At 37.1% G+C, this 51,795-nt stretch overlaps 1 protein-coding gene across 1 annotated transcript; it reads right to left on the bottom strand.

The window, feature by feature from the left end:
* Positions 1-6,509: 6,509 nt before the first annotated feature.
* On the bottom strand, positions 6,510-50,520 carry LOC137770910 (zinc finger protein 420-like). The gene is made up of 7 exons (XM_068553968.1): positions 50,389-50,520; positions 44,531-44,657; positions 41,933-42,025; positions 39,495-40,005; positions 38,932-39,158; positions 7,215-7,993; positions 6,510-7,046 (listed from the first exon to the last, which is right to left on the bottom strand). Exons 1-7 carry the CDS (start codon positions 50,518-50,520, stop codon positions 6,510-6,512), a joined length of 2,406 nt encoding a protein of 801 aa, XP_068410069.1.
* Positions 50,521-51,795: the final 1,275 nt, after the last annotated feature.

Below are 51,795 nucleotides of genomic sequence, written 5' to 3'. Positions count from 1 at the left end.
TCATGGTTTCTCAATTCATGAGCTCACTGCACAAGCACTGTGGTGGAAAAACACAGAGCCTGGCTGACATTTGCTAGTACATCCAGTTGCTGAGTGCCTCTTCTGTAGGGGGTTCTTTCTGAGACACAAAAGTCTACAGCTGGTGCACAACCCCATGCACATGCCTCTTGCCCAGACTTCCTTGTCCAACATATCCCAATCTTAATCCTTTCAGGCCTCTTGCCAACCAACCAAGCCACCTGCCACTAGTCAGGAATCCTTGTAGGCCCTTATCTCAGAACACCTGTCACTTCCTGTCAAGTGGATGACCAAATATAGTGCCGCAGACCTTTACTACTGTTGTTCAAAGATGCTTTCCTTTCCAACTAAAAACACTTAGGGATGAAGGTTGAAAACAGGTGAAAATAATTGTTTGTTTAATTACATAAAGAAGGTTGTTTTGGGAATCCCCTGGCAGTCCAATGGTTAGGACACCGAGCTTCCACTACAGGGGACCGGGGGCACAGGTTTGACCCCTGGTCAGGGAGCTAAGATCCCGCAAGCTGTGCAGCGTGGCCAAAAACAAAACAAAACAAAACAAAAACCTAAACAAACCAAAAAAAGAAGGCTGTTTTTAGCATTAATATTTTTATGTTCTTTTTGTCTTCTCAAGGGACCCTCCCTCAAGAGCGATACATTCTTTGGCAACAGTTGGGGTAATTAAAAAAAAAGTGAAGTTCTTAAAAATTTAATTACTCCTCCTCCTACTTCTACTATAAGCTCATGTTCGAAATCCTAACATTGGCCAAAGTACATCATTTCTAATCCCATAGTTCACCCTTGACAGAAGGAAGCCATAAGGCTTTATGGTGTCTTCATTTTATCACCAGAAAATGATAACCATTTTGTCTGGTATGCATTAGTGAAGTGTGGGATGAGTGAGGAGTATACCTTTCTTATGTAAACCTGGAGAAGAGTTGTTGTGAATACAGCTTTGCTTTCAGATAATAAACTTTAGGAAAGAGAATATGGAAATTTATTATCTCCAAACCATACCTACATGTATTTCCATGTACCTCCAGGAATTCCTGTTTGAAAATCATTGCCCTGGTCTAATTTTACATGCATGTTCTAATTTATAGACAATCATAGTCAGGATTTTTTACCTCAATATCTGCCCCACCTCTTATCCTAAAACTCAGAATGGCTTCATCTGTTTGCTTTCTGCTTCGATTATGATTCATATTTGTCCTCCAGTTTCATGTACTGTTGTGGGTTGAATTGTGGCCCCCCAAAATATATGTCTATGTTCAAACCCCTGAAACCTGTGAATATTACTTTATTTGGAAAAAAGGTCTTTGCAGATACAAGTTAGGGTCTTGGGGTGAAATCACCCTGGACTACCCAGGTGGGCCCTAAATCCAAATGCCCTGATAAGAGACAGAAGAGGAGAAGACAAACACAGAAGAGAAGGTCACATGAAGATAGAGGCAGAGATTGGAGTGATGCAGCCAAAAGGAATGCTGACAGCCACCAGAAGTTGGAAAGGTGAGGAAGGATTCTCCTGTAGAGGCTCCAAAAGGAATGTGGCCCTGCCGACATCTTGATTTAAGACTTCTGGCCTGCAGAACTGAGAGACAATAAATTTCTGTTGTTTTAAGCCACGCAGTTTCTGGTAATTTGTTACATCAGTCCTAGAAAATGAAAATGCATATCTTTGGCTTCTTATGTCCGTATTCTGCCCAATAATGGGCTCTACCCTATGGCATAGGCCCTTGTGTATGGTGTCATCGCAAAATTCATACAAGCTTTGTCATCAGAGCCCTACAGATTTATTTTTGTCTACCTTTTTATTGTGGGTTTTTGCATAATTTTAGATGTATTTGTTTTGTAATCCTGCTCCTGCCCTTAAAAGCTGGGTAACCATGGATGAGTTAGATAACCTTAGCACCTTAATTTCTATACTATTTAATTTAGCAACCAACAAATGTTAGTTTTCCTTCCTGTAAATCTAATCTAAAAGCTGTAACTTTTAAAAGGGATCTTCACTGATAAAATGGTTATACCCAATCTTACTTGTTCCTTTGTTTTAGGTTTATTCCTTTTCTATCGTTTTTCCATTTTTTGCAGCGATTTGAAGAGAGCCATGCCATTATAATTCTATCAGTAGTTATAATAAAACTTTTCCAAAACTCTAAAATTTGTGTTTATCCAATAGTGGTTATGATCTTGGATGGCCTCGGACTGCAGCCGCTTGAAGCAGGGCTTCAGTTCCTGGCTAGAGATTGAGGTCGGGCAGCGGCACTGAGAGCACTGAATCCTAGCCACGAGACCAGTGGCCAGTGACAAGGCCCTGGCCCTTCAGCTCTGCAGAATAGAATTCCCACAAAGACGGAAAGCAATGAAAGAAGTAAAGGGTTATCAGGAGGAAAAGGAGTATAGGTGGACAGACACACGGGTGGGCTTAGAGAAAGAGTCGCACCCTTGTGATAGTTTGAATCACTTTTATGGGGCATTTCTTCCTGGTTTCCTTTGGCCAATCATCTTGCTTTGCCTGGTCTGAGTCCATATTTGGTATCTCTCAGGGTCCTCCCACGTGTGCACACGCATCTCTTAGCCAAGATGGATTCTAGCAAAGAGGCCTATGGGTAGGTTGACATCACCTACTATGCTATGGCGCCCGCCCCCCTTTTTGACCTTCAAGGAGTCTTTCTGCTCGTGTAGTCAGGAAGGTCTACTTGACCTTGAGAATGAGAAATATTTGGTCTTTTATCTTGGCAGGGCTTAGCTTCTCCTCCCTCCTGCTATTTTGGAGTATCTGTCCACGGGGGGGCGAACTCCACGCTGCTCAGCCTGGGGCCCATCTATCTCCTGCCTCAGTTTTGGAAGGATCTGAAGAAAACCTCAGATTTGTGTGCCCAGTTCCTGTCTTCTGGAAAACTACCACAAAACGGCATTCAATTATTCCCTTCTGGAATTTAATTTTGTGTATGTTATGAGGTATTTTTCCAAATAAATAGCCAGTTATCCCAATGTCACTTATTGAATAGTCCATTCTTTCTCTGTTTTGAGATATTATTTTTATCATATATTAAAGTATCATATATAAATATTTCTCTTTGTTTTCTATTCTATAGATAACAATTGTTTCATCTGTGGTATACCAACTATTTTTTTTTCCTACAGTCTACCATTTGAATAACTTGGGGGGCAAGCCCTATTTTGTTGCTTTTAATTTTTAACAGTCGTTTAGTTGTTCTAATATACTTATTTTTAGTGTGCTAAGTTTCATTTTTAAATCCCATTGAGTGACAAGGATGCCAAGACAATTAAATGTGGGAAAGAACAGTCTTTTCAACAAAGGTGCTGAGAATACTGAATATTCACATGCGAAAGAATGATGTTGGACCCATACTTCACACCATATATTAAAAAGTTACCTCAAAATGGATAGATCATAGACCTAAAAGAGCTAAAACTGTAAAACTCTTAGAAGAAAATATGTAAATCTTCACAACCTTGGGTTATAACAAAAGGACAAACAATAAAAGAAAAATAGGTAAACTGGACTACATCAAAACTGAAACTTTTTGTGCTTCAAAGAACATCATCAAGAAGTGAAAAGACAATCAACAGAATGGGAGAAAATATTTGCAAATTAGATATATAAGGGTCCAGTACCCAGAATATATAAAGAACTCTTACAATTCAACAATAAAAAGATAAATAACCTAATTTAAAATGCGTGAAGAATCCAAACAGACATTTCCCCAAAGAAAATATACATATATATTTATGTATATGTATATAAATATATATATATATAGTTATGTATATGTATATATATCTATCTCACAGAAAAAAACAAGTATTAACAATGACGGGGGAAAATAAGAACCCTCATATGTTGCTGATGGGACTGAAAACTGGTACAGCTGCTGTAGAAAATAGTCTGGCATTTCCTCAAAAGTTTAAACACAGAGTTAACATAAGACAACAATTTCACTTCCTGGTATATATGTGCAAGAGAACTGAAAACATGACATTACAAAAATTTATATGTGGAAGTTCGTAGCAGCATTATTCACAATAACAAAAAAGTGGAAACCACCCAAATGTCCATCAATTGATGAACAGATAACAAAATGTGCTCTACCCATAAAATGAAATGTTATTTAGCCATAATGAGAAATGAAGTAGTGATGTGTGCCACAACATGGACAAACCTTGGAAACATAATGCTAAGTGAAAGCCAGCCACAAAAGACCACATATTCTGTGATTTTATTGAAATAAAAAAAGCCAGAAGAGACAAATCCTCAGAAAAAGAAAGTAGATGAGTAGTTCCAGGAGCTGGAGGGAGAAGAGCAATGGAGAGTCACTGCTAATAGGTATGGGTTTCTTTTTGGGGTAATGAAAATATTCTGAAATTAGATAGTGGTGGCAGTCACACAACTCTGTGAATATGCTAATATCTGAATTGTACTTTGAAAAATTGGATTATGTGGTATGAGAACTGTATCTCAATAAAGCTGTTATTTTTTAAAACTCTATTGAGATTTTGATTTAGGCTTGCAAATCAAAGATAAATTTAAAACAAATTGACATCTTTATACAATTTTTCTAATCGTGCCTCTTCATTTATTATACTATTCTATGTTCTTTAGAAACAAATTTATCCTATAATCTCTTGGAATTTTTTTTTATTCCTGGCATTTTTAGATTTTTTTGGTCAATACTGTGACTGTCACTTTTTTCCATTACATTTTTTATTTCTTTTATTTAAGAAAGCTTTTTATTTGGGCATTGTTGATAGTATATATGTGCCCTACTGGCTGGATTTTCTAGCTACCAAATATATCATCTCATGGTGTCAGGATTTTTCCTCTTCCTTTTAAATATTACTGGCTCAGAATTTTTTCTCTTATTGAATTACCTGAGACCTGTAGAACATTGCTAAGAGTGCTGACATTAAGCATCACTTGTCTCGTTCCTGCTTCTGATAAGAACATTCTAGTTATATGCAGTGTTTGGTAGGTTTCTGGTAAACATCTCTTATCAATTTAAGGAAGTTTCCTTCTATTCCTAACTTTAAAACAATGCCAATGACTGTAGAATATTGCCAAATCCTTTTACTGCATCTAGTATAAGACAGTCTTTCTTTATTAATGTACATTTCTCCTTTTGAACTAGTCTGGAAGTGCTATGACAAATATCAGTATTAATTTTACTAAACTGCTAGATTTGACTTGTTAATGATTGAATTAGAAAATTTAACTTCCCTTTTATCTGTATTTATATTCCTTTCCTTACTCCTAGATATAGTGTTTTCTCCTTTTTTTCCCATTATCCTACTTGCTAGAATTTATATAGTGACTTATCAAATGTACTTTTTGTACTTAGTTTATTAATGTATTCTTTTATCTTTATTAATGCATTCCTTTTTTTTTCTTTGGGCTTATATTATTATTTGGTTTCCTATCTTTTAAAATTGAATACTTAATTTATGTTCCAGTTTTATTATTTTCTAATAATTGCATTTTTTCTGTTTGGATTTATTCTTTAACACAAAAATTACTTAGAAAACTACTTTTAATTTCTAAATAGTTTTGTGGTGCTATTTTCAGTTGTTCTTTTCTTTTATCTCACTGTGGTAAAAATATATAAATAAACAGGGAAGGTTTGAATATTTCCCTCAGGGAGAATTTGTTGAAATTTTCTTTGTAGCCATATATATAGTCCATTAAAAAAAAATATTCTGGGACTTTCCTGGTGGTGCAGTGGTTAAGAATCTGCCTGCCAATGCAGGCGACACGGGTTCGAGCCCTGGTCTGGGAAGATCCCACATGCCGCGGAGCAACTAAGCCCGCGAGCCACAATTACTGAGCTGGCATCCACACTACTGAAGCCCGCGCGCCTACAACCAGTGCTCCGCAACAAGAGAAGCCACCACAATGAGAAGCCCATGCACCACAATGAAGAGTAGCCCCTGCTCACCGCAACTAGAGAAAGCCTGCAAGCAGCAACAAAGACCCAACGCAGCCAAAAATATAAATTAAAAAAAAATTTTTTTTTAATTCCATGAATACTGGAAAATAATGCATCTTATCTCTGTGGGGGAAAGCATTCTTGTCTATGGCTTAATTAAACTTGTCAAAATTTAAAATTCAAACCCTCTATAAAGGTGTTACTTTAACATTTAAAAATAAGATAAGAACTACTAAAAAGATTATATATAAACAATTTTTATCATCCATCTAAAACTTCTGTGTATCTGAAAAGGCTTTAATTATAAGCAAATATATATATTGGTAATAAATTATCTCTAAAATTAATTTCCTAAATGTCTTTAAAAGACAAACTTCAGTTTTAGAGATGACTGTTTCCATTATAAGTTTTTATATCAGTGATAACACATTTTTCAGATGAATTACAAGAACAGTGTTTCTTCTCAGTACAAACACTATAATATTGAGTAAATGAGTATTTTACCTCAAGTTTTTCTTGCATAACAATCTTAAGAGTTTTTTACTACTGTGAGTGCTCAGGGGTAAGGGATGACCTATGGCTGCAGGCTCTCCCACATTCATTACTCTGATAAGGTTTCTCCACTGTGTGTGTTCGCTTATGTTTAGTAAGGGCTGAGCTTAAGCTGAAGGATTTCCCACATTCATTACACTGGTAGGATTTCGCTTCTGTATGAGTTCTCTGATGTCGAATTAATGATGTTCTATAGCAAAACAGTTTTTGACATTCATTACATTGATATGGTTTCACACCAGAATGTATTTTTAGATGTTCAGTAAGGTGTGTACTTCGGCTGAAAGTTTTTCCACATTCCTTACAAACATAAGGTTTCTCTCCAGTGTGAGTTCTCTGGTGTTCAGTAAGATGTGCACTCCGATTAAAGGCCTTTCCACATTCATTACACTCATAGGGTTTCTCTCCAGTATGAATTCTCTGATGTTGAATGAAGGCTGGGGTATGGCTGAAGGCTTTTCCACATTCATTACATTTGTAGGGTTTTTCTCCTGTGTGAGTTCTCTGATGTCGGATTAGTGATGAGCTGTGGCAAAAGACTTTCTTACATTCCTTACACTGGTAGGATTTCTCCCCAGAATGAATGCCTTGATGTTCTATAAGATGTGTGCTCCGGCTGAAGGTTTTTCCACATTCAACACATGCATATGGTTTCTTTCCAGTGTGAATTCTGTGATGCTGAATAAGGGCTGAAATATGGCTGAAAGCCTTCCCACATTCATTACAAGGATAGGGTTTTTCTCCAGTATGTATTCTCTCATGATTTCTAAGGGATGACCTGTGACTAAAGGCTTTTTCACATTCGTTACACTCATAAGGTTTCTCCCCAGTATGGACTCTTTGATGTTGAATAAGGTTAGTGCTCTGACTAAAAGCTCTTCCACATTCATTACATTCATAAGGTTTCTCTCCAGTATGAATTCTCTGATGTTGAATGAAGGCTGGGTTATGGCTGAAGGCTTTTCCACATTCATTACATTTGTACAGTTTTTCTCCTGTGTGAGTTCTCTGATGTCGGATTAGTGATGAGCTGTGGCAAAAAACTTTCTTACATTCCTTACACTGGTAGGATTTCTCCCCAGAATGAATGCCTTGATGTTCTATAAGATGTGTGCTCCGGCTGAAGGTTTTCCCACATTCAACACATGCATATGGTTTCTTTCCAGTGTGAATTCTGTGATGTTGAGTAAGGGCTGAAATATGGCTGAAAACTTTTCCACATTCATTACAAGGATTGGGTTTTTCTCCAGTATGTATTCTCTCATGATTTCTAAGGGATGACCTATGACTAAAGGCTTTTTCACATTCATTACACTTATAAGGTTTCTCCCCAGTATGGACTCTTTGATGTTGAATAAGGTTAGTGCTCTGACTAAAAGCTTTTCCACATTCATTACATTCATAAGGTTTCTCTCCAGTATGTATTCTTTGATGTTGAATAAGACTAGTGTTTCGGCTGAAGGATTTACCACATAGTTTACATTTACGTTTCTCTCTCATACAAATTTTCTCAGATTCCATTAGTACTGAATTATGGGTTTACATTTAAATTGTTTCCAGAATAAGTAAGGTTGGAGGTACAAATGCATCCTTTCTTATATTTAAAATTATTTCTCATTTATAAGTTGCCTTTAAAAAAAATCTATTGAAGCAGAATTATGTTTTAAGCTCCATTTGTGTCATAATTATGAGGTCTTTATCTTCTAGAAACTCTCAGTTGTTTAAAAGATTTGAGCTGAGATTTAATATTTCCCTCAAACTGTTATATTCATGATCTTCCTCTTGAGTTATTTTTCCTTATAATTTAATTTTATTTGTGTTTCTCAAATTGGTTATTGAATTCCAATTCTTCTAATGTGTAGAACCATCATTTGAAAAATGTTCTAACATCATGCCATGACACTATTTGTTTTTCAGAAGCTTTCTGCTTTGGAATTAATGCTCTGACTTTGGATATAATATTCAGGATTAAGCTGAAGACAATATTTCTTCCCTCTGGAATATAAAGGGGAAAACAAAGCTCACTCATCAGTTACAGAAAAATATATAATAAAAATAAACCACTGCTGATAAAGCAAAAAATTATACAGTATCAGTTCTGATTAATATGGAAGTTTAAAGAAGGAAAGGATTAATATAGATAAGTGTGGTAAAAGAAATGATAGCACTGAGACAAAATTCATAGTATAATTAAAAATAAAGATATAAAAAGTACATGACATGACAAAGAGTCAATGATACTAGTTCAAATATATGTCTTTGGAAAGCAGAGGAAAAAATAAGAAAGGAAAAATGAAATGGGATCATATAATAACAAATTCTGACAAACAGAGAAATGTTATGTAGTACGAGAGAGAAAAATTGAAGTTTTCTGTCATAGTAGCAACACGATAAATGTGTGATGTTTTAGATGAAGTGCTTGTTAATTTCATCTCAAATGGGTAATAGGGGTCTTCCCTGGTGGCGCAGTGGTTAAGAATCCACCTGCTTATGCAGGGGACATGGGTTCAATCTCTGGTCCGGGAAGATCCCACGTGCCGCAGAACAACTAAGCCTGTGTGTCACAACTTCTGAGCCTGTGTGCCACAACTACTGAAGTCCATGCATCTAAAGCCCGTGCTCTGCAACAAGAGAAGCCACTGCAATGAGAAGCCCATGCACCACTACAAAGAGTAGCCCCCGCTCACCGCAACTAGAGAAAGACCACACACAACAATGAAGACCCAACGTGGTCAAAAATAAATAAATAAATTAAAAAACAAATAAATAAATAAAATGGATAATAGAATAAGGCTATCAAATTCAGCAAGAAAGTATAATATAAATGACATGGGCCTGGATTAGGATAATACAAAAGAATTTACTATAGGAGTAAATCTAAAACATAAAAAGGAAGAAACAAAAATATACTAACATTGATTATGAGGAATTTTTACAAAATGAGATTCATAAAGATACTTGGTTTCTAGCCAAGAAAGCTGGAAGTAATAGTGGTACTAATAGAGGAACTAATAGTAGCAATAATAGTGGTACAAATTATAGAAATACTGAAGAAGGAAAAAGAGGCTACTTAGAGAAATTTGGTGATTTCACTTTTTACCATATTGAGTTTAAAGTGATTTAAAGTGAAGTGGCACATTCAAGTAGCAATATACTCTAAGCAGGGAAACTATGGGGAATTCAAATGAGATATGTGAGCTGAAAAAATATATCAGGGAATTAATGACATGGAAGGACTATTTTTGAGGATATCAGAATGCATGATTCTTTGGGATAAAAAATAAACAAGTAAATATAAACCTTAAAAGACATGCATTTGTGTTAGGGAGGAAGTGAAACTAATGAAAAAGCACTTGGAAAGAGATTAAAACAGAAAATAATCTAGCGTTGTCACACAAGCAAAGACAAAATATCAAATGCAGCTGAAAAGTTTGAATATGGAAAGGACTAAGAACAGATTTCTGCCAAGAAAGAATTCAGGATTCAGGGGTCTCTTCAAAATAATTTTAGTAGAAAAATAGATGATAAGAGTCTAACTTCAAAGATTAAAGTTGAATAGAATTGAGGCTGTTAGGTACGAGTATGAAAAGTTTGATAATGAAAGCAGAGAATAAAATTAAAAGGTGAATAAAATTAAAAGGTAAATAAAAGAGCATCGTTACAGAAGATGTTCTTGCAAAAGTAAGAACAACATTTTTTTTAATAGATTTATTTATTTTATTTATTTATTTTTGGCCGCGTTGGGTCTTTGTTGCTGCGTGCGGGCTTTCTCTAGTTGCGGTGAGCGGGGGCTACTCTTCGTTGTGGTGCGCGGGCTACTCGTTGCGGTGGCTTCTCTTGCTGTGAAGCACGGGCTCTAGGTGTGTGGGCTTCAGTAGTTGTGGCACACGGGCTCAGAAGTTGTGGCTCATGGGCTCTAGAGCACAGGCTCAGTAGTTGCGGCACGTGGGCTTAGTTGCTCCGTGGCATGTGGGATCTTCCTGGACCAGGGATCGAACCCGTGTCCCCTGCATTGGCAAGCGGATTCTCAACCACTGCGCCAGCAGGGAAGCCCAGAAAAACTTTTGATGTCTAAAATTCGAAGAGGGAGACACTGAATTATGAAATAATCATTAAATCAAGGTCCTAAAACAAGTAGAAAATAATGGAGTCTGGGGTACAAATAGAGAGATTCATTAATAAATGAAAGAGGGTCATCCCTTCTGCTGAGATCACAAAGATATGTGAGAAGATGGATAAAGATATGTAGAAATGAAGTTGAATGCTGCTCCCACTAGGTGAACTCTGTTTTATACACAGATAAGAGGGGGCTCTGCACAGTGGACACTAACGAGCATTTCCAAATCTACCACCTAGTACCAATATCGTTGGTACCACCACCACAATGGACAGATGAACTATTATTTACAAGGATTTCTCGCAACTTGCACGGTAGTTATCTGATTCTTTCTTGGCTAAGTATCTTGTGACATTTCTCTGTTTTTTCCTCTGTTATCTATTAATATGGTTCTTCCTACTTAGAAGATAATACCTGATTTGAAAAGCTGATGCTCAGAATCTTGGTGAAGGATATGGGCTTGGGTGTTTATGATGGATCTCAAAATTGTGTCCTAAGTTATCTTCAGGAACTATGAAATATAGGAATGTTGATGCTGCTAAGGCAACATAATAAAGTTATCTACGTACAGTGTTTTGAAGAAAAGAGCAATCACCTGTTTAATAATAAAAGAAATATCTTGTCTCATGCACAAATAAAATTTTAAGATCTCTGGTCCCTAAACTCAAAGCCCAGCTCAGATAAACACTTGTAAATCCCATAATCCCACACATTTTGACGTTTGAGGAAAAAGTCATGGCAGTCTCTAGTAATTACAAAGCTCTACTTAACCCATGGGACAAGGCTCCTGCAGTTGTTATCACTTATAGTATCTGACAATGGTTTGATTCTTTTCATTACCACAAGGTAAAGTCCACTGGCACACCCTTCAATGCCACTGGTTCCCAGAACAGCAAACAAATACCTTCTAAGGGATCATTCGTGCAACTACTTATGAAAGAAAGAGTAAAGCTAACAACTCAAAATGACAAAGTAGAGGGCTAGGAAGTTGTTCAAATAGAGTTCAGGGTTCTAAAGTTCTAAATTCAAGAGTGGCCAAAAGTACTTATTTGGTGCCTACTATGTATCTGTTGAGAGTATACAGAAGCAATTCTGAAGTTACCCTAAAAAAACACTGAAAATAAGAAATTATCTATCTATCTATCTATCAATCAACTATAAAAGATCAATCAAAAGTAAAGTGATGGTAACAGAACATAGAAAAAAGAGGTGTTAGAGATACAAAAAACGGTAGGCTCCTCCTATTCACACAAAACCTGGAAGAAAAGAGACTAGCACCAAATACTAGCTAGATCTGTTTATCTCAGTAAGTAGGTAGAGTTTATTGTGGGGCTAGAACTAATATGATAACTTTATCTAAGAGCTTTACATATTTGCATCACACCATTAACTCCCTTTGGTATAACTGCACACTTGCCAAGCAAAATTAGGATTAGAATTTTGTTTCCTTTTTTTTTCTTTCTTGCCAGACAACATAAAAATATGAATTCCTTGGTAGTTCTGGATCTCAATGTAATATAAATCCACTTTCCATTTAACTCATCAGTCACTTGTAAACTTACATGGTTAAATCTATCTCTACACTAACTTCAAGTTTCTGAAACTGCAAATATGAGGATCAGACCATAGATGATAAGGAATTCACCAAGATAAGTGCCACAGTGAGATACCTCAGATGTCAAACAGCTAATCAACTTACCCAGAAAACGCTGATATCACTGTCTGTCATATTTCACACTGCAATATAACTTCCCTTGTGCTACCCTCTTTAGGTAATAGGACAGATAAAACAGATACAAGATTTGATATTAAAAGATATGTTCTCTATTTGGAAAGAAAAGTTTAATGGAGACTTGGGAGGAGGTTGAAAACAAAACAGGCAAAAGAAAGCTCTAGAGGAGTAATAAACTGACGCTGAGGATATACAGCCACTTCTCACCTAGAGGACCTAAATTCTTACCAATTCCGGCTGAGAATCCAAGATTGATGCCTCACAGAAGGCCACTCATGAAGGGCAAAGGAACCAGTATAGATTTTGGTATTTACAACTGGCTAAAGTAACGTTAGGGATGGAAGGGGCCTCAAACACATGACGAAATTCTTCTTCTTCTTCTTTTTTTTTTTTTTGCCACGGCATATGGCATGCGAGATCTTAATTCCCCGACCAGGGATCAAACCCACGCCCCCTTCAGTGGAAGCACAGAGTCTTAACTACTGGACCGCCAGGGAAGTCCCGACATGACCAGATTCTTCCCAAAGAATCTGAATTTTTAAGCTGTATGGGGTGGGGCTCTGGAGAGCTAGGCTGAAAACCTCTGAATGTCAGAAGTAAATCTCCCACAATTTTTCAGGACTGAGGAGACAAAGAGCTGCCACCACATTTTCAATTGAGTGCCCAGGAGGGCCACATCCTAGGAAAAGAAGCAACCAAGAGGTAAAATAAATCTTATCAAAACTGCAACCCAGCACTAACTCAGCTTGGCTGAGATGATCCTATCTACTTTAAAGAGAAAAAAAGAGAACTCTTCCTGGTGAAAGATGATATCAGCTTGAACCTCTCTGGTGCTTTTATCATGACAACGAGAACATAATCAAAACTTAGTAAACAGGGCTTCCCTGGTGGCACAGTGGTTAAGAATCTGCCTGCCAATGCAAGGGAGACGGGTTCGAGCTCTGGCCCAGGAAGATCCCACATGCCGCGGAGCAACTAAGCCCGCGAGCCACAACTTCTGAGCTGGCACTCCACAACTACTGAAGCCCACATGTCTAGAGCCCACGCTCCGCAACAAGAGAAGCCACCACAGTGAGAAGCCCGCACACCACAACGAAGAGTAGCCCCCACTTGCCGCAACTAGAAAAAGCCCGTGCACAGCAATGAAGACCCAACACAGCCAAAAATTAATTAATTAATTAATTAATTTTTATAAAAAGAAAAGGAAACAAAGGTGGATCTATTAAAAAAAAAACAACACTTAGTAAACATACAAAGTGTTAGTACCACTGACCAATATCAAGAGAAAACAAAATAGAAGGATAGACAAAGTAGAAAAAAGAATGAAAAAGTTTAACAGCAATTTGGAATCAACCAAAAGGAATCAAATAAGCATTTAGAACAGAATACCTGAAATTAAGAACTCAATTGGATGGGTAAAACAACAGATTGGGCTAAGGGAAAGATCAATAAAATAAGCAAATTGAAGAACAGAGGTTTAAAAAAAAGACTAATGATAATTTTAAAAAGGATTAGAAAATAATCATAGCCAAGAGGAGTCTAAAAAGACATGATGACTAAATATAACATGGTATCTTGGACAGGATCTTAGAACTGAAAAAAGACATTAGGTTAAAAACTGAGTTAATTTGAATAAAGTGCAGACTTTAGTTAATAATAATGTATCAACCTTCATTCATTAATTGTGACCATGTAACAAACTAATGTAAGATGTTAATTGGGAAAACTGGCTGTGAAATATAGGGAACACTCTGTACCATCTTTGCAACCTTTTTGTAAATCTAAAACTATTGTAAAATAAAAAGTTTATCAAACAAAAATTTATCCCATTGTATTTCAGTTAATCTCCTGTTTCACCACAACAATTTTCCTATAACTTATGTTTCTCTTTTGACCATTATTTAGTTTTATTTCCTGATGATGCAGTTTACACAGTTCTTTTCATATATCTTTTCATATAAGCTTATCTCTTTAGAAAAAAAGGATTAGAGAGAATTCCCTAGCAGTCTAGTGATGAGGACTCCAGCTTTCACTCATGGGGCCCAGGTTTGATCCCTGGTAGGGGAACTAAGATCTCACAGGCACCAATAAAAAAAAGGATTGGAGCATAAGGGACCTATGAGATTTACTCAAGAGGTTTAACATTTGTATAACAGGAGTCTCAAAACAAGAGGAGAGAATAGGAATAACACAATAATTGAAGGAATAGGACGGAAGATATTCCCAACTGATGAGTTATAGATTCAAGAAGTCCCAAACCATAAGGAAGCTAAATTTAAAGAAAAGCACACCCAAGGATATCATAGCCAAATTCTAAGATCAGAGGCAGAGAACAATCTTAAAAGCAGTTTAAGAAACAGGCACAGTAACTTCAAAGCAGCAACACTGCTGACTCTCAACAGTTGAAGAGAATCAACTGAAAAATCCATGTTTTGGGGTGAAAAGCACTCAATAATTTAAAGATGCCAGTTCTCTCCTGTTATGAGTTAAATGTGTCCCCCACTCCAAAAAATTATATATATATATGTATATATATATATATATATACACACACACACACACACATATATATGTACACACATGTACATATATATATATACACACACACACATACATATATATATCCCCTTACCCCTAGTACCTCAGAATGTGACCTTATTTAGAAATGGGGTCACTGCAGATATAAGTTAAGATGAAGTCACACTGTAGTAGGGTAGTCCCCAATATGACTGGTGTCCTTATAAGAAGATGATCATGCAAAAACACAGAGACACACAGGGAGAATACCATGTGATGATAAAATTACGCTGCTGTAAGCCAAGTAATGCCAAAGACTGCCTGCAAACCGCCAGAAGCTAGGAAGGATTCCCCTACAGGTTACAGAGGCAGCATGGCCTTGCCAACACCTTGATTTCAGACTTCTAGTCCCCAGAACTGTGAGACAATACATTTCCATTGTTTTAAGCCACCCAGTTTGTGGTACTTTGTTACAGCAGCCCTATGAAACTAATACGCCCCCAACTTAATACATATAACACATATTTTTGAAAAAGAAAAAATATGTGTATGAGGGGAGATTTGTCCATACTAGGTAACAAAACATACAGCTACGTTAATTAAAACATTGTATTACTGAAACAAGGATAGACTGAAGGAATAATAAAACAGAACAGACTCTAGAAATAGGCCCATTATTTATAGGGACTTAATATATGCTAAACAGGGCATTTTGAATATTTGGGGAAAGATGGAAATTCAACAAATGATTTGGGACAACTGGCTTACCAATCTAGGGAAAAAAATAAATGCACCACTGCTACCTCATAAAAATAAACTATAATTGCAATAGACATTAGGAATAAATCTATAAAACAACCAGAAAGATATCAGAAGAATATTTTTATAATCTTGCATAAGAAGGTCCTTAAAAATATATAAAACCTGGAGGTTATATAGGAAAAAGCTCTCAGATTTGACTACACAAATATACAAGGCAATCAACAAAATTAAAAGAGAAAAGTCATACTGGGCGTAAATATTTACAACTAATAAAACAGAAGAGATCATTAGTTATATAGAGTTCCTACAAGTCAGTTAGGAAAACATAATGCAATACAAATATGGGCAAACGATATGAACAGGAAATTTACAAAAGAAACACCAATGACCAACATATAACAAAATTTTCAACCTCACTTTTAATCATGGAAATGCAAAGTAAAATATGTTTCAAACATCAAATTGGCAAAAATGTTAAAAGCATATAATATCCAGTGCTGTTTAAGCATGTGGGGAAATAGGTGCTAAGCCAAAATAGCCTTTGTAAGGGGAGGAGATCTTTCCCGGAAAGGACACTTATTTATATGTATTAAAGTCACATTATAATCATACCAGGTTCATAATAATTTATTCTTATTTAAATTATATATATTAATAATAATTATGTTACCTGCAAAAATTAACTCACAGCACCTTATATTTCCCCAATTACTACAGTCATTGTACTTCAATGTTCTACTTCCAATGTCTTGTCTTCTTTCCTTAGACTGTAAGTTTCTTGAGGACAGTTATACTAACTTATATACTCTTTTGTCCTCAGGGTCACACACAGAACCTGGCATATATTACATAACTAATAAGTATTTCTTGAACTAGTGAATGTATAAAGTTTTCTCTTGATTCCCAATCAAGTGGTCTTTGTACTACAGCGTGCTGATAGTTACCTGCTATCTTAAAGAAGTGGGATTCAAGACTATTTTTTTCTATGTCTCAACATTGTATAAAAATATCCAGACTGCCTCACGATATTGCTATAAAGTTCAGAACTGGGTAGGCTTTAGGATCCTGAAATATCATTTAATCGGTCCCCCTTCCTCTATGTAGACCTATCTCCAGCTAAACCACTATTAGTTACATTTTTCAATTCAAGATTTTTGAATGTCTTCTAACTGCAAAGCAAAGTTAGAGTTAATGTTTCCTGTGGTCAGCTCTTACAGTTCTGGGCGAGGACTACGACCAGTTCTTTGCATTTTTTTTTAATCCCCATGTACTTAGTAGAGTGCCCCTCACACAGTAGCTGTTTTAATGTGTACTCGCTGATGAATAGTCTATACACTGATATTTACTCCTTTATCAGTTTAGGTTCTGGAAGCCTGCCTATCAGAATTCTAAACTGTATTTCTGCTGTTGTTGCTGAATCTGTGGCTTCTGGATCTGAGTTGCCAGAGAGAACCCATGAATACCCCCCAAAATGTGATTCTAGACCCTGTCTTTCTTACTTTCTGGTATACTGGTGACCTGGCATTAAAAACGCCCTGTGGTTACTATACTCTCAACTCATAACCACCCCCGCAATCAGTCAGGCAAAGATGGGTGACTGTGCTTGCTAATCCTTGCCAATCCTTCAGACCATCCAACTGTGAATTCTGTGCTTTTTCAAGGCTGACTCTGATGCTGTTAGAGCAGTAAAGACAAGAAGATGAACACAAGGACCAGATGCTAGAGGCTCCTGCTTTCCAAACCTCACAACTGATGTCATAATGTCAGAGTATTTGAGCTAGAAAGAGGCTCAGGAAATATTAAGGTTAATTTCCTTAGTTTCTCCAAGATGTGCAATTCAAGGCAACAGTCACAAGAGACTTGCTTAGGTCACACAGTTAGCCACTGGCGGGCTAGGACTACAGACTCTACCCTATTCTTGAGTTCAATATTATTTCTCTCCACTTAAAAATAATCCAAACACTATTTCTGAAAAGAAAATGAAAAGGATGGCTCAAAGAATAATTTTGAATTATTAACCAAATTCATAGAGGGAAAAAAATGATTTTTAAGTCATTGGTTCAGAATTCTGTAGAGAGATTTTATTAAAAGAACAATGAGCCATTCAAATCACTCTGAGTCTTTAGAAAGACATGAATACATTATAAATTAAATGTTTAGGGACTTCCCTTTATTTACTTTAAATAAATTAAAATTTGTTTAATAAATAAATTTATTTATTTATTAAAAATAATAAATGTTTAGCTAATGATTATCATGATAATGTATTAGCTTTTAATCAAATAGGTAGATAACTATAAACATTTAAAATGGAAAGCCTCGTGGTTGACAAATGCAATTTATTGTCTGTAAAGCAAATTTACATTCACTAATGACACTGGACTATGTATACAATTGAAGTGAGATCAAGATACATTTAAATGATCTAAACCCAGGTTGAACATATACATACCAGAGCTTTGAGAATTGGCTAAGATGTCTTTTCTTAACATTCTAAGTTTGAAGTACACTAAACTGAAAATGAGACAGGATCTTGGAAAGCGGTGAGGAATAGAACAAATAGGAAGACATATTTATGAAAAGGAAGGAAATCCTGTGTGTTTAATTCTCTTCCAATGAGGTTATAGTTAAACGTTTAATAGAAGCTCCCTTGTAACGGAAGAATGATAAAGGTATAACATATGTGTAAAGATTTCTTTCAGAGCAAATTTGTGTTGATGGATATTAGGTCATTTATAATTTTTAAAAATCAGCACTTCATATTTGAATTTTTCTATTTTTCTGGAAAAATTAATGCTGTCCATATACCCAAATAAACAATATATATATATAAATGACAGACCAGGAATTTTGCCCAGTGATTACCCTAGGCACTGTCCTGGGTAGGTGAGAGGAAGTGGAATCTAATGCACAAGTAACATTTAATTGGATATAAATTAGAGCACAGACCTTTTCTCTATAGTAACAGAAGAGAGGACAGACTCTACGGAAATGTTTCCAGGAAGGCTGGTGGATGTGGTGGTAACTCTGGAAGTTTTTTTCTGCTTGTTCTCTTCTCTCAGTGAAATAGAAAGCAGGATCTTCACTGAGAGTGAAGGTGGGGGAGGGGTTGAAGGTCTAATGTGAGTGAAGTGTTAGATGGTTCCCTTAAACAGTAGGAGAGCGAAGGGAATGGGGAAATCATCTTTCACTTGGATTATTGCCTTAGCTTCCTAACCAGTGTCCCTAGTCTCCTCTTGATCCCCTACAGTCTGTTTTCAACAGAGCATCCAAAATGATTCCTTTAAAATATAAGTCAAATAATGTCACTTCTCTCCTCAAAATTCTCCTGTGAAAATTGGTAAATTGTATGTAAATTACACCTCAGTAGAGCTGACGAAACAATAACAACTACAACCACCTCCCTATGGCTTCCCTTCTCACTCAGAGTAAAAGCCAATCTCCTCCAAGTGGCCTGCACAGCCCTGTGTGATCTGGACCCCTCTTACCTCTGTCATCTCAACCTCTACTATGCTATGTCTTCACTCCTCTGTCCACAATGGCCTCTTTGATGCTCTCCACACAGGCTAAGGACATTTGCACCTCAGGGCCTTTGCATTTGCTGTTTCCTCTCTCTGGGAACTTCTCCCCTCCCAGATATCTGCAAGGCTCACATCCTCATTTTCTTCAAGTCTTTATTCAATGTCACACTGTTAGAGAAGCCTTCCCTGACCCCATATATGAAAAAGCAGCTGTCCCAGGCCCTCCCTAACATCACTACTATAGTGCAGTTGCCTCCACCAGCCACCATCTGACACACTGTATATTGTGTATTGTCTGTGTGCTCATCCTAGACTGTCAGTTCCATGTAGGCGGGGACTTTGCTTTACTCACTGGAGGTATCACCAGTGCCTCAAACATTACCTGCCTTTTGCCTTTAACTAATATTTACTCAATGAATGAAAAAAAAAAATCTTTCCTCCCTCTGGGCACAGAGATATTTCAGGAAAGAAAAAATAAAGCCTAGTTGATTCACTTGTATGTTTTATGTGTACAAATTTGCCAAACAGGCTCAAGAAAATATGCTATCTGGAGTTAAGTGTGAGATGGGAGATTCTGTTGTTTCCTCAGTCTCAATTCTCACAATGCTCTCATAAATGAGCATTTTGCCAGGGTAAGAGTTATCTTAATGTTTAAAGAATATATTTGGGTACATTTATACATACATTACTGCATGGTTATATACACATAACATGTACATATAAGTTATAAGCAATATAAGAGAATTTCAAGGGCTATTTAACTACATGTGATTTTTCAAACTGCAGATGTTAACTTTAGAAATTAAACCCAGCAAGGTAAATACAAAAGGCTTGAAAAGTTTTACTCACCAAAGACATGTAATCAGGGGCCAATGGTCAGGTCCTCCTTCTTAATTCCATCTTATCCAATCAAGTAGAGACTTAAAACAGAGCTGCAAAAGAAAAGGGGCCCTCAGAAATCAGGATTGCTTTATGGAACCCCTATCTAACCACCTGGATGTAACCCAAACCCTCCCTAAAAATAAGGTCAGAATGAGTCTAGGAACAAACTTCTTCCCTGCAGAGTACAAAGGGAAAGGCCACTGACATTGCTGTCTGGGGCTCTGACACCGTCACTATATTCTCAGCATTGTCTAGGGGCACGGCTCCAATCTTGCGATCCAGACACAGGGTTAACTCCAAAGCTCTGGCCCTCTCAAGATGGGTGATATCTACGACATCAGTCCTCTCCCATTTATTAATAAAAATAGTAACATTTGCAAAGCATTTTAAGTTGTTGAAAGCTCATTCACAAATGCCACCTCAATGAACAACAATCAACAGCTCTTCAGTGCGCACAGAAAGTAGGGAATCATTCCCACAGCTCTTTACAGAAGAGGCTTCAGGAATTTACCAAAATAAAACAAACAAAAAACTACCTCTAGGCGAGGTGTATTTCATATAAAAGAGCAGGATGTCCGCAGCCCTAAATTCTAGGGCCACTAAGTTCCTAGATCAGTTTTCCCGCAATTTCCTGCCAAAGTCCAGGATGCCCGCCCCTCCCGTCCGGGTATTTATCTGCCCGATCGATTCCATTACTGCCAAAGCCCCCAAAGCCCCCAGCTCTGTCCTCGACATTTCCCACCCCCCAGCCCCCCACCCAGAAGTGAGAGCCCAAATTCTTGGCCCTTAAGGCGGGAAGGCACAGCTAGGGCTCTGCCTCCCTCTAACCCAGAGACAGCCCTAGACCCGCATAACCCCGATTCGGAGTACAGGTCACTACTCCGCACTCGACTCCAACGAAAACCAAACACCAACCCCGATGCCCTAATCTCCGCCTTTCGCCCGCCCCCGCCCCCCAAACCAAGCTCGACCAAAGCATTCTCTCAGGCCCCTCCAGCCCCGCCTCATCCCTGGGGTGGGGACGTAATTCCGAAGTGGAGTCCTCCCTAACTCCCACCCGCGTGCACAAGTCGGGTTAAAAACGAGCTCACCAGCTCCACCGAAAAATAAAGGACTCTGTCGGAACCCGCAAGCCAACAAATGCGCATGCGCCCTCAGCCGCCTAGACCTACATTTTCCAGCAGCCTCCGCAAAGGCAGGGCGTCTGCGCGCAGTGTCGCTTATTGGGCTCGGGAGTTGCCTTTCCATATCCTTGCAAGTTGCGAATATGCGTTGCCCCTTCGTTATTTAAATGGAAAAAAGGGGGAAAAAAGCTTTTCCTTTCGCTAAAGAAAAAAAAAAGGAGTCTAAAGGGATGCAAGTTTTTCGTTAACAAACTTTTTCCCTCTTAAACAAAAGTAACGCCTATTCATTATATCAATAGATTATTTATAAATAACCGTTTATTCAACAGGTAGGCAAAAAAGGACAGGAAAAAAACAAAACAAAACCAACCCACCCAAACTAGATGGAATTCCATAACAGAGCGATAATCACTATTAACCCTGTGGTGCATATATATCATTCTAAAAATAAATCTCTCTGACAGCCTCAGTCTTCCTTATGGAGAGAGAGACAGAGATTGATTACAACCAAGAATGAGGCCATTTGTTTATTTTTGGTTTTATTTCCATTTCTCTAGGAGGTGGGCTAATGAAACTTAAAAGCGTTTGCACAGCAAAGGAAACCATAAACAAGACAAAAAGACAACTCTCAGAATGGGAGAAAATATTTGCAAATGAAGCAACTGAAAAAGGATTAATCTCCAAAATTTACAAGTAGCTCATGCAGCTCAATATCAAAAAAAACCCAACCCAATCCAAAAATGGGCAGAAGTCATAAATAGACATTTCTCCAAAGAAGATATCCAGATTGCCAACAAACACATGAAAGGATGCTCAGCATCACTAATCATTAGAGAAATGCAAAGCAAAATTACAAGGAGGTATCACCTCACACCAGTCAGAATGGCCATCATCAAAAAATCTACAAACAATAAATGCTGGAGAGGGTGTGGAGAAAAGGGAACCCTCTGGCACTGTTGGTGGGAATGTAAATTGATACAGCTACTATGGAGAACAGTATGGAGGTTCCTTAAAAAACTAAAAATAGAACTACCATATGACCCAGCAGTCCCACTACTAGGCATATTCCCTGAGAAAACCATAATTCAAAAAGAGTCATATACCACAATGTTCACTGCAGCTCTATTTACAATAGCCAGGACATGGAAGCAACCTAAGTGTCCATTGACAGATGAATGGATAAAGAAGATGTGGCACATATATACAATGGAATATTACTCAGCCATAAAAAGAAATGAAATTGAATTATTTGTAGTGAGGTGGATGGACCTAGAGTTTGTCATACAGAGTGAAGTAAGTCAGAAAGAGAAAAACAAATACCATATGCTAACGCATATATGTGGAATCTAAGAAAAAAAAAAAAAGGTTCTGATGAACCTAGGGGCAGGACAGGAATAAAGACGCAGAAGTAGAGAATGGACTTGAGGACACAGGGAGGAGGAAGGGTAAGCTGGGAGGAAGGGAGAGAGTAGCATTGACATATATACATTACCAAATGTAAAACAGATAGCTAGTGGGAAGCAACTGCATCTCACAGGGAGATCAGCTCGGTGATTTGTGACCACCTAGAAGGGTAGGAGAGGGAGAATGGGAGGGAGATGCAAGAGGGAGGGTATAAGGGGATATATGTATACATATAGCTGATTCACTTTGTTATATACCAGAAACTAACACAACATTGTAAAGCAATTATACTCCAATAAAAATGTTTTAAAAAAAAAGAATGAGGGACTTCCCTGGTGGCACAGTGGTTAAGAATCCACCTGCCAATGCAGGGGACACAGGTTAGAGCCCTGGTCCGGGAAGATCCCACATGCCATGGAGCAACTAAGCCCATGTGCCACAACTACTGAGCCTGTGCTCTACAGCCCGTGAGCCACAACTACTGAGTCCACGTGCCACAACTACTGAAGCCCATGCGCCTAGAGCCCATGCTCCACAAGAGAAGCCCCCACAATGAGAAGCCCACGCACCACAACGAAGAGCAGCCCCTGCTCTCTGACACTAGAGAAAGCTCGTGTGTGCAACGAAGACCCAACGCAGCCAGAAAGAAAGAAAGAAAGAAAGAAAGAAAGAAAGAAAGAAAGAAAGAAAGAAAGAAAGAAAGAAAGAAAGAAAGAAAGAAAGACACCCTCGTTTAAAAAAAAAAAAGAATGAGGCCACATTTTGTGAAAAAAATTTTTTCTAGCTTTTTTTGTCTTTCTGTTAGGTTATGTTCACTTTAACGCTACTGAAACTGCACTCCTTGCACTCCTTCTCGGATGGGACTCAAGTCCAGCCAAACCTCAGATTGTGACTTGAACCCACTGATCCCTATACTTAGGAGGGGACTCGAACCCACTGTCTTTTATTTTTTTTTATTTTTTTATTTTTTTTAAAGAAATTCACGTTCTTTTATTTATTTATTTATTTATGACTGTGTTGAGTCTTCGTTTCTGTGCGATGGCTTTCTCTAGTTGCGGCAAGTGGGGACCACTCTTCATCGCGGTGCACGGGCCTCTCACCATCACGGCCTCTCTTGTTGCGGAGCACAGGCTCCAGACGCGCAGGCTCAGTAATTGTGGCTCACGGGCCCAGTCGCTCCGTGGCATGTGGGATCTTCCCAGACCAGGGCTCGAACCCGTGTCCCCTGCATTGGCAGGCAGATTCTCAACCACTGCGCCACACTGTCTTCTAATTAAAACCACTCACCCGGTGTCAGAATTTACTGAAGCTCAGATTCTTTTGTCTCAATGCAGAAAGAATTCAGCGAGAGACAGGCAAAGAGTGAGTTTATTAGCATAGTATGCTTGTGAGAGACAATCGGCCTGTTGAGAGGGCTCTGCTCTGAGAACAAAAAGGGCTACATTTTTATAATCAAAGAAAAGGTGGGGAGGAGAGAGGACCACCTTCTTCCGCATTTTTGGGTAGACATCAAGGCTTACATCATTAGTTCCCCCTTTGACCCTATATGGTCTAACCAGGACTGTCATAGTGCTATTTAAATCATATGTATATTCCAAAAGTGTGGTAACATATACTAAAATATGGTAATTCATCTCAAGTTTCAGCATAATGTCCCCTTTCACCTACATTCCTGTCGTGGCTACATGCAGAAATGATACTCTTCAAGGACCATTAACTCCCTGACTTCATGTAACAAGATGTAGACCCGTATCTACTGTCTTACGTTTTAATTATCAGGACTTGTGGCTTGAGTGTGCCTGGTGCTTGAATGCACCTGGTCTTCCTTCAAGGTAGATTGTTGCTAGTTTACTGGATTTTTCCTTGAGAGGTCATTAGCTTACAACAGTCTCCCAAACTCCCTTAAAATTCCCTTTCTATCTTTAATCCCCTAGTGGGTTTTTTTAAACTAACTATTTAATTATCCTACTCTATCCCTATCACTACCAAAAATAGTACTCTTTGGTGAATCCTCGTACATTAATTTGTGCCCTCCTCCACATCTATTTTTGAGAATAAGTCCAATAAATGGATTTAATTAAAAAGGAATGCACATACTTAACTTTTTCCTATACAAAGAATATATATAGACTGTAGAAAATAGAGATAAGAAAAAAGAACAAAATTAAAATCAGATAAAATCCCACTCTAAGATACCCACTATTATATTTTTACATATATAGGCTATTTCTATGCATATATGTGCAAATTATATACAATTACATATGCTTAAATATGCATTATATATGCTTTTAAAATTAAAAATAGAGCATTGTGATATATTGAAAAGTGCTTTTTAAATTTCGTTTTTTGGTAAATATTCCTTCATGTCTTTAAATATTATTCTACAGTATTATTTTAATGGTAATGATACTGACCCAAGTTCTTTGATTCTTTAATCAATAGAAATTGGTAAGAGGCCAGACGAGAAATTCAGGCAAGGCTTTATTGGAACTCGTGCTGCAGCACTAGGGAGTGAAAACAAGTAACAGGTGCCCTTGCTTTCTCCCCGAGGAGGGGCAAGCTGGTTCCTTAAATAGGGTGAGAGTAGGGTGTGATATGTGGGTCGGGCTGCAGGGATGACTTAGGTGGTCTGCCCACTCCCTTGGTGGTGCTATATGCAGGGATCATGCACAGTATTCTGAGTTTGCTCCAGGCACCTCAGAAGTGGCAATTGGGTTTTGGCCTTTTTGTATCTTATTGTTCATAATTTGCCCCAACTAGCATGCATGCAGTTATTTTTAGCCCCTTATAGTTTCTTGCAAGCACTCCAGTAAAGGGTCCCAGGTCCAGCCTATCTCAGTAACATAGTTTTCCATCAAACTGAGTCTAAATAAAATACTTGAATAGTGTCGACCAAAAAATAATGCAGGAGTCTGCAAATAAGAAGAGTTTATTTGGGGTCTTAAGAATTGCAGTTCGGGGGGCTTCCCTGGTGGTGCAGTGGTTGAGAATCTGCCTGCCAATGCAGGGGACACGGGTTCGAGCCCTGGTCTGGGAAGATCCCACATGCCGCGGAGCAACTAGGCCCGTGAGCCACAACTACTGAGCCTGCGCGTCTGGAGCCTGTGCTCCGCAACAAGAGAGGCTGCGACAGTGAGAGGCCCGCGCATCGCGATGAAGAGTGGCCCCCGCTCACCGCAACTAGAGAAAGCCCACGCACAGAAACGAAGACCCAACACAGCCAAAAATAAATAAATTAATTAATTAAAAAAAAAAAAAAAAAAAGAATTGCAGTTCGGGAGACACAGAGTCAGGTGACCCTGAAACAGTATTCCAGGGAAGAGAGTCAGATAAAGACTCTCTGATAAAGATATCTTAAAGATAAAGATAAAAAGCCATGAGGTTGTTAAAAGTTGCCTGGCAAGAACTGTGATTGACTCTGATGTGAGTCTTTCTTTGTCCTTAAGAAATCACGAGTCATTTTAGGGTAGGTATCTTGAGTTTCTAGCAGATGTTCTGGATGACTTCATCAGGACAATAAGTGGTCAAAGGTCATATTCCATCCAGGCTGAGATGTGCCTGTTACACTTCCTTAATGGCCTCCTGGCTCCATTTTAGAGAGCCCTCTTAGCAATACTGACTCCATTTTTATTTTCCTTCCACAATAGTTAGCATATTATTTCCAATTTTTGCTATCATAGACAAATGTGAAATAAATACACTTATAGCCAGATCTTTATCCACACCCTTATTTGGTTAGGACACAATCACAGAGGACTAAATAAATTTCAGATATTGTCTAATTATCTTTCTAAAAGACTGAGATGATTCATACTCTTACCAGCAGTGCACGTCTTAGTCCATTTGGGCTGCTAGAAGAGAACACATACCATGGACTGGATGGTTCATAAACAATAGAAATTTCTCACAGTTCTGGAGGCTGGGAAGTCCAAGACCAAGGCTCTGGTGGATTTACAACTCTAATGAGGTTTGCTGGTTCATAGACAGCTATCTTATCCTGAGACCTCACTTGGTGGAAGGGGCAAGAGAGCTCTCTGAGGTCTCTTTTATAAGGACACTAATCCCATTTATTAGGGCTCCAGTCTCAAGACCTAATTACCCCCAAGGGCCCCACCTCCAAATACCTTTACATTGAGGATTATGTTTCAACATATGAATTTTGGGAGGACACAAATATTCGGTCTCTGGAAGCATAGAAATGCCTATTGGTGCTAATCTTTGGTGTGTCTCACTTTTCCCTTTTTGCATTTTTAAGGTATTCTTACACCTTTGCTACAACTTCCCTGTATTGAAGTCCCTCTATTGAACCATCTAGCATAGGTTCTATTTTCCTGACTGGAACCTAACTCATACATCAATTTTTAAAATTATTTTTGCCTATTTGATTTTTTTTCATTTTTATTTATGTTTCTTTGACTACTAGTAAAAGTAGGTATCATTCATATGTTTCTTTGGACAATTACCTGTTTTATCATTTGAAATTTTTTATTTCAGATAGGTTATCTTTATCTGTTTTATTTATAGAAACTTTTGCTATATTCTGACTATTAATACCTTTCCTTTGTATGCATTGCAAATATTTCCTCTCAAGTCTGTCTCTCGTTTTTCTGACTTTGAATACAGTATTTTGGTTTATTTGTTCAAATCTACCAATCCCACTTTTGTGGCTTTGGATTTGAAATGCCAAATATATATCCCTGTAAATAAATAAATATATACTGTTGACCCTTGAACAACGTGGGGGTTAGGGGCACTGACTCTCCATGCAGTCAAAAATCTGAGTATAACTTATGATTGGGGCTTCCCTGGTAGTGCAGTGGTTAAGAATCCACCTGCCAATGCATGGGACACGGGTTCGAGCCCTGGCCCCGGAAGATCCCACATGCCGTGGAGCAACTAAACCCATGCACCACAACTACTGAGCCTGCACGTTAGAGCTCGTGTGCTACAACTACTGAGCCCGCATGCTACAACTACTGAAACCCGTGCACCTAGAGCCCGTGCTCCCCAACAAGAGAAGCCACTGCAATGAGGAGCCCGCGCACCACAACGAAGAGTAGCTCCTGCTCGCCGCAACCAGAGAAAGCCCGCGTGCAGCAACAAAGACCCAACGCAGCCAAATAAATAAATAAATAAATACATATATTTTTTTAAAAAACAAAACTTATAATCAGCCCTCTGTATACAAGGTTGCGGTTCCTCCATATCTGTGGTTTTGCATCCACAGATTTAACAACCACATAACATGTACTATTTACTATTGAAAAAAAAATCCACATATAAGTGGACCCATGCAGTTCAAATCTGCATTGTTCAAGCATCAGCTGTTATATATGTAATACATATATATGTGTATATATATGTGTTATATATGTAATACATATATATGTGTATATATATGTATTATATATACATATATAATTTTTGGACTCCCCCTTTTATACTACTGAGCTACTCCTGTGCCAGTACTGTACTACTTTAATTATTATTGTTTTCTACATAAGTTTATCAGGTAGAGAAATTCCTCTGTGAGTGTTCTTTACAAAAAATTTAGGGCTATGTTTTGAATTTTAAATTTCAGATGAAGTTGAAAATACTTGTGACCATTCCATTCTTAAAAAACCTCTTAGGGGAATGGGGTCGGAAGTAAGAATTCCACTACCATCCATGATGGAATAAAAGAAATTAGATTTACCCTCTTACCTTAAACAACTAGAAAACTGGACAAAACATATAAAACAATGGTTTTCAGACACTGAATAACAGCACAGAACCGTGATACTTAAGAAAAATGAATCCGGTGAGCTCTATGATTGCCCCAGTCTGCATCCCGGAGGAAGTCTCCAGGATAAATTCTCAGGGAGGAATACCTCAAAGAGAGGCCAGGGGTTCACTAACTTGCGGAGAAGAAGATCAGACAACAGGGAGGCCAAGGAGTTTAGAATATTCAAACCAGATTACTTAAGAGGAGTGAGCTGCACAGAAATATATAAAAACAACATATGAACAAGTAGGGTTTACTCCAGGAATGTAAGGTTGGATTAAAGTTTAAAAGTCAGGAAATAAAACTATTAACAGAACAAAAAGGAAAAACCATATGCTCATCTCTATAGATGTAGAAAAAAGCATTTGATAGAATTCAGTACCCATTCAGAATAAAGGGAAAAAAAGACAACAACTCTTAGACTAGGAATGAAAAGGACTTTTTCAAATTAATAAGGGACATCTACATAAAACTTACAGCTAACATTATCTTTTATGGTGAAAACTTAATGCTTTCTTCCTAAGATTGAGAAAAAAGCAATGAAGTCCACTCTTTTCACATTTATTTAATGTTGTGTTAGAGGTAATAGCCAGTGTGCTAGGACAAGAATAAAAACTTTTTAAAGGCATACACAAATTGGAAAGGAGAAAATAAAACTAGTTTTTATTTGCACATAGAAAATTTACACAGACAAAATCCTAAGAAATCTATTTTAAAAACTACTAAATCCAGTAAATAATTAAACAAGGTAACAGAATAAAAGTAATACAGTAAATAATTATACTTATATTGCACGGGCCAAAAAGTGCCTTCGGTTTTTAAGTAAAAATAAAAGACACATTTTTCATTTTCACCAAGAACTTTATTGAACAATGTATTCACCCTTTTGTTCACTACCTTCTGCCATTTTTCAGGCAACTTCATAATTCTATCTTCCCAAAACTTTTTATCTTTTTGAGCAAAGAACTGTTCCAGGTGCCTTTTAAAGTCTTCCAGGGAATTGAACTTTTTTCCATTAAGAGAATTTTGTAAAGACCAAAATCAATGGAAATCTGAAGGTGCAGTGTCCGGTGAATACGGCGGATGAATCAGAACTTCCCAGCCAAGCTGTAACAGTTTCTGCCTGGTCATCAAAAACACACGGGTCTTGCATTATCCTGATGGAAGATTATGAGTTTTCTGTTGACTAATTCTGGATGTTTTTTGTCGAGTGCTGCTTTCAGTTGGTCTAATTGGGATCAGAACTTGTTGGAATTAATCGTTTAGTTTTCCGGAAGGAGCTCATAATAGATGACTCCCTTCCAATCCCACCATATACACAACATCACCTTCTTTGGATGAAGACCGGCCTTTGGTGGTGGTTCATTTCGCTTGCCCTACAGTTTCTTCCGTTCCACATTGTTGTACAGTATCCACTTTTCATCGCCTGTCACAATTTGTTTTAAAAACAGAACGTTTTCCTTATGTTTCAGTAGAGAATCGCATGCAGAAATATGGTCAAGAAGGTTTTTTTGCTTAACGTATGTGGAACCCAAACATCAAAGCGATTCACATAACCAAGCTGGTGCAAATGATTTTCAACGCTTGATTTGGATATTTTGAGTATGTCAACAGTCTCCCGCGTGGTCTAATGTTGATTGTTCTCAATTATTGTTTCAATATGATCCTTATCAATTTCAACTTGTCTACCTGACCATGGAGCATCGTGCAGTGAGAAATCTCCAGCACGAAACTTCACAAACCACTTTTGACATGTTCAATCAGTCACAGCACCTTCTCCATACACTGCACAAATCTTTTTGTGCATTTCAATTGCGTTTTTACCTTTCTTGAAATAATAAAGCATAATATGCTGAAAATGTTGCTTTTTTTCTTTCTTCTTCAATATTAAAATGGCTATACAAAAATTCATCAATTTTGATAAGTCTTTCTTTAAATGCACACTGATATGACAGCTGTCACAAATTGTTTTGAATGAAGTTAAAGACAACTAAGTGCTACTAGAGCTATCTTACGAAAAAACCGAATGAACCCTTTGGTCCACCCAATATACGAACAATGAAAAATTTGAATTGAAATGAAAATAAAATAGCATTTACAATAGTACCCTAAACATATGAAATCTTGGGAGAAAATTTAACAAAATATGTGTAAGGCCTGTACATTGAACACTACAAAACACTGCTGAGAGAAATTAAATAAGACTTAAATAAATTGTTATATCATGCCTTGTGGAAAGGAAAATTCAAATTGCTAAGATGTCAATTATCTCCAAATTGATTTATAGGTTCAATCAAATCTCAATCAAATCCTCTCAGTTTCTTTGTAGAAACCGACATGCTGATTCTTAAATGACATGGAAATGTAACGGAACTAGAATAGGCATAATTATTCTAAAAAAAGAAGAAGAAAGTTGATTTCAAGAATTAAAAGAAAATTACAAAATACAATGTGGTAAGCATAGATGTAAATATAAGTGGAAAAAGGAAGAAAGTAAAATATATATATTTGATTTCTGACATAGGTGTCAAGGTAATTCAGTAGAGGATAATCTTTCTGACAAATGGTGCTGATCAGTTGTGTATCCATATACAAAAATATATACCTCAACTTTAATTCACAAATATATTAAAATTAACTGAAAAGAGCTCTTAAACATAAATGTAAGAGCTAAAAATACAAAATCTCTGGAAGAAACCACTGGAAAAAAATCTTTGTGACTTCAATTTAGGCAAAGATTTCTTAAAGAGGACACACAAAAAAACCATTAAAAGGAAAAATTGATAAATTGGACTTAACAAAATTAAAACTGTTCTCCTCTAAAGAAACCGCTTAGAAAATGAAAAGACAAATCATAGACTGGGAGAAAGCATTTGCAAAACATATCTTATAGAGAACTTGAATTCAGAACATAGCACTCCAAAATAAATACTAACAATTTTTTTTAAATGAGCACAAGATTTGGAAATTTTACCATAATAGATAAACAAATTGCCAATAAACACATGTAAAGATGCTCAGCATCATTAGATATTAAGAAAATGCAAATTAAAACCAAAATGAGATACCACTACACACCTAATAGAATGGCTAAAAAAAATTTTTTTTCAATTAAGGGACATTTTACAAATTCCTGAAAAGTACCCCTCAAAGCAGTCAAGATCATGAAAAACAAGGGAAAAGTAAGAAGTTGTCTGTTGTGTTGATTTTTGTTAACATCTTACATATAATCCTGGGCGTTGGATGGCAAGCCATGGTTCAACAAAGACCAAAGGGTAAAGTGAAATAGAGTTTCCTATTCACAGGTCCTGCAGGACACTCCTCAAAGGGCCACTTGGCAAGGTCAAGGCAGGGAGCAAACTGCAGGAGCTGAAGCATGTGCCTTTATAAGGTTCTGAGAGTGAAGTGCTTTGGGGTTCTCAGGCTAAGGCCAGATCAGTCAATTCAAACCACAAAAGCAGGGTTTTGCTAAGTTTTGGGGAGGGTTTCTTATCTAAAGGAGACACAAGGGGAAAGAGCAGGGAGGCAGGAGAGACAGTTTATCACAAGGGGCATTGGAGGAGTCATATCAGGAACTTAACACTTTCTTGTCACTCTGTGGACTGTTATCTAGGGCATTCACTTGAGGGAGGGGCTAGTGTCAGTTCAAGGCCCTGCTGGCCACTTAGCCACACAAAATGGATGTCAAGGCAGCAATATTACGGAGGAGTTTAGCTAAACTTTCAACACTGTCACAGACCAGAGAAGACTAAAGAGATATGATAACTAAATGATATGTGATATCCTGGATTGGAATCTGGAACAGAAAAAGGATAGTGAAATTAAAATAAAACCTGGAATATGGTTAATATTAATGGACATAGGTTGTTTTTTAAGTTTTCACTCATGTACCATAATAATGTAAGACGTGAACACTAGAGGAAACCAGGTGAGGGCCATATGGGAACTCTATTATCTTTGCAACTTTTGTAAAGCAAAAATTATTCCCAAACAAAAAGTTTTTTAAAAAAGTCAATTGACCATGTATACGTGAGTGTACTTCAGGACATTCTCTTCTATCTGTTTCATTGATCTAGGTCTATGTTTAGGCCAATACCACACTATCTTTACACTTCCACTTAGGCCAATATTTTGCTGACTTGAAATCAGATAGCATTAAGTCCTCGAACTTTGTTCATTTTCCAAATTATTTTGGCTCTTCTAGGTCTTTACACTTCTATATACGTTAGAATCAGCTGATCAATTTCTCCCCCCTGACTCCCACTAAAAAACAAACAAACAAAGACAAACAAAAAACAAAAATCTGTTGGTCTTTTTTTTTTTTAAAACATCTTTATTGGAGTATAATTGCTTTACAATGGTGTGTTAGTTTCTGCTTTATAACAAAGTGAATCAGCTATACATATACATATATCCCCATATCTCTTCCCTCTTGCATCTCCCTCTCTCCCACCCTCCCTATCCCACCCCTCTAGGTGGTCACAAAGCACCGAGCTGATCTCCCTGTGCTGTGCGGCTGCTTCCCACTAGCTATCGGTCTTACTTTTTTTTTTTCTCTTTTTTAAAAAATATTTATTTATTTATTTATTTATTTATTTATATTTTTGGCTGTGTTGGGTCTTCGTTTCTGTGCGAGGGCTTTCTCTAGTTGCAGCAAGTGGGGGCCACTCTTCATCGCGGTGCGCGGGCCTCTCACTATCGCGGCCTCTCTTGTTGCGGAGCACAGGCTCCAGACGCGCAGGCTCAGTAGTTGTGGCTCACGGGCCTAGTTGCTCCGCAGCATGTGGGATCTTCCCAGACCAGGGCTCGAACCCGTGTCCCCTGCATTAGCAGGCAGATTCTCAACCACTGCCCCACCAGGGAAGCCCCCCGGTTTTACATTTGATAGTGTATATATGTCCATGCCACTCTCTCACTTCGTCCCAGCTTACCCTTCCCCCTCCCCGTGTCCTCAAGTCCATTCTCTAGTAGGTCTGCATCTTTATTCCTGTCCTGCCCCTAGGTTCTTCAGAACCTTTTTTTTTTTTTTTTTTAGATTCCATATATATGTGTTAACATACAGTATTTGTTTTTCTCTTTCTGACTTACTTCACTCTGTATGACAGACTCTAGGTCCATCCACCTCACTACAAATAACTCAATTTCATTTCTTTTTATGGCTGAGTAATAGTCCATTGTATATATGTGCCACATCTTCTTTATCCATTCATCAGTCAATGGACACTTAGGTTGCTTCCATGTCCTGGCTATTGTAAATAGAGCTGCAGTGAACATTGGGGTACATGACTCTTATTGAATTATGGTTTTCTCAGGGAATATGCCTAGTAGTGGGATTGCTGGGTCATATGGTAGTTCTATTTTTAGTTTTTTAAGGAACCTCCATACTGTTCTCCATAGTAGCTGTATCAATTTACATTCCCACCAACAGTGCAAGAGGGTTCCCTTTTCTCCACACTCTCTCCAGCATTTATTGTTTGTAGATTTTTTGATGATGGCCATTCTGACTGGTGTGAGATGATATCTCATTGTAGTTTTGACTTGCATTTCTCTAATGATTAATGATGTTGAGCATTCTTTCATGTGTTTTGTTGGTCTTTTAATTGGGATAGAATAGACCAATGTGGAGACAAATGACATCTTAACATTATTGCATATTTCAATCCATGAAGATGATCAATCTTTCCACTTATTTGGCTTTAAAGTGTCTCTCAACAATATTTTGCAGTTTCCAATGCCTATCTTTGGTTAATTTTCTTAAACTATTTTATGGTTTATGTGCTACTGTACATGGATTCTTAAATTTATTTTGGTCGTTAATATGTAGAAATACAATCACTTTTTGTATATTGGCTTTTTATCCTGGAACCTTATAAAATTCATTTGTAAGTTTTAGTGAATCTTTGTAGATTCCTTAGGATTTTGTATGTATGAGACCATGTTAATTGTTCATAAAGTTTTATTTCTTCTTTCCCTATTTGTATGCCTTTTAAATTTTTCTTCTCTTACTGCACTGGCCAGGACTTCTATTACATTGTTGAATAAGGATGAGAACAGATATTTTTGCTTTGTGTCTGATCTTATGTAGAAAGCAATAACCATAAAACTGGTAGATGTAGAGAAGTTACTACCTATTGCTCGTTTGTTGAAAGTTTTCATCACAAATGGTTGTTGAATTTTGCTAAATGCGTTCTTGGTATCTACAGAGATGATACATGAGTCTTTCCCTTCATTATTTTAATATGGTAAATTACATGGAGTGATAATCAGATGTTTAAATAAAAACTTGAATTCCTGAAATAATCTCCAGAAGTTAATCAGGACATATTTCATTTTTCATGTATTGTTGGATTCAGTACACTAATTTTTAAAAGAACTTTTACATCTATAGTCATCAGGGTATTTACTGGCTTACAACTTTCTTTACTTATGATGTCTTCATCTGGTTTCGGTTCAGGGTAATCTGATCCAATATGATGAGTTGGAAAATGTTCATCCTCCTCTACTTTCTGAAAGTTTCTGTAGGGTTAGCATTATTTATTCCTTAAATACTGATGGAATTTATCAGTGAAGCCATCTAGATCTTGAGTTTTCTTTCAGGGAAGATTTTAAATAACACATTTAATTTCTTTTATTATTTATAGGGTTATTTAAGTATTCTATTTCTTCTTTACTCAGTTTTGGTAACATGTATTTCAAGGAAATCTTCCATTTCATCTAAGTCATCAAATTTTTGAAAAAAAGTTATAAGTAACTTACTTATTATCTGTTGATTCTAGGATAGTGGTGTCATCTCCTTTAATTCCTATTCATAATTTTGGTCTTCTCTTTTTCTTTTTTTTTTTAAACACATTTATTTATTTATTTATTTTTGGGCTGCACTGGGTTTTCGTTGCTGGGCGCAGGCTTTCTCTAGTTGCGGCGAGCGGGGGCTACTCTTCATTGCAGTGCGTGGGTTTCTCATTGTGGTGGCTTCTTTTGTTGCGGAGCATGGGCTCTAGGCACACGGACTTCAGTAGTTGTGGCACACAGGCTCAGTAGTTGTGGCTCGCGGGCTCTAGAGCACAGGCTCAGTAGTTGTGGAGCATGGGCTTTTTTGCTCTGCGGCATATGGGATCTTCCCAGACCACGGCTTGAACCTATGTTCCTTGCATCGGCAGGTGGATTCTTAACCACTGTGCCATCAGGGAAGTCCCGGCCTTCTCTTTTTCTTTCTTCTCTTTTTCATCATTTCAATGAACCACCTTTTGTTTTTATTGACTTTTTTCTACTGTTAGTGTATGTTCCAGTTCAGGAATTGGCAAACAGTTTCTGTAGAGGGCCAGATAGTAGATATTTTAGGTTTTATGGGCCATATATGGTAACTGTTTTGTACTCTTTGTTTTATAGGTGTTTGTTTTACAACCCGCTAAAAATGAAAAATGATTCTAAGTTTAAGGGTTATATGGAAATAGGCCACTAGCCAAATTTGGCCTAGTCTGACCCCAGTTCTAGTTCATTGATTTGTGCTCTTACATTTATTACTTTATTCTCCTACTTACTTGAGTTTCATTTGCTCATATCTAACTTCATAAGGTGGAAGCTTAGATAATTAATTTTAGTCATCTCTTCTTTTCTAATAAAACACTTAAAAGCTATAAATTTCTCTTTAAGCTCTGCTCTAGCGGCATCCCCAATACTTTGATAGATTGTGTTTTCATTTCAGTATTATCTAAATATTTTCTAATTTCTCTTGTGACTCACCCCTACCTACGCTACCAAATAGAAAAGGGGCTTTGAAATTCCATTTTCTTCACCTTCCCAGAAAAAAAAAAGAAATCCATGGTTTGACTCCTTTCCATCTTACCTCCCACACACTTGTATAATGCCCCTTTGATCTATTATGCCCCTAAGAATGTCTGAAATAGGGTAGATTCAACTGTGAAGTATTCACCTGTGATTAGAACTTGAAGTTAAAATAAACATAATACCTAAGCATTTGAGTGACCATCAGCATATAAAAGTTTAAATACACATGAGTATCTCAATGAATGGTATTCATGATTAACATTTTAATCATTTAATTTGCAAACCATTTTAAACCATATTATTATTAGGGTAGTTTCCATTTTTAACTCTGCCTGAAAACTTTGAAATATCTAAGAATTTATGTATATTGTAATGTTTCCGAGTCCTTGGGTATGAGTCATGGTTTCTTGTATAACCTCTCAAGTTCCAGTTGTTTAAAACAAGATAGTATCTGACTCATAGTGCCCAATAAATATCTATTAGTAATAGTAATACTAATGAAGTAGAAAGGAAGCAGTATGAAGTGTCCTTTTAAAGAGAATAGAAGAAACTAGGGTCAGACATCAAAAATATTAGAAGGCAAGTAAAAAAGTAAAGGAATTTCATGCCTGTTCAATGTTCATGGCAATACCAGCTACAGGTAGGAAATCATGAAGTAGAAGGCCAAAATGTGAAAATAAAGATATTGAATCTTCTAAGGATCTGAGACTTGAAATGACTATAGAAAGGGTATGAGCTTTTTTCTTGCTGAAGTCAGGCACAGAATTAATGGGTTGATAGTGGGGAGGGATAAGGAAGGGCTAGAAAGACAATGAATTCTAATGACTAAGGCTCTCTGAAAATATTACTTGGTTTCATATGAGGCCTAACAGGTAAGCTGGACCTGAAGGAAATTCTAAAAGATAGGGACTCCACAAATTACTGGTGACTGAACAACTTGCATCATTAAATAGGTTCCAAGATGACAACACTGAAGGGCAAGACACACATGGATATTTTAGTTGCTGATATGTTTGTTTAGAAAATTAATTGCATACATTTATATCCCAGATCTTCAAAAATGACTAATAAAAAAATTCCATGACTGCAATTTACTTCTTTTAGTTTAAAATCATTATTTGAAAGCTTAAATATTTTAAATTTTAAATTAATAATCATGGTTGTTATTCACTAATTTCAATTTTAAAGCATTATTTTTCCTTTAAAAATCTAAAAAGTATTTGATATAAAAAAATTTAGGATCAAGTTCAACGTGGTATATCAGCTTCATATATCAGCTTCACCTTCATTCAAGAAAAGTTTTAAAAGGTTTTTAGATATCAATCCCTCTTTTCATAATATTACTTGACAATGAATACTTATATAAGGTTAGGTTATTGTGTTTCTAAAAGGAAAGCATGCCTTGGATAATGACTGGATTTGTAAGAAAAGTTATTTGTGATAATAAAATGACAACTCAACAAAACAAAGACTTTTTTTTCAAATGAACTAGAAAATAATAGTAAAATTTCTAATGTTTAGGCTGGTCATGAGGAAATTTACAGGGCAGCAAAACAGATATCCCTGAACAAATATCTCAAAAAATATATAGTATCTTCCGACAGCTCTTACATATAAGAACACGGAATCTAACAATCCCTTTAAAATGCATGTTTCTTGTTAATTAATTCAACATAATGTAGGGACAGGATATAGGTACCCAGTCCATGGCCTGTTAGGAACGGGGGCCACACAGCAGGAGGTGAGGGGCGGGGGAGTGAGTGAAGCTTCATCTGTATTTACAGCCTCACTCCATCACTTGCATTACTGCCTGAGCTCCGCCTCCTGTCAGATCAGCAGCGGCATTAGATTCTCATAGGAGCATCAACCCTACTGTGAACTGTGCATGCAAGGAATCTAGGTTGCGTGCTCCTTATGAGAATCTAATGCCTGATGATCTGAGGTGGAGCTGAGGCGGTGATGCTAGCACTGGGGAGCAGCTGCAAATACAGATTATCATTAGCAGAGAGGTTTGACTGCACACAGACCATAATAATCCACTGCTTGTAGACTCATATCAAAACCCTATCAGTGAGTGGCAAGTGAAAACAAGCTCAGGACTCCCACTGATTCTGCATTCTGGTGAGTTCTATAATTATTTCATTATATAGTACAATGTAATAATAATAGAAATAAAGTGCACAATAAATGTAATGTGCTTGAATCATTCTGAAACCATCCCCCCACCCCCAGTCCATGGAAAAATTGTCTTCCACGAAACTGGCCAAAAAAATTGGGGACCCCTGTTTTAGTGTGAAAAAGCAAGGCAGGTGTAAATATCCATATTCACTTCCAACCAACAGATAATTTGGGTTTAAATGCCATTCTTAGATCACTTGCAGAATGATTACATATCGTTGTCACTTTATTGTCATGATAAATCAATTTACTTACTCATGAAAAAAAATGTGTACTTCACAGTGAACAAGTCAATCATGTGTAATTGAGATTTTTCTAGTACACTTAAAAAAACTTTTAGATCTCAACCAAGATGTCCAATATATATGTTGTTTTTGGGAAACATGATTTTTCAAAGTTCTTCTTAGTATGAATCTTCTGATGCTTAATAGTTCTGGAACTATTGTTGAAGCTTCCCATGTTTAGTACATTTATAGTTTCTAACCTATATGAATTCTATGAAGTGTAATGAAACTTTGATCACTGAATTAAAGTTTTCTCACTCCAGTTAAAAGTGTTTCTGTTCAATATGAATTCTCTGATGAACAATGAGAGTAGATTTCTTGCTGAAAGCTTTTCTACAATCACTGCATTCATAGGGTTTTTCTCCAGTATGTATTCTATGATGTACAGTAAGGTGTGACTTCTTGCTAAAGGCTCTTCCACACTCAGTGCATTCATATGGTTTTGTCCCAGTATGGATTCTCTGATGCACAATGAGTTGTGATTTCTGGATAAAAGCTTTTCTGCATTCACTACATTCATAAGGTTTCTCGCCAGTATGAATTCTCTGATGTTCAATGAACTGTGAACTCCGGATGAAGGCTTTCCCACATTCATTGCATTGATATCTTTTGTCCCCAGTGTGAGTTCTCTGATGTACAATGAGATCTGACTTCTGAATGAAGGCTTTTTTACATTCATTACATTCAAAGGGTTTCTCTCCGGTATGAATTCTGTGATGCACACTTAGTTCTGACTTTCTGTTGAAGGCTTTTCCACACTCATTACATCTATGGGGTTTCTCCCCAGTATGAATTCTCTGATGTACAATGAGCTGTGACCGCCAGATAAAGGCTTTTCCACATTCATCACATTCATATGGTTTCTCCCCCGTATGAGCTCTTTGATGAACACTAAGAGCTGACTTCTTGATGAAAGCCTTCCCACATTCATTGCATTCATAGGGTTTCTCCCCTGTGTGAATCCTCTGATGAATAATGAGGTTTGACATCTGGATGAATGCTTTTCCACATTCACTACATTCATAGGGCTTCTCTCCTGTATGAGTTCTCTGATGTACAGTGAGCTGTGACTTCTGAATAAAGGCTTTTTCACAGTCATTACATTTGTATGGTTTTTCCCCAGTATGAATTCTCTGATGTACGATAAGTCCTGACTTTCCACTGAAGGCTTTCCCACACTGAATACATTTATATTTTTCACTTGTTAGAAATTTTGGTTGTGCAGAGAGGTGAGACTTATGTATGAAGGCTCTGACGTGTTCATCAGATGTTCTGTTCAGATGAACTACTTTCCACAGTGCATTATATTCTTGGTCTATCTCCTCAGTCAGTGACTTATTGTTAATAAATGTAACTTGATTCAAAAGCTTGTCTTGGTTTTCCTGGTCATTTATCTCATCTTCAAGTTTCCAGTCTTTAAAAATTGAGTATACTATCATGTTATGGAGTATTACTTCTTCAGAAATGCTCTTCTGTGGAGCTAATTCTTTGATTTTGGGTCTAATTTCAAACTCTAAGAGAAAACCCAAGTGTAAATAATGTTATTTCTCTCTCGAGCTTTGAGGAACACAAAACACAAAAACAAAAAATAAAGGTCTTCATTTTAATGGAAATAGACAGAAATCTGATAATGAGTATGTTCAGCTTTGAAATTTATGATGAATATGATATTAAAACCCAAAGACAGCAGAAGGAACAGACATAAAAAGAAGTGAGCAGGAGAGCAATGGAAAAAGCAGAGTTGATGAGCTCAGTGTCATGGTCCCACACAGCCCCACACACTTCTGCCCCATCTCTACTCCATCACAAGGCTCTGTGAGGAACAAAGGCAGACCAAAAAATAACTTCAGGAAGACAGAGGAAGCATGCTAGCAAAGGGGACTGAGAGTGAGTTGATGTGACCAGCAGAAAGATTAAACTCACAGTAAATATAAAAATGTTTTATATGTAACCAGGCATATTAGAGCACAACTACAGGGAGAGGATGTCAAAGTACATGCATCTTAAAGGGTCAGATGACATTAAAAAGGCACAAGATAAGATAGGCTCTATTTAAAGGGGACAGTCCTCAGAAGAATAGGCAGTTTCAAAGGGAGACAAAAAGCAAAAAAGAAGGAAGAAGTACCCTCTGGTAAGTGGGTGGTGGCAATGGGGAAAAGAAAAAAAAGAGGAAATTTAGGGTCCTGGAAGACAAAAGAGAACCACAAAACCAGAAAACTCAAAACTCCTCCTTAATCACAGAAAGGAAGGAAGGGAGGGAGGGAGAGAAGAAGAAAGGACTCTGCTCAAGTCCCTGAACTTTGCTATATTAACAGAAAAGGGATCCATAAAATTAGAAATCTTATAAAAACACTGTGATATGTTAAAATGAAAAGAAAAAGTAAAGTCCATAGAGAACTATTACATAAAATCAGGAAATGAATTTGTGCAGAAATAAACAGAGGAAATTGTCCCCTTCAAAAACTTGCCATGAAACAGAAGAAAATTTTGTTTGAACTCCAGGCAGAATTAAATATACTCAAACAAGCATATCAGGACATGGAAAACCACCATGAGTCAGAACTTCAAAAGATAAAAACCAAAATGAACAAAAAACAGGGAGAAATGAAAAAGAATTGATTGAACTCAGGAAAAAAAAATGGAAGATTAAATTACAAGGTGTGGTCAGGAAGAAAAGAAGGGAAATACAAATTTAATAAGTGGCACTGACTAAAGGAAAGAAAACAACCAAGATAATAAAAATGACATAAAGAATCAGATTAAAATGGTCATAGAGAACACAATGGAAAAGGAAGACAGGAAAAGAAGGAATAATATTTCTATTACTGGAGACCCTAAAGAATTTTTTTAAGAAACAAACAAAAGATTATAACTCCAAGACACTTCACACTGAAAGGTGAGAAAAACAGAAGGTAATTAGAAAGAATATGAATATCATTTGGTAAGTTACTTTGAAAGAGAGCATACCTAAGAATGCCTGAGTGCATGAGGAGAGGAGTATAAGCCCACTTTGGGAGAATGGAGTGCTAAAGATATTAGTCAAAGAGATGCTAACTAATTAAGAAGTGTCCTAAATATGTGGGCTAGATAAGATTCAGAGTATAGGTAGGAGGATTACCTATTTCTCTAAAAGTCAACTAAAGGAAAAGGATTATGTGGGTGTTTGATATGTAGCAGTGTCATTTAGGTATTCCACAAACCCACATCAATTATTTTCAGCCATTTGTAAACATCTATGGCCTTCAAGAATAATTTCCTAAAAAATACTTCAAAGACAAACATATCACTAATCAATATGAATCTTCCTTCCCTGCCTCCCATTTGCCAGGTTCTCAACTTACCTGAATAGGCCCAATTTGACATTTCTCCCTCCTCCATCCATGGTTCTCCTTGCTTAAACAAGAAGATTACATCTGAATTCAGAGACTGATACCCTGTTTATGGGAAATAATATAGGACTTGGGTGTTAGTGGATAAACTAACCAACCTAGAACTCACATCCATTACATATGTACCAGAATGGCTAAAATTTAAAAGACTGACATTACTAAAGGTTGATGGAACTCTACTACATTGCTAGTATAATATAAATTGGTATAATCTCTTTGGAAAACTGGTAGTATCTACTAAAGCTAAATATACATATGCCCTATGACCCAGAAATTCCACTCCTCTGTATATACCCAATAGAAATGATATGCTTATTTCTACCAGAAGATAAGCATAAAAATGTTAATAAGCACTTTATTCATAATTGCCAAAATCTGAAACAACCCAAATGACCATCAACAGTAGACTGGATAAATTGAAGAATTATTGTATACTCATTAAACAGAATACAATACAACAATAAGGAGCAACAAACTACTGTCACATGCAATAACATGAATGCATTTCACAGATATTATGTTGAATGAAATATGCTAGACAAAAAAAAAACCTTACATACTGTGTGATTACACTTACATGAAGGTCAAGAACAGAATTAATTTATGGTGATAGAACCACAAGTTGTTATCTCTGAGGAGGTAGGTAAATGGTAAGGGGGCGGTTCAAGGGAGCCTGCTGGGGTGCTGGAAATATTCAGTATCTTGATCTGAGTAGTGGTCAGGTAGGTGTATACATATGAAAAAATGCATCAGCTGTGTAATTAATATTTGAACACTTTATTATATACATTATATCACAATTAATTTATAAAAACCAAGAACTTCGGCCCAGCCCATTGTCTTCAGCCTCTGAAGAATGAGCAGGATGCAGTACCCATTTTCTTTCCATCCAAGTTCACTGGAGAGGTAGAAGCACAGTATTTGGTACTCAAAATTAATATTCTTTCGACCTTTATAGGTTGAAATGAAGCTCTTTAAGCATTCAGAGACCCAGTAGCTTTTAGCAAAATATAAAGGAAAGGCAGTTGATTGGGTACTATGATGGGTTTAATATATCCCCATAAATTCTTTGACACGCTTCCCTTCAGGAAGTAGAGCTTATTCTGCACCCCTTGAGTGTGGGCTGGACTTAGTAACTCACTTCTTTTTTTTTCTTTTTAATTTATTTTTTTAACATCTTTATTGGAGTATAATTGCTTTACAATGTTGTGTTAGTTTCTGCTGTATAACAAAGTGAATCAGCTGTATGTATACATATATCCCCATATCCCCTCCCTCTTGCATCTCCCTCCCACCCTCCCTATCCCACCCCTCTAGGTGGTCACAAAGCAACGAGCTGATCTCCCTGTGTGATGCAGTTGCTTCCCACTATCTGTTTTACATTTGGTAGTGTATATATGTCCATGCCACTCTCTCACTTCGTCCCAGCTTACCCTTCCCCCTCCCTGCGTCCTCAAGTCCATTCTCTATGCATCTTTATTCCTGTCCTGCCCCTAGGTTCATCAGAGCCATTTTTTTCCCTTAGATTCCACATATATGCGTTAGCATACAGTATTTGTTTTTCACTTTCTGACTTACTTCACTCAGTACGACAAACTCTAGGTCCATCCACCTCACTACAAATAACTCAATTTCGTTTCTTTTTATGGCTGAGTAATATTCCATTGTATATATGTGCCACATCTTCTTTATCCATTCATCTGTCGATGGACACTTAAGTTGCTTCCACGTTCTGGCTATTGTAAATAGTGCTGCAATGAACATTGTGGTACATGACTCTTTTTGAATTATGGTTTTCTCAGGGTATATGCCCAATAGTGGGATTGCTGGGTCATATGGTAGTTCTATTTTTAGTTTTTTAAGGAACCTCCATACTGTTCTCCATAGTGGCTGTATCAATTTACATTCCCACCAACAGTGCAAGAGCGTTCCCTTTTCTCCACACCGTCTCCAGCATTTATTGTTTGTAGATTTTTTGATGATGGCCATTCTGACCGGTGTGAGGTGATACCTCATTGTAGCTCTGATTTGCATTTCTCTAATGATTAGTGATGTTGAGTATCCTTTCATGTGTTTGTTGGCAATCTGTATATCTAGTAACTCACTTCTAATGAACACAAGAAGGTAGAAGTGATCATGTGTGATTTCAGAGACTTGGCCATAAAAGGCACTGTGACTTCCTCCTTGCTCTCACTCTATCTAGGGGAAATTAGTTGCCAGGTCGTGAGAACAGGCCCACATGGCAAGGAATTGAGATCTCCAGCCAATGAACAGCAAGGAACTAAGGCTCCTGTCAACAGCCACGGAAGTGAGTTACCTTAGAAATGGATCCTACAGTCCCAGTCAAGTTTTCAGATGAATGCAGCCCCTGCTAACATCTGACTACAACCACATGGGAGACCACAAGCCAGAACCACCCAGCTGAGTTGTTCCATATTCCTGACCTACAGAAATTGTTTGTAAAAAAATGTTTACTTTAAGCCACTATAATAATTGTTATACAACAATAGGTAACTAATATCAGTACCCTCTGAGGGAAGATGTCCTTACCCACTGAAACAAGGTTGCTATAGTTCTCCAGCGTCACATCCTTGTACAGGTTTCTTTGAGCAGAGTCCAGCTGCTGCCACTCCTCCTGAGTAAAGTCCACAGTCACATCTTTGAATGAAACAAATCCCTGTAACAGAACATTCCTATTAAATCTAAAGTGAAAAACACTGAGTGATGTATAAAAGATGTATGAGAAATTATTGCTGTTTTCGTCATGCAGGGTTCATCACAAAAAGTTAAAGAAAATGTTTACCATGAGGCCAATTTTGGGTTCTACTACGTGGGAGAAGTCAAACTCCTATTAGAAAAACTTTGCCATTAAGAATCATCCATTCTCTTTCCATCAAGCATGTATTAAGAACCTATGTGACCAGCACTATTTGGTGCTCGGGATACAAATATGAATAAAGCACAGCAGGTTTACAGACTAGTAGATGGAGGCAAACAAGTAAGTATATAAATGCTATAAGATGTTAAATAGGTTATGACAGAAAAGGAAAGAAAGAGTGATTCTATTTTGGGCTTTGTAAAGTTATACAAAATGAATAATGAAAAATGTAAAAATAAAAAATTTTAAATGTAAAGATAAAATAAAAAGGTTTTGAAACATAAAAAATGAATAGTGTATTCTCTGGTAACCTGTGGAGGAGGGAGAAAGATCATTCCAGATGAAGAGTGGAGTAGGAAAAAGGCATGTGAACATGAAGAACATGGTAAATTCAAGGACCTGTGAGCGCTTCAGTATAATGCTCTCAAACATCATTTATTCACATACAGCCTTCAGAGGTTTTACCATATCTGCATGTTACCTGCGCTATTATTGACTTAATAGTTTTAACCCAACAACTTCTTTACTTAAATAAATGTATTTTAAAAGGAAACCACTAAAGGGAAAACCAGTATCACTTGTCAGAAAACGAAGATAACAACAACAGTAATCTGCAAAGCAAGTATATACTGGTGAAATGCCATGTATGAGATATGCTTTAAAATGTGCAACTCCAGAGAACAAATAAATAAAAGAAGAGAAAGAGGAAAGATGTCAGATAGGTAAAATATTAATTGTTGAAAATATATGAGGAAGTACAAGGGGTTTATTATACTGTTCTCTATATTTTTATATGTTTGAATTTTTCCATTAAAACACTTTAAAAAATTAAATAAAGCAGAAACCATTGTTTTTAAAGTTTAAATTAAAATAAAAAATGTAAGTAATATTTAATCTACTCAATTTTTTAAAATGCATATCTAGACATAATGAGAAAAATGAAATAATTTTTGATCAGTTAGTAACAATAAAGTGCTAATGAACTCACTGTTCCTTACTATTCAAACCATGATTAAGTTCTCATGATTAATAGACCTCAGTAAGAGCAGTCTATTTTAAAATTTGATCTTAATCAAATCCAACCGAGATACTTCTGAAAGACAGTGTATGAGGAAAGGAGAGGAATCAACTAAAACTCCTTGGTTTTTGGTGTAAGCAACTGCATCCCACTGAAGTCCAGGAGACAAGAAAGATCTGGTCTTGGTGGAGGGAGAAGTGGAATCAAGAATTCTATTTGTTCAACAATAAAAAGACAAATGATTCAATGAAAAAATGGGCAAAGAACATGAATAGACATTTCTGCAAAGAAGATATGCAAACTGACAATAAGCACATGAAAAGATGCTCAACCTCATTAGTCATTAGAGAAACAAATCAAAACCACAATGAGATACCACTTTACCCCAGTAGGATGGTTATCAACAGCAAAACAGAAAATACAAGTGTTAGCAATGATGTGAAGAAACTGGAACCCTCATAAATTGCTGTGCAGTTCCTACAAAAGTTAAACATAGAATTACCATATGACCCAGCAATTCCACTCTTAGGTATATACCTAAAAGATTTGAAAACAGGTACTCAAACCGATACTTGTATACAAATGTTCATAGCAGCTTTATTTACAATAAAGCCAAAAGGTACAAACAACCCAAGTGTCCATCAGCAGATGAATGGATAAACAAAATGTGGTATATCCAGAGTGGAATATTATTCAGCCATAAAAAGGAATGAAGTTCTGATACATGCTACAGCACAGATAAACCTTGAAAACATGCTAAGTGAAATAAGTTAGACACACAAGGACAAATATTGTATGATTCCACTTGCATGAAATACCTCGAATAGGCAAATTTACAGAGTCAGAAAGTAGTTTTAAGTGACCAGGGGCTGTGGGAGGAAGGGAAGAATGGGAGTTATCGCTCGTTGGGCATAGAGTTTCTGTTTGGGGTGATGAAAAGGTTCTGGAAATAGTGGTGATAGATGCACAAACTGTGAATATAACTAATACAACTGACTGTACACATAAAAATGGTTAAAATGGCAAACTTTATGTTATATATTTTTTACCACAAGAAAATCTACTTGCCCCATTAAGCTCAAGGTATCTATTATCATTGACATGTACATGGCAATAATGGGTAGGCAACTGGACTTCAGTGGGGTGACAGTTGCTCCTAACAAAAACTGAGAAGCATGGAATTCAAGCTGAGAAAAGAGAGAATTAAGAAGTGGGGAGAGGGGGCTTCCCTGGTGGTGCAGTGGTTGAGAATCTGCCTGCCAATGCAAGGGACACGGGTTCGAGCCCTGGTCTGGGAAGATCCCACATGCCGTGGAGCAACTAGGCCCGTGAGCCACAACTACTGAGCCTGCGCGTCTGGAGGCTGTGCTCCGCAACAAGAGAGGCCGCGATAGTGAGAGGCCCGCGCACCGCGATGAAGAGTGGCCCCCGCTTGCCACAACTAGAGAAAGCCCTAGCACAGAAACGAAGACCCAACACAGCCATAAATAAATAAATTTAAAAAAAAGAAAAAAAAAAGAAGTGGGGAGAGGAATGTAATAAACAGTGAAAAAATGGATGGTCAATTGATCAGAGGTCTGTACAGAACTAAAGAATTGCTGGAGTCAAGGTACTAGATAATGAGCTAGAAACAGAAATAATGGCCAACGACAATGAGAAGTCCGCGCACCGCAACAAAGAGTAGCCTCCGCTCACCGCAACTAGAGAAAGCCCGCACACAGCAACGAAGGCCACGAAGCCAAAAAATGAAAGAAAGAAAAGAAAGAAAAGAAAAGGAAAGAAGGAAAGAAAGGAAAGAGAGGAAGGAAGGAAAGAAGGAAGGAAGGAAGGAAGGAAGAAAGAAAGAAAGAAAGAAAGAAAGAAAGAAAGAAAGAAAGAAAGAAAGAAAGAAAGAAAGAAAGAAAGAAAGATAGAAAGAAAGGAAGGAAGAAAGAAAGAAAGAAAGAAAGAAAGAAGGAAAGAAAGAAAGAAAGAGAAAGAGAGAAAGAAAGGCCAGAGAGTGAAATGCTTGGAGCTATTGGTAATTATAAATCTGGACTATGACTATGGGAGTTGGTGGCTGAATACAGGAAATGAGGAGATGCACTAGTACCAATGGTACTGTGACATTGTGATTTATAATAAAGTATATTTGGTCCTTATCCTGTTCCTGGCACAGAGCTCCTAAAAACCCTTGAATTTTCTGTGAGGAGTGGGATAAAGGTATCTTTTGTTATGTTAATGAGGTATCTTTGGAAAGCACCTAAGTATGGGGGCTAGTTGCCAGGGAAGCCAACTGTGAATAGAGGGTGCTCTTTTTTTTAGTCCCACTCCCTGATTTCTAGGGAGGGGAGCAGGGCTAGAGGTTGAACAAATCACCAATGGCCAATGATAATCAATCACGCCTACATAATGAAGCCTCCATAAAGACCCAAGAGGAAAGGGTTCAGAAAACTTCCAGGGTGGTGGGCCAGAATGCTTCCATGTGTCACATGCTGGTCCCCAAGCTCCTTTGTTCGGGACCTATGTATCTCTTCATCTGGCTCTTGATTCATATCCTTTAATATCCTTTATAACAAACTGGTAATCTAGTGAGTAAACTGGTTTCCTGGGTCCTGTGAGCCCCTGTAGCAAATAAATCAAAACAAAGGAGGGGGTGGTGGGAACCTCTGATTTACAGCCAGTGGGTCAGAAGCACAGATAACAATCTGGACTTGCAACTAGCATCCGAGGTGGAGGGCAGCCTTGTGGAACTAAGCTTGTAACCTGTAGGATCTGATGCTTTCTCCAAGTAGGTAGTGTCAAAATTAAAGTTAAATGGTAGGACACCCAGCTGGTGTTGGAAGACTGCTTGGTGGTATGGAAAAACCCACATATTGAAACTGGGTACAGAATTATAGATACAAAACCCAGTAGTCCTCACAGATATAGAGAACAAATTAGTGGTTACCAGTGGGAAGAGGGGAAGGGCAATATAGGGGTAGGGGACTAAGAGGTACAAACTATTAGGTATAAAATAAGCTACAAGGATGTATTGTACAACACAGGGAATATAGCAAATATTTTATAATAACTATAAATGGAGTATAACCTTTAAAAATTGTGAATCACTATATTGTAAACCTGTAACTTATACAGTACTGTACAGCAACTATACTTCAATGAAAAAAAGAAAAAAAAACAGTAATCCCCAAACTTTTAAAATCAGAAACCATGATATTGTGATATGATAAGAAATATACATTTTAGTCTTCTCCCTGGCTCTTGGTCACAGCTCCTAAAACTTTTGTAATTTCCTAAGCAATAAAGGTACCAGGAGCATCTTTTGTTCTAATATTTGATCTTTGACTCTGATTTTTTGACAGAGCTCCTAAAATTTTTGGAATCTCCTGGTTGACAGGAGCATATTTCGTTCTAAAGAGGCGAATCTTGGTGAGACATTTTTCAGTTAAAAATAAAAAAGCACACACATCAATAATATACACCTTTTAAAAAACCCATAGGTTATATGTAAGTAACTCAATACTGAGATATTATGATCATAAAAAGATATATAAGTAGAATTTCTCATCTTTTCTCTCCATATCCCAGGGGATCATCTTGCACATCTCCTAAGGAATGCATGCTCCCCACTTTGAACACTACTATGCTGAAGCTATATGCTACACAGTGGGAATAAACCAATGCAACATTATCGGTAAAAATCAAACAATATATACCTTCAAATAAAAACATTTAAAACTGTATGACAATCACAACCACTAAGATGCTGGCTAGTAGCTGAGTGATAAACCAACAGAAATTAGCAAATTCACTTGATCTCCACTATCCACCAAGCGTGCTCACTTGATATACACTTCGAGGTTCTCAATCTATTGCATTTTAAAGGAAAAATATCTGATTATTTATTGGTCAAAAACTGCAAATTAAAATTATTTTAAATTTAATAAAATTAAAATTAGTATTACCTTTAATGACATGAATCCCCTGGACTAATTTTACAAACTCCCAGAAATGCTGCTCCCAAAATTACAGATTTTATTCATGGATCAAGCCAGACTGTTTGACAGCTGTGTACTTGGCCCTCTGATTTTACTGCCTAGAAACTGAATTCTGCCTTGTTATTATGCCCTATACTTATTTGGAGAAATGGTTTAAGAAACAGCCAGGGAGAAAACTGCTATGGAATTTATCATGTGTTGGTAAATGTCAAGGACACTGACTACTACATCATATGCATGCAGTCCCATCAGGAGAATAACTTCAAACCTAAATGCAAAAAAAATCTTTACTTTCTTCCAGAAATTATAACATTTAATGTACAATGTAAATCATATAATTGCAGATGGTATGCTCAACTTTAACTCTGAAAGATCCTACAACTTGTATGACTATGTTCCAAGTTTCCTTGGCCAGATCTTCTATTTTATTTTCCCTGATCTCTATTTCCATTTTTTCAGTTAATTGAATTAATTCTTTTAAACTGCCTCAAATACAGTGGAAAACAAAACGGGGTATAAATAGCTCACTTACCTGAGACTTGCTCATTTTCTGTTGCTCTTCAGAAGCAGTAGATATCTGTACAGACAGAGCTGGGATGAGCAGGGAGGGGAAAAAGAAGATAGCTTTGAGAGTCTGAGCCTGCTCTGTGATTCCCACAACCATGAGCCTATTAACTCCTATGATCAACTACATAAAAGACTACCCTTTAGAGACTGCTCCTTTCAAAGATTCAGAGAGACCACACAGAATTACACCGTGATAATATCAATCTACTAATTTACAGTTCTGAAAGGATCAGGACATGATGTTTTTCCTTTGAGGATGTGAATATTTGTATTCCACTATATGTTTAGAAAGTTTTTCCTCCTTTGACTCTACAAATCTACTATTAAATATTTATTCTAAAAAGAAATAGGCATGGATATACACAAAGATGTATCTGCAAGAATATTCATCACAATGATGCTTTATCACCTAAAAAGTAGAAACCACTTAGATGTCTGACGATAGGGATTGGTTAAATCAATTGCTGAAAAAACAGAATACTACACAGTCATTAAAAATGTCTTATAAAAGTATTTACATACCTGGAAAAATTTTTTCTTGTTGAATTACAAAGCAAGAAAAATAAGTCATAAAACAATAAACATGTTGAAAAGAAATATATTTGCAAGAAAAAAGTGACTAAAATGACATACATCAAAATGTTATGGTTATCTTTGGGTGGCAGGATTAGAAGTGATTTCTATTAAGTTGCATTTAGCATTTTCAGTTTCCAATTTTTCTAGAATAAAGTTATATTATTTTTGAAACAAAAAATGATGGTTATTTTTAGCAGCTATTGTCCTACTGACCTCTTAATCCAAGATCATATCAAGCAAGTTCTAAAGGGCACAATTCACTAGAGGGAGTTTGCCTGAAAGAAAATAATAAGGATTTCTGGATTTTTATTATGCCTATCTGGATGAAGAGTGATGTCATTTACAATGATGTAGAATATAGTAGGACGAGTAGGTAAAGTATGAAGAAGGAAGATAACTATTTTGATCATGCTAAGATTGAAGTGTCTGTGAGTAAACCTCACAGAGATGTGTAGGAGAGAGCTGGCTACTGTGAATCTGGAGCTTGTTAGAAAAGTCTGGGCTGGAGCTATAGATTGTAAAGTCATGACTTTAAGGGTGGAAACTGATACAATGAGTGTGGTTAAAATTGTCCAGGGACAGCGCATAGATTGAAGGACAGGGAGAAGGCAAAGGAGCTTTGAGAGAGTGTTTCTGAGTAAAGGCTTTGGCTTGAAGTACTTGACTAGTTACAAGATTAGTAGCAGAGACTATAAACTGCCTGAAGTCTGTTTAGGAGATAGATCCAAGGATGGAAACAGAACCTCTGGGGGAAGGATGGGAACTCTCCCCCATCCTCAACATCCTTGCTGGCATA

Source organism: Eschrichtius robustus, chromosome 10 (genome assembly GCF_028021215.1).
Source record: "Eschrichtius robustus isolate mEscRob2 chromosome 10, mEscRob2.pri, whole genome shotgun sequence".
NCBI classification, from domain to species: domain Eukaryota; kingdom Metazoa; phylum Chordata; class Mammalia; order Artiodactyla; family Eschrichtiidae; genus Eschrichtius; species Eschrichtius robustus.
The sequence above is the reverse complement of the archived record's forward strand: the minus strand, read 5'-3'. Positions and strand labels throughout refer to the sequence as shown.

Bases quoted from the DNA above. Each gene is read 5' to 3' on its own strand.
- LOC137770910 (XM_068553968.1), bottom strand. From the start codon at position 50,520: ATGGTTGTGGGAATCACAGAGCAGGCTCAGACTCTCAAAGCTATCTTC. The intron at 40,006-41,932 runs GTAAGTTGAGAA...CAATTTTTAAAG, and splicing joins GTCAAATTGGGCCTATTCAG to ACTGGAAACTTGAAGATGAG. The intron at 7,994-38,931 runs ATTGTAGAAAAG...GTAAATGTAAAC, and splicing joins AAAACCCTATGAATGCAGTG to TATGTGGTAAATCCTTCAGC.